This window comes from Pteropus alecto, unplaced genomic scaffold (assembly GCF_000325575.1).
Source record: "Pteropus alecto unplaced genomic scaffold, ASM32557v1 scaffold3, whole genome shotgun sequence".
NCBI lineage: Eukaryota > Metazoa > Chordata > Mammalia > Chiroptera > Pteropodidae > Pteropus > Pteropus alecto.
Genome location: NW_006442484.1, coordinates 58,901,123 through 58,973,211, shown reverse-complemented (window position 1 = coordinate 58,973,211; position 72,089 = coordinate 58,901,123). Strand labels below are relative to the sequence as shown.

Genomic DNA, 72,089 nt, shown 5'->3' with positions numbered 1-72,089 from the left:
ATGAAATGGTATTTCGAGATGAGGTTTTGGGAGATAATATAATTAGGTTTATATGAGGTAATGAGGGTGGGGTCTTCATGATGAAATTAGTATGCTTAAAAAAGGAGACCCCAGAAAGCTCTCTTGCCCTCTGCCATGTGAGGACATAGCAAGAAGGCAATTATCTGCAAGCCAAGAAGAGAGCTCACACCAGATCCTGAGCATGCTGAAACTGTGATCTCAAATTTCCAGCCTCCAGAACCATAAGAAAATAAATTTCTGTGGTTAAAGTCACCTGATCTATGGTATTTTGTTATGGCAGCCCAAGCTGACAAAGACAGACTCTCATATGCCTATATAAAAATTTATGAGCTTTGAATCTATACACACAATGTATACATTTTGCTAAAATGTCCAATATTGTCTTTTGGTTAGATGAAACTTATTTTCTAATAGGTTTCTCAGGAGTCTAAGTACAGTGCTCCTTAGTTTCTAACATTCTCAATGGCTTCCTATAGACCTGACCCTTGAAGGACCACTTGGCTAGATATAAAATTTTTCAGTCACTCTTTTATATTTTAGAATTCCTTATTGACCTACTCTGCCTGTTCTGTCAAAGTTCAAGAAGTCTGACACCAATCTGATTTGTTTCCTTTTGTTAGTAAAGTTGGTCCTTTTGTCTGAAGGCCTTAAACATTGTTTCCTCTCTATTTTCTGACATTTTTAGTAGGATCCATCTTGGAGTTGAAGTGTCTATGTTCACTGATACACAAGCCTTTTCAATATACAGATTCAAGCATACTTTTATTTCTAGTATGTTTTCTTGGATTATAATGTACAGACTCTTCTGTTCCATTGTTTTGTTTCATTTTTAAGAGTCCAAATACGTGCATAAATGTGTGTCTGCATGTGCTTCTGTGTGCATTTGGGGAGAGAGAAAGAGAGAGAGAGAGAGAACCCAAGAGAACAACATATTTTAAAAAGGGAAGTAAAGACAATCTGAGAGAAAATTTTGAGTAGAAAAGATATAGTCAGTTTTATCATATTTGAAAATTATTGCATAAAATGTGCAATTTATATTTTTTATTTTGGATATTGCTTCTGGTTTGTGGTTGCTTTTTTTGCGGGGGGTGGGGGGGAATTATCAGCTGATTCTTTTAAACCATAAATTCTATAATTCCAATCCAATATCCTAGTTTCCTTCTAGACTTACATCTTTCCTTATCTGTAACTTCTTTTCCCAATTATCAAAAACCTGGTTCTTATTACTTATATTTACTAATGTGTTTGGCCTTAGTATACATATTAATCCATATATATGAGAAATAGCAGACACTGATGCAGAAAATAGGCTGTTTTTTAAAAAGGCAGAGAGAAGCAAATAAGGCAAGAGCATGATGAGCATGGCAGAGAGACATAAAAGTTGAGCTCAGAAAACTAGTCTGGGCCTAGATTCAACTGGGAACAATGAGCTGGGTTCAAAAATATGTTAAAGGAATCAACCATGCTTTGCTTAACCAGGATTGGAGCAGTCATGAACAAAAATATGAATAATTAGAATTTGATACTATGTTTGCTTTCAAATATTATCTAGCTTGATTGTGATTCATTTCCTCTCAGGAAAAAAGGAGATCCAAAATATGTTTGGCTCTGTTCATAGGAGTTAGAATTTGTATTCACTTCCTTCACATATTTCTATGGCAGAGTTTCCTAACGTAATTTCCAGAGAACATAGGTTTCTGTTGTAGTCGTTGTTTGTTTATTTATTTATTTTTTGTATTTAAAGATGTTCTATACAAAGAAGTAAATGTGATCAAGAAAATATTTAACTTCTATTCAATTATACATTTCTGGAATATTTATTTGACTATCGTTTTGCTTTATGTAAATCCTCTTAAGAGGTTTCAGGTCAGTTTTATGGGGCACACTTAGGGGAATAGGTGGGCAAATTCAAAGCCAATAAAAAATTATACATTAATTATAACACTTTTTTGAAGGGTAAGACATATTTTAAAAGCCTATTGAAGAGAGCAGTCCTGTAATCATCACAGGGAAATACTTTCTTAAGTGGGCTTAGTATAGATTTTTTTTCTTTTTTGTAAGGAAACAGACTCAAAATTTGGAGAAATTAATATCTCTCAAATTTAAAAGCCAATTTTTATAAGGGAAGTCATTTTCATAAACAGGGCATAATATTTCCAAAGATGGAATTTATCAGGAATGGTATAAGTTCTGAAACTCTGCAATGAATCAAAGTTACCAAAGCAACTGCATTAAATAACTTGCTTATAGAGGATAGAGAAGATTTGAAACATATTATTTGACTGCTTTTCTTCCACCAGATTTTTTTTTAATTTTTATTTTTCAGTTATAGTTGACAGCATTATTTTATATTAGTTTCAAGTGTATAGCATAGTAGTATTAGACATTTATATAATTACAAACAGAGCCCCCCAATTAGTCTAGTACCCACCTGGCACTACACATAGTAATTTTAAAACTAAAATAAAAATTAACATTATGAAATTTATAAACTTTCTTTGTAACAAAGGATGGGCCAGAATTTTAAAAAGAATATCAAATTTTGATTTTCAAAATAAAATGGAAATTTTGATTTCATTGGTCTACATTTTTGTCCACTGCTCTACTGATTTCAGTCTTAATTTTGACTCTAAAATGCTTTAGTAAATTTAATTTGCAAAATTATGGTTAATACCATGACTTATTATATAGAAGAAACACTCTTTGAAGTTGCCTTATTTTATATACAAATTTTAAATGACTTTCTGAGACTTGTTAATTTATTTACCAGGTGAGTGTCAGTAAAATATATCCTTATATATAAATGTATCCCTACATAGATTCAAATGAAGTATTTAAGAAAATCATTCTTGCTCAATTGGTTTAATAGAGAATAATAGTCATATCTGTATATCCAAAAGGGTAGCTTAGTAATTGTTCACATGTATTGAATTTTGAGAGGGGCAGAATGAAAGAGAGAGACTGTTTCATATGTGGAGGCACTGCATAGCATTGTGATGCTTCATGAGCAACACAGAGCCAACAGACTTCTAGACACCTTCCATGCATCACACATCTCGAGTCATTTAAAAACTCTTGCTTTAAATGTATACAGTGAAAATTCGGAACCTGATATAAACCTCAGTAAGAATCAGTGACGTTTCATTATTTACTTCTTGTTTGCTTTCAATGAGTTTATATGATTAAATGAGTGGAAAGGCAAACAACTAATATAAATATATGATAACGGCAGCAATATTATTATTAGAATTAAAATCTTCCTCCGTCTATATAAAAAGCCAACCTTAAGGTGTGTGTGAGTTTGTGTGTATATGTGTGTGTGTATATATAGAGTGTGTGTGTATATAGTGTGTGTGTATGTGTGTGTGTATGTGTGTGTGTGTACACACACACACACATACACACACACACATATTTTGGATTTTGCCAAGAAATAAATAGACCTGGGCTTTGAATCTTCACTCTCCCATTCTGCATGCACTTGGTGATTTTACTAATACGTGATACCACAACTTCCACATCTTTAAAATAGAATAATGATTGTTACCTCAAAGTTGCAGAATATCCTCCCAACGGATACATTTTTATACTGGAACCAACTCACATAGGCATGCAAAAGCCTGTATGTATGTATGTATATTTTTGCAACTCTGGTTCAGTAGCATCACATTGGCAGTTTGAATGCAGCCTTGGTGTAACTATTCACACCATGAAAAACAAGAAGACTGAATGGCATATTATATGTATACAATGAATAGTAGTTCTGAAACTATTATTAATACATTTAAATAATAGCTATATCTGGACTCATTTAGAAATTATGAATCTATATAACCATCTAAGAGACTGAGTAAATATACTCTAAAGTTTGAAGATCGATAATATATAATTTTTCAAAATTTTTGAAATCTTGAATTTCTAAATTAAATAATCTTCAGTGACTCAATATAGTGACAAATTACTATAAAAGTTCTAGAAAACTTTTCTAGAACTTTGTGATTAATATAATTTAGTGCACTATTGCCATAATTCCAAATGATTTACTTTATTTATTAATGTTTTCTGTTGAAGTTCAGGAAGCTGTTAGTACTTTCATCTTTCCATGCATATTTTGTTAGGTGTATGCATCTTCCCTTGGAGTCTATGATTTTATGCTACCCTCACAATAAAATTCTATACATTTTTAAAACACAAAGTAAAATGTATTTTAATGTCACATTAGAGTGATGTTTTTTTCCTTGGGAAAAATACAAAGTGAATCAATTTCTGTAGTTGCCATTGGCAGGGCATTATCCTAAATTTCCATTAAGTCCAATTCTATAATGGTGGTAACAATTTTTTTTTAGCTTTACTTTGTATCGTGCTGTGAATTTCAACAGAAGTACTAATTCCAAATTTCCTTAATGGATTTTTTTCCTACGGTATGTGCACTTAGTTATGAGTGGGTAACTTTATGTACTAGCTTTCAAAAAGAGATAAAATATTTTAGATTATTGTTATTATTCCAATGAAGAATTGTGTGAATTGCTCTTGGAGTAGAATCAAGAGTACAGTGAAAGTACACAAAAGGAATACTAAATCAAGTAAAATATACAGAACTATCCAAAGTAAGGTCCATTCTCATGAAAATACATATCTTTAACTGGCGATTTTTCCCTGTTAAAAATTAATTTGCTCATATTCACATATGCTTACCATATAATGTCTTTCTTATACATTCTCTTTCCTTGGGGACTTGTTTTTCCATATTCTCTGTGATGTGGGAATAAATTATTAGTTTTAAATGAAAAGTTTACAATGGCAATGCTAATTTATTTGTCTAGATATGTGAGAGTTTGGATCTGAAATAAAAATTGCTGTTACTGCAAATAGATGGGTACAATAAAAAAGAATGCTTTCACCCACAAAATAATTATCAAGCATTTGGAAATGCTTTATACTTTAGTAAACCACATTCGAACTCCTGGTCATAAGGTTTTAGAGTAGCAGAGTACCTCTATGTTTGTCTCTCTTTCAAAGTACAAACTTCTTCCTGAGAGAAGAGAACAAAATGTGAGCTTTCTGTGACTGGGCATAAAAACAAAGCTGAGCTGAGCGTGCCTGTTCTCCTATTGCCAAATTTACAAACCATGCAAGCCACAGCAACTTTCCTAAAACAGAATTAAGAAAAGGAGCAGAAAGAAGTTGGAAAAATGTCATACTAATTTGCTTCATCAATATGAAAGAAATAGCAACAGTAAGTGAGAAGTACTACCTGTTTGGATTTTCCAAAATGTCTACTATTAAAATGCCACTCACGATTAGAGTAGTAATCCATTATCAAAATATTTTGAAATACAGTAATTACTGTTAGGAATTAGCCAAACAACCAGATCAGATTATCATACTCAATTTGTGTTTATACAAGAAAATATTCTCAAAAAATTTTTGAATGAAATTAAAATAAAGTGCTAGAAACACTGTTTAAAAAAAGACGTCCATCGCAGATATTTTATTTTTTCATAAAATATTCCTAAGAAGATATACATGTCGAGCTGTGAAATGTATTTCAAATAGATATCTACTGGGAATTTTTGTAACAGTCTTTCTGTCAATAGAGCATGCTCTGGAAAATAATAGTTTTAGTATATTAATCAGTAAAGTGTCTGGCATTTTGACGAGATTTAATCTGGAGTGTAATGTGCATAATATCAGAAAGATTCCCCCAGACACAAAGAAAAATGTAGTAAATCAAATTTATCTTTTAACTAAATGTGTTAAATGGCAAATTGTGGGGCATTAATGTAACCTCTCTTGAAACCTGAGGTGAATATTGGAAAACTGAAAGGGAAACATGAAGAAAAACTTTTCCCACATGAAAGCATCTTAGCATGAACGTACTATGAAAAAACTGAATTAAAGACAAAAACATAGGTTCCAAATATTAACATAGCATCCTCAAGGACTGCCTTTTTCATATTATCAGTGATTAGCATTTGCCCTATTATTATTGTCTTCTCTGTATTCCACAATGTGTTGCAGTTCTTTGAAACATTCAGTTGACAAAATATCCAATGCTTTATGTTTTCTCTGTGTTACCATCAATTTTCAGACATGATATTTAACTATGTCAAGGATCAAACTAAACAGACAAAAATTACATGTTTGTTTTGTTGAAAATAATTGGAATAGAAAAAGAGAGAGATAGAAATGAACCAAGTGTTGAAAACTGATAAAGCTAAATGAGAAACACAATAAAAATAATAGAAAACAAAGAAAGTAAATGTGTTCTTTTAATATGTTAGGCATGAAAAGATTGCTTGTGAATTTCTTTAAGGATAAAGATGAGTAGGCTAAAATATGCTAAACCTGATATGCAGGGAACTTAAATTAATCACTAACTTTATTATCCAATCTAGAAAAATAAAGTCCTGCAATTAACTTTTCGTTTTGCCATAAGAATATATATATTTCATTTTAATTATATTTTATTATATTTCATTTATATTTTATTAACCATTGGTATCAAAAGATCAGAAAGTATTAATATTTCCTAGCTATTTAATAAAATATTGGATTTTTAAATCTACATCATCAATATTTTTGTAACATAATTCCTTTCAAAATTATTCCTGTTAAAAATTATCATATAGATTTTAAAAAATCCCTATTTCAAAAGCATTTCAATGCATTCAATTTATTTTCCTTAGGTTTAAACTGAAATTAGATAATGTAGTATTATCCACTGTTCCCCTTGACTGTACAGGGTACACTGAGCAAAAAGTGTTTAGCCATTTCTTTTGCTTTTGCAGGTAACTTTAAACATAATGTTATATTTTGAAGCTGGACAAAAGTAGGTAAGGCAGAATTTACTTAATTTGATTACTAACAATTGAAACAGTAAAGAATTCTTAGAACCCAGCATTAGTGTGGATAACACTGGGGGACACCTGTCAAAGTTCTGATTATAGTTTGAAATAGCCACCTTCATGCTGAAATTAGGTTTTAGGTAGAGGAACCGCAAATTGATCCACAATGTGTATTTATTCCCAGACCTCTAAAGCTGTAAAATAAATGGAACTTTAATTCATTTGCACATAACTTCAGTTTTGCCATTTGAGCCATTATATTTTCTTAATCATGGTCTAAATAATCATTTATTCATTATTAATATTTAATACTTGTTATAGACTGAATCGTGTCCCTTTAAAATTGTATATGTTGCAGCCCTGAACCTCAATGTAACTGTATTTGGAGATAAGGCTTTTAAAGAAGTAATTAAGATTAAATGAAGTTATAAGGGTAAGACCCTAAACCAATATGATTGGTGTCTTTCTAAGGGGAGGAGACACCAGAGATGCACACAATAGAGAAAAAGTTATGTGAGAACGCAATGAGAAGACGGTCATCATCTAAGCAAGGAGAAAGGCCTTAAGAGAAACCAGATCTGCTGACACCTTGATCTTGAACTTCCAGCCCCTCAAACCATGAGAAAATAAATTTATATTTTTTAAGTCTTCCAGCGTGTGGTATTTTGTTATGGCAGCCCTAGCAAACTAATACAACACTACCCATAAGTGTATTTATCTGGATTAATTGATTTCATCTTCACTACATCTGTATAAATGGATGTACTCAAATTAAGCATCACTATTGTGTAGATTAAAAAAGAGAAAAGTTAAGTAAACTCTCTAGTAAATGTGGCTAGTAGATGACTTATCTGGTAGTTGAATTCAGATAGTTGGACTCCAGAATCTTTGACCTTACCTTTTGACAATGGCTTCTTTCTGGATCTAGCAGTCTAGCTCTCTATGTATGTTTCCTGTAATCTAATATTCATTCATTCATCTATTCTTCATCAATCTATCCATTCATCTAACTTTTTTATCTGAGTGTTCAAAAACATTTCTAGGTTTTGTTTTGGAATTTTTGTGTATTGAAACTCATGTCATGTATAATAGATAAAATCCAATAATGAATTTTTGAGAAAGAACTATGACATAAATAAATTCTTATTAAAAATCAGTTGAAAGTTTTTTTATTTTTACATGGTGCTTTCAGGTGATGTGTAATTATGGCAAAATCAGAAATTCATATTTTTGAAACATATTAATTGAAAAACCCTGCAAACAGGCATGCAACAAGAAATAGCAGTTGTGTTCCCAGTGATTTAAGAGCTGTGAAATCCTGAAAGATAGTTACTCTGATGAATGTTAATATAATTATTCAATTGCTATCCCTTGGGATTTACCTCCTGATGAGTTATGAAAATTATATTCAAGCTCTCTTTTACCAATGCTCCAAATAATCTGAATGGCATCCCCTACATTCTGTATTAAAACTTGATGAAAAATAATTATCTAGACAAGTTTGTACTTGTTTAAGAACTATTCATTGATTCTTTTAAGCAAATGTCCTCTTTTGATCATTTTTAATGTGTCCTTTGAAATAACCATTTTAAAATTCAATCTATGTAGTTTTCCAATATTTCATTAGAATATTAGAATATCATTAATAGACTGTAAAATAGAAAATACAAAGTGAATATTGTATAAGATCCTCTAAACCTTGTGACTTTTATTTTAAATATGATAAAATTTAAATAAAACAGTAAATTTGGATTTAGATGTGTAAATTGACTGTTTAGCTCTAAACTAGTCAATAAGAATTAAAACGCTTAAGTCTGCGTTTTACACACATTTACACAACATGTAAGTTAATTATAATTGACCTATTTATGCTTAAGTGAACCACAAAAATATTTTGAAATAGAAATACTTTTATTATTTTCTACTAGTTCTGTCATTAAGAACCAAATAATCGTGTTTTGTTTTGATATGTTCATTAGAAAAAATTCAAAAGGAATATTCTTGCTTGGATAATAATATATATTGTGCATTGAAGTCAGTAAATACAAAAAGTTAGGCCTGAGAAATTTAGGATACTCAAAAAAAAGGAATGTAGAAAAAAAGTAATGGTGCCAATAGGCATATGTCTTTTATTGAAGTCTTTATTTCTATCTATAATTTATATATTAACTGAAGCTCTAAATACCTTGAGGGTGGCTGAAGTTCTTTAAAATATAACAGAAATGAGGGCCATTAAATTAAGTGAAAATAAATATTTTTTCAAATAGGGTCATGTGAAAAGTCCATCCATTTTACAGAGGCATTTACTTAGGTAGACACACAAGCTATAATCTGACCATTGAGTCCTGCAAAATTATTCTGTACCCTAAAATGTCAAAAAGAAAATAGAGAATTTCTGTTTTCCAAAATCAGAAACAAGCTGAAAATCTGGAAAACTTGGTATCAGAAGAAATAAACAAAGCTCAATTAGGTGACAGCAATGAGGGAGAAGAAATTCACCCCCTATCATTAAGACAACACAACAGCAATTAGAAATACTGATGTGAGACTATTGGGAACCCTGGACATATTGGCCCTCTGGGCACATGTATACTCTCTGTAACCTCATTTTCTCTAGCCCTTTCCAGCTGCATATCTAATATGCTTGTATTAAAAATAATAATACAATGTCACTAGCTAATACCCTTTTACGCATAATGCAAGACTTAAGCCCACTGAAAAAATCGTATTCTCAAGCCCGTATTTTTTGATTACATGTACTTATTAACATGTTCACTTTCTTTGAAAACACCTTCTTACATTTGTTTTCTGCTACTGGAGGAATTAAAGGTAATACTTCCCAACTTCATCGGCTGCTTCTGCCCTTCCTATTTCGTTCCCTGCAAATCTCTGTCCAAGTAGTGGAGAACATGTCCTTAATCCACCTTGTGTCATAGTTCTTCACCATTACAAATCACCATTTATTTCCTACTTCTCCTTATTCAAGAGTAACACTTTTGTCTTTTCTTTATGTCTTACTCTCCACTATGTAAAAGGTAAAATGAGTAATGTTTGCCATTTTTTTAAATTTTAGCATATAATTCAGATGTAAATTGCAAGAATTGTACAAAAATTTTTATATACTCTTTACCTAGATTCTTCCTCCCATCTCTTTCTCTCTCCCTCCCTCCTTTCTTCTCTTTTTCTCTCTCCTTCTTATCTTTTGAGAGTATATTACTGATATTATGCCCCTTCCTCTCATTATAATTCATTGAATATAGTACACTTAACAACATTTGGAAATTTACACTTATACAACATCATTACCTAATTTGAATATCTTATTCAGGTTTTGCCAATTGTCCTAATAATGTCATTTATATGAAAAGGATATCCTAGATCATGCATTATTTTCAGTTGTCATGTCTCTTGAGTCTCTTTAATTTGGGGACATTAACTTTATTTTTTAAGAGAACAGGTCAGTAATTTTGCATAAAATGCATCTCTCTTTGGGTTGTCTGATGTGTCCAGGTTCAGGTTATGGATGTTTTGTGAGGAACACCACAGAAGTGATGTACTATTCTTAACGTGTCATGTCAGTTAGCATATAGTATTGGTTAGCATATAACATTGTGTTAACCTAATCACTTTATCAAATTGTTCCTGTCAAATTTTTATGCTGTCTTATGAGAAATTATATTGAGATGATATAAATATTTTGCAATACCTCAAAATGTCACTCATTAGTTTTACTATCCATTTATGAGTCTTGCCTGAATTAATGCTGATAGTTGCCAAATGGTAATTTTTTTGATCCCTTCTTTTCTTCTATAGTTAGTACTTGAGCCTCTACTGTAAGAAAGGGCTTTCATATAAATATAGATATGTAAATCATTAAAAATGGCATAATAGTAAGTTAATTCATTTAAAAGGTTGTAATCCTTTACTATCATTATATAATTTAATGCTGAATTGCACATATTTGGCCACGAGAATTCTTTCGAGTTGATTTCTGCATCTTTTTTGGATCTCATTTTTAAGTACTTCTTGTCTGTTATTGTAATCTGTGTCTCATTGCTTCTAGAGTCCCTTAGAGGACAGAACCAGGAATTAAGACCTTATGAAATTTTTTTTCATTCAAATCCAAATTATAAAGTGGATTTTCTTTGCCACTCTTCTATTTCAACCACTTTTTCTTAGACGTCTTTTACTTATTTATTTTATTTCTATTCCTTTTTTTAAAAAAAAAAATCCCTAATTTTATTTAAGGCCCTTTTATAAGTTTTTATTTCAGTCTTTTTTTTTTTTTTTTTTTTTGGATATCTTGTGTTCATTCCTAATGCAGATAAGGTAAAGCGGTACCTAGTTACTCAGATATATTTGTGAAAGTTTGCAACATGAAGAAATTATGAGATTCCTTCATGAATAATGGGGGATAAAATTAAACCCACGTATTGTGATGCATAGTTGAACATTTTTTGAGTCTACTTAAAGAAAAGCATTTTAAAACTCAGTCCCTGTTATGTGTTGAATAGCAAAAAGAAGTTGGTATCCTAAACCCCAGTGCCTGTGAATGCAGCCTTAGTTAGAAATAGGGTCTTTGCAGATGATCCAGTTAAAACATGTTCATTTGAATAAGCTTTAATCCAATATGAATGTGTCCTTAAAAAAAAGAGGAAATTTGGACATGGAGACAGACACACACACACAGAACTCCATGTGAAGATGAAAGCAGAGGTCGGGATGATGTAAGTACAGGCCAAGGCACATCAAAAAGTACTTGCAAACCACTAGAAACTAGGATAGTGACATGAAACAGATTTTTACTCACAGCCCTAAGTAGATACTAACATTGCTGACGCTGTGATTTTGGATTTCTAGCCTCCAGAATGATGAGACAATAAGTTTCTGTTGTTTAAGACACACAGTTTTTGATACATTGTTATGGCCACCCAAAAAAACTAATAAAACCAGTAAAGTGGGGTGTTAAAATTTCACTTTATGCTACATATCTATATAGATCAAAAATAGTGTTAAATTTTTTTCTTTCTATTTAACTCATTTGATAGACTAGGAAAAAAATGGTGTCATTCATTATGTACTTAATGGTTCAGACATTTAAGATATCAACCATTAATACATAATAAAATACATAATAAAAATAAAGAACATCATAAACTAAATAACAGATTAAAATAGCAGGTCATCATAAAAAAGAAAATATTGCACTTGGGTAAAAATCATCTCTGGATTGAATCATTTTTATTAAGTAAAGAAGAAGGTTTTTTTTTTATTGAATTTATTGGAGTGATGTTGATTAATAAAATCATACAAATTTAAAGTATACAATTCAACAATACATCACATGTATATTGCACTGCATGTTCAAAACCCAAAGTTAAAAAGAAGGTTTTAATGACATACTATGAATGCTTTGTCTAACTAATGGGAAAAACTTGGCAAGCAGAGAGTTTAGAGAGAACTGCACACCTCGATTATTTTGAAGGTGTTTCTAAATTTATTTTAGAATTTAATTTGGTTTAATTAAATGAAAAACTCTCGGCTCTCTGGGCATACAGATGGAAATCAATGAAAGTCGTTTATCTTTTGGTTCTATGCATAAAATTTTCATAGTGAGATTGCTTCTATATTTTAAAGATGAACACTAAAAGTAGAAATTGCAATATTGTATAAAAGGGGAAGAAAAAGTTCTTTAATTTCATAAGGAATTTTCATTATTTTCTTTTTTTTTCCATTTTAATAAAATATAACAGCTTTGGCTTCCAGAATTTAAATCAAAGTTTTATGTTGAAAATAAGAAACCTTTCATTAAATTTGCTTATAAAACCTACATTTGTAAATTTATTGAGATCTCAGAAATCCTGAAGTGCAAATAAATTTGCTGTAAAACTACCAAGGAATGGATTCTGAAAAGGTGTGATATAATTTATTCACTGAAATTTCTTTCATAATCATTCTAAATCATTTCACCTTGGTTAAAATGAAGCTTATAAAGATTTAATATTTGTATAACAAAATTAACCTAATGTTATTAATATATTTTATGACATTTTCAGGAGAGTAACATAGTTATATTTAAAGTGGGGTATGTAAATTCTTCTATGAACTGTGAAGTGGTGTATAAACATGAGCTGTGTAATTATTTTAGCTTAACAGAATGCCTCCTAGAAAATACTCCTCCATGTCACCTATGAACAAGCATGAGCTAGTACTTTTTGGTACACGCAATGATTTGCAGAAGATCAAATGCACCATTTCCTTTTAAATCTCATGCGTCCATGTCTTCTATTCCCTCATCAAGACTAAACTTTCTTAGTTACTTGCCAAATATCTATTATTTCATTGTTATGCAGATCAAATTTTACTCCTTTTTGAATTTTTCCTAGTTACTTCCTCTCCCATCTCCAAAAGCAGATTATTAAGATAGGTGGTTCATGATAATCTATAGAAGAATGTTTAAGTGGATTAATAAAGTTGCCTTTCATTACATATTAGCCAAAGGTCACAGTGCATTGTATGTACTTCACCTATCCTTCAGTTTTATAATTCCTCATAGCTAGACCATTCGTATGTCTGGTTTTCCAGTCATGGTTTATGCTTATCATCCTGACATCCTGGTTGCTTAGGTTTTTCCCATATTCATCAGTTTTTAAATGAATTACTATTGTTAATAATTACTTTAAATTAAGTTGAATAAGCTGGGTGAGACTTGAATTTGTATTTCCAGTTTAAGCCATGGTGTTATTCAGTGAAGTCATCGACTTATCTAGTAGTGCATGAAACATACTGCAGTGAATAATGTGCTCACTTAAGTGGTTATTACATATGAAAAATGAGCAGCAATAACTCATTTCTCTCTTTCCTTCTTCTAGACAAAACAGCCAACACTTCCTCCTCAAGAACAACATGCTCATAAAATGCTGTACGATCTAACAGAGGTACGTTGGGAGAGCTAACTTTCTCTGGTGTGTGAGGAGTGGGAGGTGTTGGATCACACTACTTCTGCTAGCCACTTGGTTTACCAGTATGGTTCAGTATGCCATGGCTTTTCATGGCTGGCAGTTGATTAGTTGAAAAGTTCATGGATAGGACTAACTTCTGATCAGGCTTAATGTGGTGGCCTGAACAATATTCCAGGTCTTGGTTTCTCTCTGACCTTATCTTGACTTCATTTCCAGTAAATTAGAACAATTGTCCTCAGGCTCTCTTTCTGGTAGCAAGATGGTTGCAGTACTTAAATTTATAGTTTAAGAGAAAAAAAAAATTTCATGTAAATGCCATAAGTTTCTGAGATTCATCCTGAATAGAAAGGCTTTAGACTTTCACTGTTCGATATGCTGTTTCACGCGAGTCCTGCATACCCCTCCTCTGGAAGAATCCAGGGGAAAATTCCCATGGAAACTTCATAAACTGACCTAAATAATATCTAAAGAGAGAATGGATATAAGGTAGCAAATAAAGATATGTATGACACTGAGGCTCTGAAATGTATTAGAGTTTCTATAATTATTAGTTTTCTTTTTTTCCTCATAAGTAAGGCCAGTTGTATAGACCTGCTTTCAAATATCTGCTCCTGAAATCAGTTTTAATCTTTGTCATTGAGCTAGTTAGACAGGTCAAATTTTCAGAACAGTGTAATTCAAGATCTAAAACTAGCTTTGTCCCATTCATTATATCTAACATCCAGCTCTCCATAAGGCCTTCTGGGGTTCCACAGGCTTACTTTTGGTTAAAAATAACGATGCGTTACTGTCGACATTTAGAAAAAAGAATAATGTGTTTTTACATGATTTTTGAAAGTTTATTAAAAAACTGTGGCACATTTTGTTATTTATTATATAAGTGTTAGACATGATAATTTGTTAAAAAATTAAATAGGAGTAATTAGTAGGAAAAAAGAGAAAATAAAAATACTAAATTATTAATATTTTACCCAAAAATGGCAGTTAAATACCTGAAAAAATAATGAAAAGGCTTATTATTTAGTGTTTTGTGCTCCTAAATAGAGATTTGATTGGGAATGATAACCTTAGGAGGATGCTCTGCTCACCTCTAACTCTGGGCCTGACTTCAAGTTATAGAAAACAAGAGTGTTTTCAGGGACACAGTGGGAAAATGCTACTAGTTTTCTTTCCATGGTTTCCTTTTTATATACTTTTCTTTTAATCTTTGGAGAAATATTTGTAGTCCTGCTGCCTGTAAAAGTGATGTTTGAATATATTCTGCAAAAGTTGCAAAGCTGGTAACTCATAAAATATTCCTAAGGTTGGCAAGTTTCATGAGATGAAAGCTCTAACAAGTAAAAAGGAGATTGGTGTAGTGAACATCAGCACAGCAGTTTACAGCTCATGCTGGATACTGGACTGCAGTTTGCATTCTTATCATGGACACCAGAAGATAACATCCCTGCCATGGTTATTCTTCATTGGTTTATTTAAGCTTAATCTACCTTACTACAAAATAATTGAAAGATGATTAAAACACCTGTATTCTTTCTTTCATTTTCTTTTTTTCTTAAGAGAAGATTAAAGTTTTACTATGAAGAAGATTTATACTTAGCTCATTTTACTGTAGCTTGAAACAGGTCTTTAGTTTCTGCCAGAACTTGTAACCAAGGAGAATGATTACCACATGCAGGTGTCACTGTTTGGTTGGAATGGAAAGTTGCACAGATTGGCTTGGAGGCCTGAACCAATGTCTATGCTCTAATCTCTGTTTACTCCTGCCAAATGCCATTAGAGAGCAGTCATATCTGTTTTGACTGACAGCATAGCTAACAAATAGGATGACTGTCAGTATATAATTGGTGTTTGTGGGAAAAATATATATCTGTAATAGATAATCATTATTGTCTGTAAGTTTTATTTCTACAAGTATATATTTTTAAACAGATTAGTTATAAACACATTTTATATGTATATGAAAAATAAAACAAAACAAAACAACTTCTTGTCTAATAAATAGGCATTCATACTTGTGGCATAATCTTTAAAAATACAAATAATTACAAACCCTTGCAGATAATATATAAAAGTCTTATTACGTAGATGGACTGTGTCTTCACTCAGAAAATAGAAGCTCTCTTAATATGTCTTCACATAAATAATCTTGGAGGTTAGCTGAAAGTTTCAATTCCCCTTTGAAAGTGTACCAACTGAACTAGCATGGCTAGTGAGCACCTACCTCTCTTTTATTCCACTTTCTGCATTTCTTAACTTGTAGTGAAACCATTGCTAGAAATTACAGATGAGGCCTTAGAATGTATTTTCTGTAAAAATGTAGGACTCAAATCAGCAAACTAAATCTCAGAAAAAGCCTTCATCCTTATATTATAGGGTGCCTGCATGTGTTTTAACATAAAATAAATTTTAAGATATTTTTACTTTTTTTGTTCTGATTTTAACCCACTTTTTCAGTAACTAAATAACTCTTCGAATCAAGTAAGATAAGATGGTTTCTACTATAGAAGTATTAAGAATTTAGCATAAAACATAGATCTTTTAAAATATAATAATGGCATTGAAAATTACATTTTGACCTCAATATTTTAAACATGTGTCTTCAATTCCTATAACTAAGAATTCCTCTTAGAAACTAAATATAAAGAAAATCACAAGTGCAAATATTAAGAGGGCAGGAGAGAATGATCTTTTATTTGCCAAGTTTTTAAAGGCATATCAAAACCTCTACCTATAACTGCCCAGTGCTTCATATGATATTATTTTCCCCAGAATCTGATTTACAAATCTATTAAAGATTAGTAGATTAATCTACTATTAAAAAGTTATTTTATTGTTTTACAAATCTTTCTGTTATGAATGAAAACTAAATGAATCAGGGCTTTGGGTTGGTGAACAAATGAAATGTTGGGAATATGGCATGCCCAGAAGGATTTGGAAGCTTATAACCTCACTTCCTTATACCTTGCTGTATGCATGTCTTCTAATGTCTGTTCTTGAGTTTTATCCTTATAATAAACCAGCAAATGGTTCTCCGGTTGTTACATATTTGGCAAGACATGTTGGCTTTTGTGTGGGAATCCCAAAAGAGGCCTCTGTTTTTACTGTTAATAGGCTCTGTGGCTCTGGTTTTCAGTCTGTTGTGAATGGATATCAGGAAATTTGTGTTAAAGATGATGAAACTGTCTTGCATGGAGGAGCCAAACACATGAGTCAGGCTCCCTTCTGTGTCATAAACATGGATATTAGAACTAAGTTTGGATTAGAGCTAAAGCTGGATGATTCTTTGTGAGCAGCATCAACAAACCAGCGTGTCCAATTCCTCACGGGAATTACAGAGAGTTTTGCTGCAAAACATAAAATAATCAGAGAAGAATGTAACAAGTATGCTCTATAGTCGCAACAGCAGTGGAAAGATACTAGTGATGTCGGTTACTTTAATAATGAGATGATGTCAAGTGAGGTGATGACAGAAAAAAAAAAACAAGCAATGCAAGTAGATGACTGTACTAAGTCCCAAGTAAGCCTAGAGCAGTTAAATAAACTTCCTCCAGTATTCAAGAAAGAAGGGACTGCCACTGCCCTTGCCAGGAGTATCTGATGCTGTCATAGCTCGTGAAGATGCTGTTAAGAAACATAGCCTCACTCTTCTGGCAAGAATTGTGGGCTATTTTGTGTCCGGTTGCGATCCCTCTAACATGAATATTGTTTTTGGCCCTGGTATCAATGGGGCACTAAAGAAAACAAGACTGAATCTTAAGGACATAGATTTGATGGACGGGAATGAAGCTTTTGCTCCCAGTACATGGCAGTCGAGAAGAGCTTGGATACCCACCCAAGTAAAATCAATGTGAATGGAAGAGTCGTTGCTTTGAGTCAGCCATTGACAGAATCTATATCGGAATTATTACACATCTGCATCATGGGTTCAGGTGTCAAGGTGGAAAATATGCTTTCAATCAGCTTGTATTAGAGGTGTCCAAGGTATCACACTCACTATTCAGAGCCTGAGGAGAGCAAGGAGCCCACTGTGGCCCTCTGTTTCTTTTACTTCGCCAAGACACATTAAAATAGGTAAAGATGTATTCATCTTGAATAACAGCTAAGGCCAGAAATAAGTTCTCTCAAATTTGCACCAGTCAAATGTATTTCTAAACTAAAATCTAATTATAGAAGGCCTTAAAAAAATTGTATCCTTGCCAATAACCATCCCATATGCCTTAGAAAATATCATTGCACAGAAATTGAGTAAATGTTGCCTTAACTTCCAAAAATAAATAAATTCATAAATGCTTCAATGATAAATACTTTTACGAGGAATGCTCAGAATTTCTTATAATTTAAAAAAAAAAATTATACTTTATTATGTAACATTCTGTTAACATTCTTTAATAGAAACAGATGAGAAAGAGCAATCCCCTGACATATTGGACCTGCCTGGTATTCTCAGCTAGGCCTCAGTATTGCTGGAAACTTACCTGGCATGGACAGCTAGATCTTTGCATCTCCTTTTGAATATAAACTTTTTTACAGAAACTCAAAATTAGAAAGACCACTCTATGACCATGATGGATAAAGACAAAAACTAGACCACTTTGGAACTGTGTCTCAGCACAGACAAAGCATTGTCCATGCTAGAATATATCAAATATAATCTTTTCCTGACTAATGCGAACAAATGCTGTTTCTTAATTACATTAGTTTCATTCCCGTCTATCCTCCTCATAGATAAGATTTTTTTGAGATATCCGATCACAGAGTAGCTCTCAGCTCCTGATAGTGTACAGGCCAGGGCAAAATCCTGCTTCTTTAAACCCTCCCACAAATAAATTGACCAAAACCTAAAGTGGCTTTTTTTTATATTCTCTATGATGGCTAACTTTATGTGTCAACTTGTCTGGGCTAAGGGATGCCCATATAGCTGGCAAAACATTATTACTGGGTGTTTTTGGAAGAGGTAAGCATTTGAATTGGTGAAATGAGTAAAATAGGTGACCTTCCCCAATCCGTGTGGACGTCACCCAATTTGTTGAAAGCCGGAAAAGAACAAAAAGACAGCGGAAAGATAAATATTGTCTCTATATGTTTGAGCTGCAATATCTTTTCCTTCCTTCGGACATCAGGAATTCTTCGTTCTTAGGCATTAGGCCTCGGACCGGGTCATACACCATGGGCCCTCTCTGGTTCTCAGAACTTTAGGCTTGGACTGAATTACACTACTGACTTTCCTGGTTTTCTAGCTTGCAGATGGCAGATTGTGGGACTACTAGGCCTCAATAATTACTTGAGCCAATTTCTATCATCTCTCTCTGTGTCTCTGTCTCTCTGTCTCTCTGTCTCTCTCTTTCTCTCCTCTACTCTATCTCAGTGTAAAATCTACTTTTGGTTCCGTTTCTCTGGATAACTTTAGCACACATTTTTGCCAAAACACTGCACATTCTCCACAGTATGGCCTTTTATGCTGCAAATGAGAATAAAGCCAGCTGTATTCCTGTTGGTCTTTGGCTGTAGGGTGTTAACACAAGGAAGAGAAAATAGATTACAAGTGTTTAAAGATTTGATTGGAATAGGGAGATATAGTACTTAAATCCTAGAGAAATACAGTACAGGAAGATGGATATCATAAGCAGCAAAGATAAAATTTCTCTGCTCATAGAATTTTACATGACATTACACTAGAGAGTATTGTGACTTATTGATTAAATTATCCAATTCAATAAAAGTATAGTGAATAGATGCAGGAGAGATGTTTCTGTATGCTCTGTTTAAATTACAATTAAGTTTCCAGCTGGAGATCTCTAAAACAGTAGAACCCTTGCAGGGATGATATTTGCCTTGTTCTATTTTGAGATTTTTTTTTTTTTAGCAACATCACCTTATAGCGACAGCTGTTCAGAGTGCTGGAATTGGTATGAATTTTTCTTCTATTGCCGGAAAGTTCAAAAGCTGTAAAATATTTTCAGTTCATTTCAGGTTCAGGTATCCCTAGGAGCAATTGTCTTCATGCAACCAAAAAAGAAGGTACTAAGACTGTAAAACAGAGATGTAGAAACTAAATGCAAACTGCTGTTAGTTAGAAACTCCAACTGGGACTTTATTGCCAAACACCAGACATTAGAAGATCAGTAGCTAAATTAGCCAGAGTAAACATCCTGAGGTGCAAAACTGGTGCCAACTCACTGAGCTAGTAATAAGACATGTGGGGAGATGGTAGGGCTGAGGAAATACTAAATAAATGTGGATAAACTCAGTATTTGTTTCTATATTGAAGGGCATAATTTGAAAAAAAAAACTATCAGAAAAAAATTAGCTATAAGATAAGGAATTTTTAGAAGGTTTATGCTCTTGATTAGAAGTAAATAGCTATATTAAGATTTGCATATTTTTATATATATATATAATTTGAGTGCTAATATAAGTACCTCATGAAAATCATTGCTTAAGATAATTGCAGTAATCTTAGTTTAATAATCATACATGGAAAATTTAGATCTCCTATGGTATTATTTATTAAAACGAGCATACGTTAATACATATTTCCCTTCTCTTTTATCTTTACTGTACTTTTTTCTTCCTAAGTCCACAATTTAATAAAAATTTACTGTTATAATGTACATATCAAAAATTGCAAAAATCATAATTTTCCACTTGATGACTTTTCCTAAATCAAACTGACCTGTATAACCAGTACTCAGATCCAAAAATAGAATATTACTAGCACCACAGGTCCCCATCTAGTAGCTACTTTAATATCTATAATCTCATTACATTTTTTACAGAAAATTGTTAATGTTGCTATTATTATTATTTGTAGTCACAGCAGAAGAGTATTATGTGACATCTCTGTTCAGTGGCCATGTATGAATATAAGGCTTATAATAGAACTGAAATTTTAAGCATCTGACTTTTAATTTTTAAACAAACTTCTGATTTTTTTTCAAAACTATAAGCTATGATAGCATGTTTAAACCTAATTCCACAAGCAATGGAAAGCCACTAAAATAATTTCTGCAATAGAAAGGCATTAGTACACTTTTTGTTTTTAATGAAAAACAAGACTTTTGGGATTGTGGATGATGAATTGAATAAGAATCAAGTAGGATTGGAGTATAGAAAAGCAATTTGAAAAGTAAGGAATTAATCCGCTAGATACATTATAATATAATTTTGGACTATAGATGTCTCAGTCAGGTTGAAGGTAATGGAAAGTATGTAGCAATAAATGAGAAGAAGAATAATCATGTCTAAATGACTGATTTAATGAAAAGATTCAGTGAGAAAAAGTATGAAGTTGGGGGATGACCATATCATTAATGACAAAAAATGTGGTGGAAGAATTAATAGCTAAAGGCTCAATTTTTAAATTATTATTTCATTGTAGAATAAATCCCTTATGAATTCTTCACTTTCCCTTTAATTTTTTTTTTTCTTAAATATAAAGCTAATAACGACAGTCACAATGCAAAAGCGATTGCAACAGAAGTCTCTTATCAGGAAAATGTGTTTGAGACTCATGTTGGCCCTTTAAATCATCAAGCTATTAGAAATCTGTTTCTCATAAAACATGCTTTTTTTTTTTTTACTTAGTGTTGCCTTATGTTTCAACATTTTAAACATTTTGATTCCTAATGAGTCATTCACATCTTCTTAAATAAAACTATTTCATATCATTTTTCTCTATTGACTGAAACAATTATGTTTATACCATAATATGATCACTCAGTTGTTTCTTGGATATCAAAAACTAAATATTTCTGGTCAAATTTTAGTTCCCCGACTATAATTGCACTTATTTCTTTTTCTTTTACTGTTCCTCATTTTTTTTCATTATATCCATATTTTTGCTTCTTTTTCTTCTACCATCTCTAACCATTAGTTGCCATAGAAAAGGCATTTTTAACTTCCCTTATTAAGTAATTTCCATTATTGCTTTTGTTTAGAGAAAAGTGAACTTTCATTTGCATCAAAATTAGTGCACCATTTTTATACACTTGATAATATTCAGGACTATTTCTTTCTCTTCGATTGGAATAAGCTCTGTTGCAGATTATCTTCGTCAAAATTATATGAGCTAGAATGACATTTGCTTGTCATATCTTCCATAAATTGACACAGTTCCTCAGACTTTCTTTGTCTTTCCTAATCTTGATATTTTTTTGAGAAGCAAAGATCATTTTGTGGAATACTGCTCAATATATGTTTATTTTATTATTTTTCAAAATTAAACTCACATACATTTGTGGCAGAAATACTCTAGGAGTGATATTTTTAATTCTGTTTTCAGTAAATGAGATCAAGATTAAAGTGATACTGGTTTATATCAGTGTTTTGATACTAAATTTGATCACATGGTTAAGGTAAAATCTACTAGGTTTCTTCACTGTAAAATTTCTATATTTTATTATGTGATCAAAAAAAGTAGATGTTTTAAAACTATGTAAATATCTCAATGATCATTAAACTTTTACCCATAAGTATTATCAATCATTGATGATTTTCTAATTTTATATATATTATGTATAATATATATGCTTTATCATACATTATGTAATTTTATATTATATTCAAACATTTTGTATTACTTATATTATTATACTTATATATACATATATATGTTAGCTTATAAGGAAGAGCTCTCTCTTTGCCTATTTACTCATTTATATCAGTATGAATTCATAAATTACTTTATTCAGTGAGCTAAGAGCAATTATCCTATTTATTTTATAGTCAAATTATCAATTTGATGCTTCTGTGATGTATCTATCTAGGCCCACTACTATCCATTGGAAACGGAAGTCAGAAACTTTTGTATTTCAGAAAGGTATAAATTGCATATATAATATCTACATTAAGAAATCTGAATCAACACATATTTTGGCAATAAAATATATGAATATTCAAACTAAATGTGATTAATAAAGACTACATATATAGATAACATCATAGTCAATCCAGGGCAGATTTTGCCATAAAATAAATTAGAAAGTATTTTGTTTTTCAAAAATTTTGGAATTTCAGAATTTTGAAATTCAGGCCACGTATAAAATCTGGAATTTTTTATGATTATGAGATTCTCTTAGGATTTAGAGAAATTAGATTATTCTTGATTTTTATATTAATTTAAAATGCAATTAAAGTTAAAATGTATTCAAGAAAATCTGTTAATGAAGAATAAAGAATATTTAAAATAATATCTATGGAAGTCCAGTAAGATTATTTTTATATTTATGGTTGTTTACTTCATATATAAAAGTTTTATTCAGATTTCTATTTTGTCTAATTAGTTGTGACATGATACGATACTAATAACATCCTAGGGAATTTATTTATAAAAAATTATATACAAGAATATATAAACTTAAACTTGTAAAACTTAACATATTAATTTACTGAAAGAATATCTGAAAGATGGCTCTGGTTAAAATAAAAAGCAAATCTGAGGTTTTAGATTAAAAACTACTCTAAAAAATTCTATCTCCAAAGATTTTGTAACAGTAAAACATAACAACTAAATGATAATAGTGATAATAATGATAATAATAATAATGTACAGGGACATACGTTAGGCTAGCAGGACCCTATAGAGTAGGTTACTCCCAAGTTCAAAGATAATACTTGATCATTTCATCCTCTCCATTGCTCTACTTTTCAGTGAAGTGATAGGAACCACTGAAACCACAAGATGAATGGAAAATTTTTTGTTGCCAGAGAAACTTATGCTAGGTGTTGTATGAACTTCATGTTGTTATTCTTTTTATTTCAAAGCAGCAATTCCTTGGTGCTGGAAGAAAGAGTTTAGGACTAAAATGCATCCATTCAGTGGGGATATAGTTCATATAAATATCAGCACTGTAAATCAATTTATTACTATTTTATAGTCTCTAGTAATACATAGAATAATTGTTATTAAAAGGGAAAATTAGATTCTTTATCTTTGAGTATATTATTTAATTTCATTGTTGCCCTCAAGACTTCCATTAAATATACCATGTCTTAAATATTTAGATGATTTCTACCAGTTCTGATTTTAGTGCCCTGCTGTGCCAATGCATTATCTATAATGGTTTCTTTACATTACTTTTAATTTATTCCTAGAAAAAAAGAACACCTACACAGTTTGTCTAAAAGTATTTTTGCCTAGGATTAAAAGGATTGCCATTTTTACTTGGCAACCTGAATGAAAAGGAATGAAAATCAGAACTATTTTCATTTTCAAACATGGCCTTTTAAGTCTTCAAAGTGAACCTTGATAGAGAGTATGGCCAGATAAAAATGCCACTACTACTGTTCTGGTCTCTGGGGAAAAAACATCAAACCTGAAATTTCCCATGTAGATTCCAGTTTTGGAGAACTGATCATTAAACCATTATGCTGTTTGACACACTTTGTAGAAGTATGGCATTACTTCTCTTGGCGATGAATTTGGGGAATTACCTTTTTTAAAAAAAAAAAAAAATTATTGCTGCAACTCTAGAAAGAGTGAAATAAAGACATTCTTCCCATCATGACAAAGCACTTTGTACACCTAAAAGGATTATTTTCTCTTAGATTCTAATGCATTAAATCTGGATTTGAAACCACAGGGGGTAGTGTACTCGGATGACAATGGCTTGGCTCTTGATAGAACTGCTTTTATGAATTGCACTTGGGTGTTTTACCACCAACAATGTTCTTAGTATTGAAAGAAACAATCATAAGACACTTGTTAGCTTTCCTTTTCTGCCGGTGTTATTGAGGCTATCAGTCAATGTACACAGCAGCTTCCTCTTCCCAAAGGAGAAATTTCTCTCAGATCTCGGTATCAGTAGAAGGTATATCTCTTTCGACACTATCTCTTCTCTCTGCACACGGTCCTAATCTTGTAGATGCCATGTCTGCTAACTTTATCCTGATTGTTTTGATGTCCAGGAAGTTAAGAGTCAACATTTCAGTACTTTTCTGCACCTATTCAGGACTTTGATATGGGCATTTCTATCTGCTAATTTTAACCCTGAATTTATTATATCTTTGACATGATTTCCTTTCTTCTGTTACTAATTCATTTTTTTTAAATCTTTTTATATTGTAGGTATTTTAAATATAAAACACATAAATTGAGTCAGATAAAGTGTTTAAAAAGATGTTTTGGCTTTTGGTATGTAACTGAAACTCAGCCGCTTTCTCTATAATTAATGACTACTTAAAATAACAATGGGTTAAACATTTTCCCTTATAGGCAGGGTGAAGGAGAGGAGTGCAGTAGTGATAGCTATTTTTTCTTTGTCTATTATTTTTGAGATGTGATTGACATATAATATTATATTAGTTTCAGGAATACAGAGTAATGATTCAATACGTGTATTGAAGCCTTGACTCAAAACTTTAGCTTTGTACCTTTTTAATCTCCTTACTCCTTAATATGTGTCATTATCTTAGCGGTTTCATATTCTTCTCAAGCTGTACTTTTCAGTGTTCTTACAACTATCTCTAAATGTCTTGCTGTGTAGTTAAAATTTGAGGTTTTGAATAGTAAACTGCCAAAAAATTAATTAAGATAAACAAACTAATTGAATATGGTAATATGTGAGTCTCTGAGATGGGTTGCATCTCTGTGTTTAGGGACATAAGTAATGCACTACTGAGTTGACATAGAACCACTCTGGAGTACATTTCTATCAAATGTTATTTCAACACATTTTAATGCACAAGGGAGAGTCTCAAAGAAATCTGTAAATAATAGTGTGATTAGTTGCATGTATAAAATGAGAACGAGTGAAGAAAATTAATGCATTGAAAAGGTACTAACATTTATTGAATATTTACTATATGCTAAGTGCTAATTCATTATATTTGGATTTTAAAAATACATTTCTTAGCCTTTGAAGAACAGTAAAATGTTGTCATACCTCTGTAATGTTCTTTGTTTTACTTGTTCTTTGAAGAACAATAAAATGTTGTCATACCTCTGTAATGTTCTTTGTCTTAATAGAAAATATCTGTAGGAGATTAGTAAGATAGACATTTATAAAGTTGTACTTTTAGAAAAGAGCTCAAGTTAATAGCAGAAAAGATTCTTATTTATTTATATTATTCTATTGTGAAATTATAGAACCTAAATATTTCTATTTATATACATTTTGGAAGCACAAAGTTTTGCTTTATGTCCAATTCAATTATTTTACCTCAGGTACCTAGGTTTGCTGTCATTATTTACAGCCCCAATCTTTTATCATTTATTGGTTCTCATTTTTTAAATTGAACTTGTATTAATCATTGAGTTTAGGAGGGAGGCAAAATAATTGTAAAATTTGTATTTTGTTTGCTATTTATTTTTTAAGATTTATGAGAAAAAGAATAATAAGGTAATATCAATGACTCTGGGTAAGGGATATTATTATTTACAATATGCAATAGATTATTGCAATAGATTATTTTCCAATCCTGTTCCCTTTGTTGCTTCAAATGTTTAGGATGTGCCTTGACTACCCTATTATTTTTCTCTGTTGTCTTCCATCTTCAAAAAAAAATTCATGTTAAATAAAAGAGTTCTCGATACTTGTGAAGGAATAGCTTTTCTATGGCTAAAATGGTGGATTCCTTTCCAGAGTGGAAGAGGGCTAATAAGCTTAATTCAAAAGAGACATGAATATGGTTTGACTAAAAGCTTAAAGCCCTGAATTAATAAATTAACTTTAATGTAGAACCTTTATATTCAGCATGTGTCATGACTTAGACATTTCATCTCTATTATTAACTTATTTGATATTGAATGTCACCCTTGAACATACAGTGTATATTTTCTTGCCTTAAGGTCCTTGCACCAGCCCTTGTCTCTGCTTGCATTGTTCTTTTCCTCACCTCTTCCACATTTCCCCTCAAATGTGACCATCCCATGGAGGCCTATCCTGATAATTTTACTTAACACTGCTTTCCCACAACCTTGATATCCTTTATGCTGCTCTGTCATTTTCATCACACTCATTACTTTCTAAGGTAATATGTTTTTTTGTTTATTACATGTCTCTCCCCATTAAGAGGTTAGGCTCCATGAGCTGTTTTATTCATTAACTTATCACAAAGACTTAGCCTGACATAAAGTAGGTTTTCAAAAATATTTGTTCATTGGCAATACATTTCTTTACAAGGTGTAGGATTAAAAATAATGCAAATAGTAAAACCTGTGGTAAAAATACATTTTTTTTTTGCATGAGAGTTTAACCAATTTAATTAGAGGTGGACAGTATGCTAAACAATGAAAAGTAGCATCATGTATGAATTAAATTTTTATTTTCAAAATTTAAATAAATAGAAAAGATTTCATGTTGAAATTGTGAAATATTAAAGAAAATAGCTAAAGAATGACTCAAGATATTGCTTATTAATGTTTTCTTTAGCTTCATTTTGGAGATGGCTTAATTTGACAAGTATTTATATCATGGAATTTTATAAATATAAATCAAAAACTATGAAACAATTTTTTGGTATCGTTAGCCTTCATTTGGCTAAGAATAGATCGATGCCATTAAATAAGTTGTGAAATGTTATGGTTCCCAGCTGAATATTCAGGCCATATTTAATCTACCCTTTCTTTGAATTCACATAGATAGTTACACATTTCTTAGTCTTTAGCCCTTTTGTAAAAATATCCATGTATAACTTGTAGAACTGAACATCCTTATGACTGCTTCTGTGTCTAAATAATCTGTACATCTCCCAATTGGCCTATATGTGTGTCATCATGAAATATTTGTTAAGTAAACAAATATATTGTTATAGATTAAGGATGAAGACAATACTTTTTGCGAATAAGACCGCATTTTCCTTTTCAAAGAAGAAACTTTCTTCCATCATGGCTTCTGGTAGACAAATTTTTAGGAGGCTACCATATCAATTATAATGTTATTAGGATCAAGAAGATAATCATACAAGATAACTTAGCATTTTTATTATCTCTTTGGGTCTGACTCCAAAATATGGTGGTAGACTCCAAAGTACGATCTTGTTCTTCATGAAAGTAATAACATTGAAAAGATGTTTCTAAATAAATGGATATTTGACATTATGTTTGACAACTCTTTAATGATGGACATTTTTCATTTATATATATTACCTGACATTCTTGACTTTTTTTTTTTTTTGCTACTAGTAGAATTTTATCATGAATGGTTTTATACAAATGGATGAAAATTCTTATTTTATGCTAAAATTCTCTTGACTTAAAAATGGAGAAATCAGCTATCAGATTCTAACGCCATGACAGAAGGCCATTGTCTAGGCAGATATGTTCATTTTGTTCTGTCAGGCACAATGGCCAGGCATAGTAAGCTGTCTTCTTGAGTTTACTTTCTCTTCTTTATTGTAGAACTAATTATCTGTGATACACATATATACTGCAATGTACTTTAAGCTGTGAAGTACATGCTGTTTTCAATGCTTCCTTATTGTTAATAAGACTTTATATTTACTGAAGAAAAAACAAACCTTGGAGAGAAGAGAATGGGAAAGAACTGATATTTGCTACATGTATACTATGTACAAACACAATGATAGGCGATTTATATGCTTTTGTAATATATGTACCCAATGAAGTATTATATTTCTATATTTTACAAATAAAGAATCTGAGACTCGGAGAGAAGAAATGGCTCTCAATAGGGTACACAACTATTAAATGTCAGTTACAGGTTTTAAAGAACCAGTGTTAATGCACCAAACTTGCCTACTGATGAGAATTGCCGAGAGATCTTGCTGAGATCAGTATCTCAAGCCCTCCACTTTAAGAATATGTTCTGGTTGCCCAGGATATCTTCTGGTAATCTGAATTTTAACAAGGTCTTCATGCAATTCCTATCATCAAGTAATTTTGGGAAACACTGTTCTACAACTTACTATTTTCTCTGAAGTTGAAAAACTGTATCTGAGGAACAGACAATTCTAAATGTCTCTATAGATGCATAACTTTGTTATTCATATGCTGTTTTATTACTGCAAATAAGACTAAAATCTTTATAACCTTTTGAAATTACCAGAGTATGTGAAAAGAAGACAAAGGTTGTGATGAGAGTACCTAACAAAATGTTTAGGCAGTTTTAATTTTAAAATGTTTCTCCTAGATCACGAGCCACTTTGTGCAGATGGGCACATTTTCTTACACCTGGAGTGATCCCAAAAGCATTATCTGTGGGAAGACCTTATTGTTTTCATTGTGCATTTATATTAGGTTGTGTGGAATTTGGGCGGCAATGTTAAATTACATTTCTCAGTAGCTTCAAGGCTCTATGTCTGTAATTAGTGGCTTCTGTTCTTTATTATACTGATCAGTAATGCAGCTCTATTCATCACCACAGTCTCAGTTAATTATCCTAGTTAATGATTTTCATTGTGTGAATAATATAAAGGACCCATTTGTAAAGATATTTTACATTGAGATTATTGGAAGGTATGACATCATAGTGAGCTGATAAGCTGTTGGAGAGATGATACCATGGGAGATGGTTACTTTCTATTGTATTCGCTTTGATTGAGAAGTTACAGAAGAGGGAAAGCAATGTAATTTTGCATTTACAAGATTATAATACTCCAAGTTGTGCAAGGAGGTGGGGAAGGAGTCAACCAGGACACAAACAGAAAATTAAACTTCCTCTGCATGCCTGAGCCAGTGGTAATACTAAGTTAGTGGATGGTCTGTCTAGTAATGAAACTGAATATGCTCTTTATTTGATAAAATGAAATTGCTACTTATTATGTGTTTCAACTTTAAAATATCTGATGTGGAGAAAATAAATTATGATTTTTCTATTCCTTTGTTATTATTAGTTGGCATTTTAGAACAAATACAGGTCTCTAGTAGACATGACATTAATACTTAAGAACTTTTCTTTTAAAAATGCACATAATTGTAAATTTTACCTAAAGATACTTTATTTTAGAAAGACATTAAAAAGTTCTGTAGCTTCATTATATAAAACAAAATTAGAGTTGATTTGAAACAATTTCATAAAGTAAGATGTATAATAATTTTAGAGGAAATATAAACTCTTCAAAATTTTTCAATGTTTTTTATGTAAAAACTATATAAAATACATATAAAATGATCTACATCCTTTTAGAAATTCTTCTTTTAAAATGAGAAATAGTTATTGGAAGAATCAAATTAAAAAAGTCAAAATATATTATTAAATAAAGTATGTCTTTGAGAGAATTATATTTCTCCATCAATTAAAGTCAGATGCATGTTTTATTATTTTGGTTATTCAAAATAATTATGATTGTAAAAATTAAAAATATCTTTCAATTTGTCTTCAAGGCTCTATTCTTATTTTTCTCACTTACACTTTTTCTTTTCATATAATGAAAACAAATTTTTCAGTACATTCAGGGTATGAGTGATGGACACTGAAGCCTCAGAAATTAAATGATAAAACTGATATTTGTTGCCAGATTCTGATCTAAAATAGTTGAGTAATGATTTTTTTTTTATCTCTATATGAAAGATAAATTTAATAGTAAAAAAGGTAAAATCGTTTGGTTGTATAGATTAATGTCTGCTGTGGCAGTCAATTCCAAAAAATTTTTTTTTAATCTTATAAACTAAGTCCGATGTCACCTAAAGTTTATGACACTTTTAAGGCTGAATATGATATCAGAACAGGTATTGTCCACTGAATAATCTTAACATATTTTTATGTACTTGCTTATATAATTAATTAGTTAGTTTTGATGGTTGTCATCTCAAAACTCTAGCCTGAATCATTGTGTCAAAACACACAATATATATTGATTTAATAATGGAAGACTTTAGTAGATCATTAAATTCCGAGTGCTAGAAATTCTCAAAGCATAGGGACTAGTGTCTCAAAATTTGAAGAGATGCTTGATCTCAAAAGAGAAATAATGAAACAATTTGATATTAACCCAGCCAACAGAATTACACCCAGCAAATATATAGTATGTTTTATATTTTTTAAAAATTGACATCTATCTACATCTATCTATCATCTATCTATCTATCATCTATCTATCTCATCTATATCATCCCATCAGTCTTTCTGTAGCTTCTGGTAATAAAGAGGGGCAAAATTTTATGCCATATTCTTGGAAAACTAGTGTCCATGGAAGGACATGCCTAGAAGTTTCCCAAAGTTGATGTGTTTTCTCCACCCAATTTCACCATCATCTCCTATGAAACACTTGGGAAAATTAACTTGAAGGATTTGTCTCATTTGAAAGATATCGCCAACATTTCTATAATATACCAGGCACTCTGGGCACTTCTAACCTAAAGATATCTTAGAACCTTGGCCTGCCCTGGGCAATCATATAGTTCTGGACACATGTAATGATTAAAACATGATAACTTTGGACAAGTCAGTTAACCTATTGGACTCATTTTTTTCAAATGTAAATTGGGTGGAATAACAACATACTAGTCATAGACTTTTTATAAAGATTAACTGAATCCAACCAGATAAAGATTATATAATAAGGAAAGGATGCAAGGAATGATTTTTATTCACATCCTCATCTCTTTATAATCTATTTGAGATATGTTTCTCACTTTTTCTTAGCATCTATTATTTCTTTTTTTAATTGAATTCTTTATAAATTAAGAATATGATTGCACATACTATATTTTTCCTATTATGTCATTCACTTTTTGCTTTTGTCATGACAGAGGTTTCTTTAGAGAGTTTAAAAATATGTAACATTAATTTTTATATATTGTTTCTGGATTTGGTCTTGCTTAATAAAAGTTTTTGCCTAACCTAAGATTATAATTTTGGAAACTAAGAAAGAAGTGAAGGGATTATGTACTCAATATATTCAATAGCTATGAAATAGCACAAATGGAAGTCGGAAGACCTCTTAAGATGAAATTGATTAAGGCTTCATATGAAAAGATTATGGTCTGATATGTGGCAGGAGTATTGATGATGAAGAGGAGAGCAGTTTGAAAAGTATATTTAAGTAAAACTAATAGGATCATGTGCTGATGATATAGGTCAGAAACTAGTGACTAGTTCAAACTCAGACAATAATTACTTTGTGGCCTGTGGCAATTCACTTAACCTCTCTAGGTCTTCTCTTTCTTATCTATAATATAAATATGTTGAATTCAATTATCTCTGAAGTCTATTTTGTGTCTGAAATACTATAATTAAAAAAAAAGTCTCTGGAGACTCAAAATGATAAGTGCTATCTCTTTCTATTAAAAGGGAAAAAAAATATGAACAAATGAGCAAAGAAAAAGTGTGTATATAAATAAATAACTAGATATTACTTAATTGAAACCAACTCTCTGGAAGACAACGAAAACTATAATTGAAAGAAAAATAGATCTGAGCGACCAAAATATGTATTCTAATGTATACTGCATACTCACAGTGGGTAGTAAATAATTAGTGGGCTAAGATGAAGGATTTCCTGTGAGTCAAAGGCTTTTAATCTTAGCTGTACCTGTGTATGGCTTGAAAAGAAAAATCCAGGGTTTGAATTTTCTGAGAGGTGAAATTACATTCATTATTATGTTGCTCAGGAGCTGATTTCTCTAGGGAGATATAGGTTTTCTGAAAATTTTTAAATTAGTGCTTCCCTGTAAATGAAAGACCATCTCCCATTCAGCAAGCAGTGGCAGACAGTATGTCAAGGAGAGATTCAAAATTTTTCCCCTTGCCAAATACTCAGATTTATTCATTTATCCATAATCCTCTATTTTTTTCTCTAAAGATTATTTCTTTTCAATAGTTATATTGGAATGAGATACTCAATTAATCCAGCTCTTTTATATGCTTTGCCCTAACATTCAATTATATGAATATATAACTGATTTTAGAATGGTTTTTCTATAGATATTCCAATGAAACTAAACATGCATAAAAATAGATATGAGATATTTTCTAAAAATAAAATTAGTCTATTAATATCTTCATAAAATGAGAGATGCTTCCTTGTATTTTGTACTGTGATCAAGAATACAGGTTACAAACTGGAAATGTGAAAGCTAACATGTACTCTGAGCATTTCATGTGTTGGAGAGTATGCTAAGTACTTTACATGCATTATCTCATTTAATTTGCACAGCAATTCAATGAAACAATAGATAAGGTCATTAATACCAATTTACAGATGGTAGAATCATATATATAATTAAGCAAAGAATTAAACTCTGGAATATCATTTTTATATATTCATAGGTGAGATTAGCTCTTAAGAATTCGATTAATTATAAAGCAGAATTAAGGAACTTTCCATAGTGGCCATGCTTTCATTCCATTTTTTTCAATAATATGATTTCTTAGTATAAATCCACATACTTATGTTAACATTAAAGTAAACATTACTGACTGTCATGCTTCTCAGTTAAACAAGAATCTATATTAATATCTACTACCCAAATTGTTACACTTTTGGAATATCCATTTAATGTTATCATATGTCTATTTTCTTCAGTGAAAATTTTGAAGTCTCTATTCATTTTAGGCAAAAGTCATTTTTATTATCACATGTCTCTTCAAAAATATTTAGGTGAATGTTACTCTTTGTTTTTTGATATTTGAAGATTTCTTTTTTCTTTTTTTTCTTTTTTCTTGTTATTTATTTATTTATTTTTTTAGGTGAGGCAACCCTTGGTTGACCTCACAGATTTCAAGGAACTTGTCAGTTTATAATCCTTTTATTTTCTTTTTATTTTTTACGCCTACAGTATCTAGTCTTCCTAGGTGGTCTCCCATACAAGTACTAACCAAGCCTGACCCTACTTCTGCGATCCGACGGTATCAGGCTTGTTCAGGGCGGCATGGCCGTAGATGAAGCTTTATTTTTCAAACATCTCATTAGGTTTCATGAAGAAATAGAATGAATATATATGTATACACACATGTATGTTATAAAAGTATTTTTTAATAAAATAATGAAGTTTAATAAAGCATTCCTAGTAAAAATTCACACTTTATGGTAACTTTAAACTACTAAGAGATATCTGCTAAGCTTTCCAGTAATGAAAGGTACTAAATGAAATTATGAAATTAAACATTTTATTTATCTTCAGCACTCATAATTTGGAGCAATTTATATATAAAATAGAATATATATTTTTATTAAAGATTACCTCTTTTTATTGTTTTGGATTATTTTATACAAGTATTTCATTTTCCCTAAATATTATAGTATCCTTTTATAGAGCACCTCAACTTATTAAAATTATAAGTGGAAGAAACCTATATGGAAGGATGCATCGTAAACAGTCTCTGAAATTTTTAAAATTAAAAAGTCAATATATAAGAATATTTTAAAGAAAACTATTTTTAACTGTGTTAATCCATTCTATGCTGTGAAAATAATATACATAAAACAGATGTTTAGGAAGTATATAACATTGTATTCTTTTGAAACTTTATATGTCAACCTATACATTAAGTACCTTAAGTGGTCATTAATAAATACTTCAGCTGAAAACAAAAAATCATTAAGTATTTTGATGACCTTTAATACTATCTCTAACTATTCAATGATTGTAATAAGAAAATACTATTTAACAGTGCACATCAGTGCTTTCCAATAAAAATATAATGTGAATCACGTGTTAATTTAGATTTTCTACTAGCTGTATTCAAAAAGTGAGTGAAATATAATACATTTTATTTTAACCTAATATATCCAAACATTATCATTTCAATATTTATTCAATGTAAAATATTAGTGAGATATTTATATTTGGTGGTGGAGACTAAGCCTTGAAATTCAATGAACATTTATGCTTATAGCATATCTTAGCTCAGACTAATCATGCTCAACAGGAAGTCACATGTGGCTAGTAGCTACCAAAAAAGACAGTTTAGTTCTAGAAAATAGCCTGCAGAACAAAAATACCCTTATTTACTTTTCTTTTGAGTGGCAATATTAATATGAATATTTTTCCTTTCTTAAAATTCTGCTTTATCATCTATTTTTTTTTATCATTATCAGTAGCTTGTTATAATGAATGTATCCTCAGAATGACATTAAAAGTAAAATGAATAAATGTTTATTCTGTTAGAGAGGTGATATGGTGAAAGAAAGTAGGAGATTTTGAAAGAGAAGGAGATGATGCTGCAACTAGAGGACAATATAGAATAGTAACTCTCAATTCATTTTTTTCAGGAATATTGATACAAGATAGAGGAAGAAATATCATAGGTATATCGTTCATACATTTATATTCAAGGAGAGTTTAGCTCAGAAGATGATTTCTTAACTATTTCATAAAGAAATCATTTAGTAGGGATAAAATTTTTATTTTATTATTATTATTATTAGTTATCACTACATTATGTAACTTAAAATTACACCGATGCTCATATAGCCTAATTGATTTTTAGTCAGTATGTCTATTCAGTTTATTCAGGCTTTTCAAATCAATTTTCTCAGACTTTTAGCTTAGCTAATGTCTAAAATTAACTAAACCAATTTAGTAAATTCATATTTTTTCCTTTTAATAGACAGGGATAGAATTTATCACTTTGAATCCCCAGAGACTATTTTCCCTCAAATTCTTATAGAATCTCAGACATGGAATGAATTTTAGAGATAATTGAATCCTACACTTATATTTTATAGATAAGAAAACTGAGATACAGAGAGGTTAAGTGACTTGCCACAGGTCACAAAACTAATTAGTGACTCAGTTTAAACTAGTTTCTATTTTCTGTCTTACAGCCTAATGCATTACTTTGCTCCTTATATTCCCTGCAAAGTACTCAATAAACCACAATGAATTGCGTCATCTTTCAAACACTCCTGTTACATGATCTGTAGAGAGGAAATTTTCTAATATACAGATTAATTTCTTTCTGGATTACTATAGTTTAACCTTTTACTCTCTGTCACATCTTTATTAAAATATGGCCTGTTCATCTAGCTGGTGTAATTCATATTTAAATAAGAAATGATCTGTAAGAAAAATAATCTTTAATTAGAAACTTGAGAATAAGATATTTGAAAATGAAAGTCTTTGCTAGATAAGTAGGAAACATGTGATTATAATCCAATAATATTTCTTTTTCCCACTTTTTACCATCATCACTATTCTGGCATGGCTTCTGAAAGTCATGAGGTTATATATAAAGAGAGACACAGAAGTATATAATATTTTGAAGCAATACATATATCATGTTGAGAGTGGGTGTGCTGTTTCCTGGGAGATATATATTTTGAAAGTAATTTAACCATTCTTTCTTTGTTTTTATCTAACATTGTATCATTTGAGTTATACATCCTTTATTCCTTTTCTCACTTAATAAACATTTATTGAGAGTTTACCGTGTGCTGCACAATTGCATGTGGTCCTGAAGGTGATATCTTGTTACTGAAATGGAATATAAAATGTTAGGTCAGCTTCATTGAAATGTTTGAGATTTTGGGTCTTACATGTTCTTATTTCTGTTTTAAAAGAATTCTTTTGGCACTATGCGAAGATTTACCTGAGGAAGGACAAGACAGGAACCCAAAAGTTCTGGTAGTATGCTAATGATCTTGTGCAGGTTAGAAACGTTGGAGGCTTGGTTAGTGTGGGATCAGTGATGGAGGTGAGAAGTGGTGAGGTTTTGCAAATATTTAGAATGTTAAAGATAACTCTAAATTTATGGCTTGAGTAGCTAGAAGGACAAGATACTCTTTATTAAGAAGGAGATTACTGGTGGTATATCACGTTCAGGAAACAAAATTAAAAATTAAACCTTAAATGTGATAACCTTTTAATGTTTAGACATACAAGTGAAGATGAAGTGTAAGTAGTTAGGTATACAAGTCTGCAGTTCAAAAGAAATAAAGAATTTAAATTTTAGAGTCTTTGTAAAATAATTTCTAAAGACATAGCATATGATGATATGACTTAAGAAGATACATATATAGTGAGAGATAAAGATGGGAAAGGATAAAAATTGAATACTAGTTTACTTTGATACTTACATGTTCGAAAGATAAGAAATGGCAAAAGAGAACTGGCGAGTGCGATAGGCAGCAAATTAAAAGTTAGTTTTGTCCTAGAGACAAAGTGGAAAAGAACATGCTATCAGCGGTATCAAATACTGCTTATCGATTCAATATGATGAAGTCTTATCATTGACTATTTAAGTTGGTTCCATAGGGATCCATGTGCAAAACCTGATTGGATAGTTGAGAAAAGTATGGTATATGAAGAAATAGAGACTGTGAATATAACCAATATTTTAGAATTTTACTTCCAACTGGAAAAGATAAATAAGGCAGTAATCAGTGAAATTATCAGGTTAAATAAATATTTTTTTTTTTAGTTGGGAAATACATAGCATGTTTTTATATTGATAAGAAAGATTCATTTTCAGGCAGACATTTGTTGAGCAGTGTGTTGTATCTCTCATTTTTAGGCACTTAGTATGAAACACATTAAAACAAAAAATCTCTCCTCTCTGGGACCTTATCCCTTATGTGCTTCTAGGAAGAGTCATGTAATACACAGATATATAACTCTTCAGATGATAGTGAGTGTTATACAGTTAAATAAAGGAAGGTCAGAGATATAGGGAATGATGGGAGATCTGAAGAAGTATTTTACTTATGATAGGCAGTTAAGGCAGAGGACTTCCTACTTAGAGAATACCGTATCTGCAATGACATGAGGCTAAAGGAAGAACAACTGTTTGGTGTGTTCATGTAACAGCAAGGAGGTAGATCAATGACTCTGGTTCAGGCCAAGGAGGAAGAGTGCTAGGAGTTGAGGTCATGGAGGTAATGGCATAATTATAGAAGTCCTGTAGGACATGATTAGATGTTTGAAGTTATATTCTATGAAATGAAGAGTCTATTGGGGTACTAAGTAGAGGATTGTCATGATCCAATTCATATTTACAGGAATCATTATGGCTGCTGTGTTGAGAAGAGACTGAGGAGGGATAAAATAGAAGCATAAAGATCAGTTAAAGTAGAAAATTCCAGATAAAATATGATAGTTGCTTGGATTTGAATAGTAGCAATGAAGATGGTAAAAAATAATCATACATTGAACATATTTTAGGGGAAGAGCCTTAATTATTTCCTAAGATATTGTGTGTGGGTTTTGATATTTAACGAAGTTTGGATGACTGTGGGAGGATTATGTTTTACAGGTGAAATAAGAGTTTGCTTTTGGACACACTAAGTTGGGATCATTACTAAATTCAACTAACTATATTGAATAGACAATTAGATGTGAGAAGGAAAAAAAAATGCCAGAATTACAAATTTGGATGTCATTGATTTATACTTGGTAATAAAATGCTGTAACACCCATATACTTACCATACATGAGATTTAAATTACAGCAATGTAAGTTTTGCATAGGAAAGCAATTTAATCAGCATAAAACATCAGTTTATTTATGCTTTGTCATCTTTGAATTTTGTGGTATAAGTACTTGAAGCAAATTGAAATATTGTAATTCAATATAATATCGAAATATTGTGACAACATGGTTTTACTAATTTTTGCTAGTCTTGATTAAGCAAAGGTTAAAAGACACAGAATAGACTAAAATGATCTCAAATGTAAACATCTCAGATATAGTAGAATTGTGTTAAAATAAATTCCTTTTAATTTAATATCAATGTCCAAGAGATGTCAAAAAGATATTATTGTAATGCCATATCATATGCCAATGTGATTTTACTAGTAGATAGCTCTGTACAACCTAACAGTTCTTGCCATTTTCTAAGCTCTGAGCAAACAAACAACTGCTAAAGAGTAGAAAAACTATCACAGGACAGCTTTCTAACCAAAGTCATCTCTATCTGCAAGTCCTAATCTTGGTTCTTTTTTTGACTTTGTCTTTTTCTAAATGTATCATCATAAAAACGATCAGAACTTTCGATGCAATAACTGAATCACTAGAGGTAAAAATATTGTCAATATTTTGGGAATTCTTTTATTGTTTTACTTTCACCTTGACTGATAAATCAACAGGTAAACTCTTTTAGGAACTCAGGGCTATGAAATCTCATATTTAAGGGTACAGTCAAATACTGAAAATCTCAATTTAATACAGAAGGTTCTACTATAGAAGGACATGCACCACTGTCAGCTATCCCTTGCATATGAACACATGCTTTTTCTCTCTGGCTCCCTCTCTGGCTCTCACTCGCACTCTCACTATGACAGAGACACAAATATACAGGAACACAGTGGGGCAGATACAGCCAAAAGAAAACACCACAGCTGGTGGTAAACAGACAATTAAAATAAGCAGTTGCAACTTGGCTTTTTATTTCACACATTTAAATAAAGGAGCACTTTCAAAAACCTTCCAAAGATTAAACAAATAAAAGCTTTCTTTAGTTACTGTCGATTATAAGAAGGAAAGTATTTATGGTATTTAAACTCATGTAAATGAATCGATGAAGGAATTCTTCGGAAAACAGGCAAAAGTTAAAAAAGGCAAAAGTTAAGTTTATTCTCTAAAAACACTAGCTTTTTTAGTGTGAGTTTGAAAGTGAACGATTCTGTTAAAATTTTGTTTTACTTTTCTTCTAAACATACAAGAGGTCTTGCTCTAGGTTTTAGATTATTTTATATGAATGATGGGCAAATTTTGTTTATGGTAGATGCTGACATAATTCCACTAAATGGGTTTACATCTGAGTTCTGCCTTGCACTGTCATTTTCTTTAGAATCTGTACAATTGAAAGCCATACTCCTAACCTTTAAGGCCTGGTGACAGAGCAGAATAGGCGTCTTGGCTTTCTAGCCAGTAACTTACATCGCTGAATCATAAATGCCCTGAACACAAATGAGGAAACAGGAAAGAAAGCCATAAAGTAAATTGCAGCACAATGTCTAGGACCAACATCCAGCTACTCATCTATTCTAATGGGTCATATAGATTTTGGATATATTGTATGTTTCTGGTACAGGATATTAAATTCTTCTAATTTTTTCCTCTTTTACTTTCTGAGTTGTAAGTATTTGTATGAACAACTCTCAATTCCTTATGTATTCTGTATAATTTAGTGCTTTTAAATAAGAGCTTATAACAAATTGCTCTAAAACATCTGTGATCTACGGCCATTCTACCCTGAACGAGCCTGATACTGTCTGATCTCGGAAGCTACGCAAGGTCGGGCCTGGTTAGTATTTGGATGGGAGACCACCTAGGAAGACCAGGTGCTGTAGGTGTAAAAAATTAAAAAAAAATAAGGGATTGTAAGCAGACAAGGTCCTTGCAATCTGTGAGGTCAACCAAGGGTTGCCTCTCCTAAAATAATAAAAGAAAAGAAAAGAAAACATTATATATGTATTCTTTATAGTGCTACTTTGAAATCATATGTATCTTATGAGAGTCATGTGAATGACTATAATTATAATTTATTTATTCAGCCACATTATTTTTTATTAGTTTAATTTAGAGTTAGATACCTTAAATTTTTACTGATGTTAATATTTTATATTATATATATATCTATAATATATAACACACATATGTATATCTTAATGATATAACATCTCATTTTTTTCTATCAACTCTCATTTTTCCACTTTTTCTTTTTTTTCCTCTCTCTCCTCATCCTTAAATCCTTCCAACATACACACATTCACAAGACAAACTTCCTGAATATTAATCAGATGGGTGAAAAGGTTTTAATATTTATTTGCTATTCTATTATAAGAAGTATGAATAATAATATTGCCAAATATTTGCTTTTGTTTCCTTATTTGAATAGGAGCCATGACAACCCCACTTTTATCCTATCAGAAAAACCTCCCAGATAAAATAGCTATAAATCCGGAGGATGTGGAGGATGTGGAGGATGTGAAAGTATTTGAAAGTAAATAAAGTGAGAAACTGGGCAGGAAATGGCACTTAGAAGTGCAAGTACTAGGTGAGTTTCTTGTTTCCACGATGTCTAGCCTGGAAAGAAGCCTCAGTTTGCCCATGTGAGGCAGTTAAATCTCTGACTGAAAATCCATGGCCTTGATGTTCTTGAAGATCAATAAGACATGATTTAGGGTAATCGCAAATGACAGAAAATGAGAGACAATATCTGTGAAAGGAGTGAACCAGAGAATGGTAGCCCCAAATACTGTGTGTGAACTAATCCTTGAACCATGCATGTGGAGCATGTATGGGGAAGTCCTGAAGAAGCCAAGAGAAAAAGAATTCCCATGATATTTGAGGTGTTTGTTCAGTAGACATCAAGCATGAGTCATATAAAAACAATGACACTTAGAAACTTTGGGCTGAAAGCCAAATATAATTAGAAAACTTTGAAAGCAGTCAGAGAAAAATAAAACACATCTCATATAGAATGATGATTAGAATGACTGTTGAATACTCTACAGACACAATGGATGCCAGAAAACAATGAAAAACATATAGAAAACATTGAAAGAAAATAAAAACAACTGTCATAGCAGTATTCTACATTCAGCAAAAATATCTCTCAAGAATACAGTCAAATAAAGACATTTTCCAACAATAAAATGTAAGAGAATTTGTCTCCAGCAGATCTTTACTGCCAAAAATGTTAAAGGAATTTCTTCAAATTGGAGAGGAAAGAAACCAAATGAAAATTGAGATCAGAAAGAAATGAAGTACATACAAAATTGAAAATATTTGGCTAAATACAATTTTGAAATCCTCTTATTCTTTTATAAAAATACGTAATTATTCAAAGCAAAAACTGTATTTTGAAATGTAAGCAAAATTTATAACATTTGTTGTGTAATATAAGCAAGATTATAACAATGTGTTGTGGAATTTTAACATTGCATTTCTGTATTTGACAAATCTAACAGAAAAAGAAAAGTGCAGGTAAAAAATACAACCTCTGTTATCTTAACTCTAAGTAGACTGTGTATAGTTTAAGCATGCATACTGTAGTTATTAGAATAGAGGTCTCAACCCCAGGTGACATTTGAGAATGTCTGGATACATTTTTCATTCTCACAACTTGGGGGGCAGGATGTATTACTAACATCAAATGAGTAGAAACTAGGGTTGCTGCTTGATTTCCTACAATACTCAAGATAGCCCCCACAATGCTGCAAATATCAGTAGTGCCAAGGTTGAGAAATCCTACTCTAAAGTAACAACTAAAATATAAAAATAAAATGAAATAATGCAAAGAGGTAAAAATAATAAGTTAAAGCTGAATTAAATTTAAAAGTTTAGTTACTCCAAAAGGAATAAAAAAAGAAAAAATGAAGAACACAAGTAAAAGTGGAGAAAAACAGAAATGAGTAGAAAATTATTAATTTAATTTCAACCAGATACATAATTATATTAAACAATACTGACTAAACTCTCCAATTAAAAAGGAGTTATACAACTTCTCTCCATCCCACTCAGATTTTAATAAACTGAATGGAATTTGTGGTACCTTTTGATGGGAAAAGAGCTCATGCCTATCATTTGCTCATCTGTGTCATTTTTAGAGAAATTGTTTTAGCCATGTGATCTTGTCTCCTTGGTCATAATCGACTGAGCCAATTGAATTCTTGATCCTAGAGGAAGTAATCTATATTTTGGATTGTGCAGATCAGATAGTTTCACATGAAAATTTGAGCTAAATCCCATAAATTTTGTGGGATTAAAATTGTTTAATATTTTGTTAAAGAACAAGAAGACTTGTTAACTTTGTTCCTGTTATGCCAGAGCATTCCGCCTACTGCCTTGCCAGAGGTCTACATATTTATTTTCTTCCTTAGGTATTATTAGATTTTATTAACATACTCCTTTTAGCTTGTGCTATAATTAGTACACTTTAGATTTTTGTATAAAATATCAGAGTTGTTAAAAAATATGGTATGAAAACTTCAAATGCTTTCTCTTTTGACAAATATCTATATGCACTACCACTGGGGAACAAGGTGAAATGAAAGAAAAACAATTTGTGTTTGATTTTTGAGAAACAATATATTTAAAATTTATATTTGAAAGTAGAAACTAATGCCAATAAATATTAAATGGATTAACTTCTCAACCTTTATTAGATAATTAAGCCAGCTGATTTCTATAGAATGATTATATCATTTTAGCAATTACTTTAAAAACTAGATTATAAAAGCAGATCTGGAACTCAAGGGCTCTTGGTAACGATTTACTTTTAAATAATCTTTTGCTGATGTGGCTTTTCAAAAAGAAATGGTACCACTCACTGGAGAATTACATATATTTATATAGTCAATAAAATTTTTCTTAGTATACTTACTTTCATGAAAACACCCTCAGATAGCTTTATTTTTACATCATGACCATGAATTAAAATCCTAAATTATTATAATTTGGGAACAAAATTTCTTATGAGCTAAATATTCTAGGCCAGGTGTTGCACACTAATTTTGCTTGTACCATCTCAACATGCTAAGGCTAAAAGAAGCCAACTTTATAAATAGAAAATTGGCTAACAGCTGAGACAAGATAGGGTCATCAGAGCTAGAAAACAATAATGAACATAATATTTTGTAGCCTGGTGTTGTCTGAAAAATGAAACAAAAGATTTTCGTACTGTTTCATTGTTCATTAACTTAACATAAATATAGTGTTGGGAAAAGTTTTTTTATTCATTTATTACACAATGATTTTTATTGTAAGGTATGTAGTTTAAATTATGAAATGTAATTGTTTTAAAATAACAGCGAAGATAGACAAATAATAGTGATTATTTATATGTAAAGAAAAGTCTTAGAATTATTTTGGGGTACATTTGTACCCCTCAAATCATGTTGATTTATCCTTCTGTAAAAATCCCTTTTTGTTCATCAAGTTGAAATTAGTACTGAAATGTTATCTACTGTAATGAAACCATAGTTCCTATTTAGAATTTAGCTAGCCTGAAATTTTCAAAAGTACTTAGCACCAGCAAATCATAAATGGATTCTTAACCAATTATCTGCTGTGATAAATTCACAAAGCTGCTTTAGGAATATCAGTCTAATAAATATGTAACTCTTTAGAGTGTACTTATGAAAGAAAATATATTAGAATATCATCATGAGTGAAAATCAACAAATTTAGTTTCAAATATTTGAAACTAAACAAATAAACAAAAACAGAAAAAGCCTCTATACTGAAAACCAAGAATGAAAAATCTTGGTTCTCCTATAATGAAAAATAGGACTAAGAAAAGAAAATGAAAAGGAAAAAAAAGAAAAGAAAGGGAAAGAAAGGGAGGTAGGGACAGAGGAATGAAAGAGAGAGAGAAAGAGGGAAGGAAGGAAGGAAGGAAGGAAGGAAGGACGGAGAGAGGAAGGGAGGGAGGGAGGGAAGGAGGGAAGGAAAGGAGGAGAGAGGGAGGAAGGAAGAAAATATTTCTCAAAACAGAAGTGATTTCAAAAATAATTGGAAGTTTTGCAGCATCGGCGTGAATCAGTTCAGTTGTGGACCATAAGTAAATGAGTGGTAGGGATATACTTGTAGTACCAGATAATTTTTAGCTGATACTCCCAGGAAAAACAGAGCAGCTAAATAAACCAACTTATATGTTACTTCAAGATTTGAACATATTAAATAAAAATTTGAACAGAGCTTAACAATCCAGTTAATGTTGTGTGGCTTATAATTCACAACTTTATACACTGAAATTTTAAACAATTTATAAAGTTATCAATCTAATTCTCAAAATCAATTTTGATATTGATGAAATTTTCTCAACTTCTATATTCTATCTTATGAATAATTTGATCATTTATGTTAATTTAATTTTAGTCTTTATAAAATAAATCTTGAATTTTACTTAAAATATAAATTAGAAAAAAATCTCATAAGTTTCTTCTTTCATTTTCTGGAGATCATTGCTTTTATTTAAATTATATTAGGTTGAAGTAATTCCTTGAAGTATATTTTCAGAAATTATACATATTTCTGAGAACTAGCATTAAAAAAACCCACAACTTTTATTTGCCTTTATCTGATTGACAAAAAAAAAAAAAAAAAAAGAATTCTTGGCTCTCAGCTTTTTATTTTGAAGACTTTTTTTTTTTTTTCTTTCTGGCATTCAGTTTACAAATAAAACATGATTTTACAAATAAGAGATATTGCTCTTATTCTCATTTTTTTTAAGTAACTGTTTCTCCCAATTTGACTGGTAGTAACATTTTTTTTTTGCCTTCAATCTTAGCAGTTTTCTTAGGTTGTGTTCATATTTTTATCTGCATCTTTTCTTATTCTTCTCACTCTGTCTGTCTCCCTCACTTTTAGTCTAGCTCTAGCTTTTTCTCCATAATTACTTAAACCTGTCAGGAACTTGGGACTAGGGTTGGGGTAATGTTTCCCATGAAAAATCACACTTCCAACTGTGAGGTTATTTAGTTTGAAATTAAAAACAAACAAACAAACAGCACTATTTTTAGATGAGGTTCTTAGTTTTCTTAGTTCCATTATTTATATGATTATGTGTATTTACAGTCTATGCCATTCTCTCCTTAGTGTTTCCTATTATTTGTATATGATGTTCTTCGCTCTAGTTTCCATAACATTCTTTTATTCTTACAAAGTGATTTTTATGTTTTTGTTCTTTATTAGGTCATTCTTTTCTACTACATATTCTGTCATGAATGGAATTTTCAAGTGTCCTCTTTTCAGTTTCCCTGTTGAAATTTGTTATGAAAATTATAAATTATATTTCTAACTTTTACTTATTCTGTAATCAGTAATTGCAGTTTCTTTTTCCTAGTTATTATTATTATTATTATTATTATTTTTTGCATTTCATCCTTTTTCCTCTCCAGTTTGGTTTCTCTTCACTCAGCTACCAAGTGATCTTATACTGCCCACATACATCAGTCATTATGGATTCTCCCATCTGTCATATAGCTCAGGCCATTGAGGGCTATTGGCAATTGTGGAATGGTAGGCAACGAGAGATAATTAAAGGTTGAGCCAAAGAAAACAGACTGGCAAGCTGTGAGTCTAATGTTTTGAGAGACAGGCCTCAGATTTCTCAGGATTCTGTGGAGGTGAATATTGAATAGCACACAGTGGGGCACATTGGACCACAGAGCTGAACTAAATCAGCAATTTCTGCAGATTTTACCAGAGGTGCAGTGCCTCTCTGGACTTCTGAGTTCAGTCTCCCCATTCCATACTCATCTCTAGTATTATATAATGCTTTTGGTAATACTTTATTTTCTTTAGTTTTGAAAATAATGACTCCTTTTTGTAGGAAAAGTAAATAAATCATTCTCTTATTGAACAAAAATCAGGCAATAACTAAAACGAAAATAGAATGTTTAAAAACTTCCTCTATCATTTGAAAATATTTATCAGCATTTGATGATCATTTTGTTCAGGCCTTGTGTGTATATGTGTATATGTATGTATATACATGCATCATATACATATATGCATATATGTGTATGCATACACACACAGTCTACATAACACCCTATTTCTAGGTACTAATTTTAGTATTATTTGAGATAAGTTATGTAATCATAACCAACAACTCAAGAATCCTAATTTATTTCCTACTCAGGCTTTATGCTTGAATTTTTTAAATTTAAATTTAAAATTTTTTAAAGTAAATTTATTGGGGTGACATGGGTTAATAAAATCATACTAATTTCAAAGGTATGATTCAATAGTACATCATACATATATTGCATTGTTTGTTCACCACCTAAAGTTAAATTTCCATCCATCACCATAGATTTGGCCCCCTTTACCCTTATCTACCTCCCCTCCTCCCCGCTTTCCCTCTAGTAACCACTAAACTGTTATCAATATCCATTAGTCTTTGTTTGTTTGTCTTGTTTATTGCTTTCAATTTTATATCCAACATATGAGTAAAATCATGTGATTCTCAACTTTTTCTGTCTGACTTATTTTGCTTAGTATGATAATCTCGAGATCCATCCATGTTGCTGCAAATGGCAGTCTTTCATCTTTTTTTATGGCTGAGTAATATTCCATTGTATATATGTACCACATCTTTATCCAATCATCTATCCAAAGGCACTTTGGTTGTTTCCATGTCTTGACCACTGTGAATAACTCTGTAATGAACATCGTGTTACATGTATCTTTACAGGTAAATGTTTTCAGATTTTTGGAGTAGATACTCAGAAGAGGGATTGCTGGGTGATATGGTAATTCTATTCTTACTTTGGAATCCAAGCTAATCGATCAAGCTATATCTTAAAATCTTCCATTTGCTAGATATGGGGAAAGACAGTGTGAAAAGTTCATCATCTGTTTTCAAAACTTCTTAATTTTTTAATAATTTATACTTAGGTAATTTTTCTGATCATAGAAAGAATCAACTTTGACTTTGATTCTTCATTCTGATTGTTCCAATGCAATATATATACAAAATATTACAGAAAATTTTAATAAGTTATATAAACATATAAAGAAAATATTATGATTCAGACATTCTTTTCCTCTCTTTGAAAGCGGTGTCTTGGTTTTTGTTGTTTTTCATCTATGTCGAAGGGAGATGTTGAATGAAAGATAAATGATAAAATGCTAAAATCAATATATATTGGATGGTATTATTTACATATCCAGTCATCTTGAAATTGGTTGTCATCCCTGGAAGAAGCCTTTCATATTAATTATAAAAATGGAACTTACATTGCAGATTAGTGCTTTACCCTATGACTAAATTTACTAGATCAGTGGTAAGTATATTCTTATGAAAAAAGTTGTGACAGGCTTAAGTTATATTTGAATGCTACAACCAACTACCTTATTCTGATTTCATAAACACCAACGACCTTCATATTATAAGAATTATTCAGGCAGATTTTCTCTTTCTTTCTTTCTTTCTTTCTTTCTTTCTTTCTTTCTTTCTTTCTTTCTTTCTGTCTGTCTGTCTGTCTGTCTGTCTGTCTTTCTTTCTTTCTCTCTCTCTCTCTCTCTCTCTCTCTCTCTCTCTCTCTCTCTCTCTTTCTTTCTTTCCTTCTTCTTCTTTTTTTCTCTCTCTCTCTCTTTCTTTCTTTCTTTCCTTCTTCTTCTTTTTTTTTTTTTTTTTACAGATGCAGATTATTTTTACCAGAGGTTTTGATTTGCTTTACTGGTACATTTACATTGTGAGATAAAAATAATATGGCCTCTTACTTCATACAATGATCTCTGAGTTATATAGTTTGAGACCATTTAAAGAGATCTTTATTTGGTTAACAAAAACAAGTTTCTAATACTGCAAAGCTAAAAACCTGACTTTAAATTGTGTCAAACAAGTTGTACAAATGGACTTTGCCAAACATTTTTCTTTCTTGATGCAATCCCCTTAAATTCTTGACAATGCAGAGTAGGTATTTTAAAAAATAAACATGGATTGGGAATTCTCTTATAATATGCCTTAATGTACACCATTATTCTTTTCTTATATTTAGATATATTTGACATATAACATTATAGTTATATTTGTTTCAGGTACACAACATAATGATTTGATATTCACCATTATTCTCAGATGTAGAAGAGAAATTAAAGTTTTGGTTGTAGGAATGTCATAAACTCAAATATGTTGTCGCTGATAAGTTGGCAACTGAGCTGCAATACTGTATTCTTAATTTTCAAATAGAAATCAATTGATTAAAAAATATTTACATTCTATGGCATTATATATTAGGTAATGTCAATAGTTTAAAAATGGTATTTAATAGACTTCTGAAATGTATTATTTAATATAACAATACAAATCATTAATGACTTCATTTTTGCACCAAATATTATCAAGAAAATGTGAAACCTTACTGTCTCTTCTAGAACAGGGATATGGTTTAAGAGGCGTATATTACATTTTGCTTTGCTCGTAACTTAAGCTTTTAGACATATGACTATATATTTTATAATCTTCAAAAATTTTTTCTCTGCTTTATATCTGTAGTACAGTTTTGCTATAACTGATAATCTCTTCTTATTAAGGATCTCAAGTGCTCCTTCCTCTCTCTTATTTTCTTAAATATAAGTCAGATTTGTAGTTGCCAATTATTTGATAGTTTGAATTAAAAATTGATTTGCCTCATTATAAGAAATCTGTAATACTTTTTCACGTAATAAAATTACTTCACACTGCTTCTTTTTTCCCCTGATCTTTCCTGAGAAAATATTTTGTGAAAATTCTCTTGGAAAAGAGTACATTTTTCAGGATTTAATGGTTATGGTATTGTTGATATGAATTTGTCAACCTGCGTTCAATGTCTAAAGGCAGAACTTAACATGAATGACTTACCTCTTTACAACCTTAATTATAAACGCATACATTTTATTGTGCATGAAAATGATTTTAACAACAATTAGCCACCTGCCCATCATTTTAGAGCAAGTAAGGCTCACTGAACCTGCAATTATCCAATTACACAAATAATTATATTGCTTACAATTGTCAACAGAAAAATAAATTCAGACAGATTTTTTTTTATATTGGAAGAGTGATTTGTCAATGGCTTGTTTTTAGTCTGGGTATAGCATGCTGGGTTTTTTGTTTGTTTGTTTACAGTAATGACTTTATAAAATGATTAAATATCAGTTTTATCACCATGGTTTCCCCTTTGGTTGCATATATAATGAACTTTAGTGCTACTTTTGTTGTTTTTGTTGTCTTTCAAAGTGGAAGTTTGTTTATCCTCAGACTTTAACTTTGTGGAATAAAGATGCTATTTGCAAAAAAATATTTCTTTTTTTCAGTTGATTAATAGGTATATGATTAAGGTTCCTTGATTTAAAGGATATTTAAAGGGATATCTATATGTGTATTTCAAATATATGTATTTTTTATTGAGTACATCAGATATAAAATTAAACAGTTTTCTTTAATGTTGGATCAGAGAGCCAATCTGTTGAAAACTTAAAACATTATTCATTCTTTTAGACATAAACCCTGACATGGGATTGCTGGATCATATGATAGTTCTCTTTTTAATTTGGGGTAACCTCCAGATTGTTTTCCATTACAGATGTACCATTTTACATTCCCACCAACAGAGTACAAGAATTCCAATTTCTCTACATCATCGCCAACATGTTATCATATTTTAAAAATACTACTCATTTTAACGGGTGTAAGGTGATATCTCATTGTGTTTTTTATATGCATTTCCCTACTAATTATTGATGATGAGCATCTTTTAATATACCTGTTGAACATTTGTAAGCCTTTGGAGAAATATCTATTCAAATGTTTTGCCCATTCTTTAATTGGGTTACTTTTTTTTGCTATTGAGTAATAGAAGTTTAAATATTTTTGATATGATCAATTTTATTACTGGATATATAGCCAAAAAAATTGAAATCAAGATCTTGAAGAGATATCTCACATCCATGTTCATTGCAGCATTATTCACAATAGCCAAAATATAGAAACAACCCAAATGGCCATCAATGGATGACAGGATAAATAAAACATGGAATATTATTTACATGCAATGGAATATTATTCAGCCTTAAAAGAGAAGAAAATTCTGTCATTTTCAACAATAGGGATGAACTTGGAGGACATTATGCTAAGTGAAATAAGCTAGTCGCAAAAGGACAAATACTATATATTCCACTTTTTATGAGATATCTAAAATAGACTCAGAAGCAGAGAATAGAAAGGTGGTTGTTAGGGGCTGGAGGGAGGGAGAAATGGGGAGTTGTTATTCAATAGGATAAAGTTTTACCCATGAGAAATGAATATGTTCTAGAGATCTGCTGTACAAGGTAGTACCTATAGTTAACAATACTGTATTGTGCATTTAAACATTTGTTAAGAGGGTAGACCTCATATTAAGTGTTCATACAAAAAAGAAAGGAAGGGAGGGAGAGAGGAAGGGAAGGAGGAGGGAAGGGAGGAAGGAGAGGAGAGAAAAGAAAAAGGAAAAGAAAAGAAAAGAAAAAAGAAACGATAAAAGAGAGAAAAAAAAGATCTCATAAAAATCAAAGAGGCACAGGGAAATTTTGGGAGATGATGGATATATTTATTACCGTGTTGTGGTGATGAATTTCATGGATGTATGCATATGTCCAAACACTTCAAATTGTACGCATTAATTATGTGGAGTTTTTTTATGTATCGTTTATACCTCAATAAATTTTTTTTAAATATTCAAATGATCTGTCTACCACCCCCTTTTTCTTCCCCCTTCTCTTTCCACAGATACAAAGTTTATGTGCAGCTTTTGCCATATCACAAATTCATATAGTACTTTAAAAATGCTACATATATTCAAAACTTAAGAAAAATGTGCTGGAGAGTATAAATTTACTTTCATGATAACTTCCCATCTTTCCAAATTGCAATATACTTTAAAAAATGTTTTAAAATTTAAGTAAAATTCTGTTTTTATATCTCAGCTCTACCTGTGCTATGTATAATTAGAAGGCTCAGTCCCTTACTGCCTTCAGCAGTTTGCTCTTTCATAAGTGTTAAAACCATTTTAATAAAAGAACAGCTGGCATTGCACAAATCCATTGATATGAGAACAAATAATATGAAGACAAATAATAAAAATAATAAAAAAATATTGCACATTTATAGCACCCACTCATTTTATTTCTCTAGGGAAAACATCAAACATATTAAACCTATTAAAAATAAAAGCAAATGACAATAGAGAATATAGACTGTTGATTTTAATATCATTGTCCCCTGATACTATAACCGCTATCCTCTAATATCAGGAAATATAAACTTTAAACATTTCTCCAGATTTCCCACATAAATTAACATGAAAGTTAAAATATAGATAAATTTTAAATTTCATCTATATTTTATAGATAAAATTGTATATTGTTCAGAGCAACATCTATTGGACATCAATATTCAAGACCACTTTGAACTGCGCTAAGGAAGCAAGTTAACTTTCCTCTGGGGTCTTGCCTCATCACGGGTGCAAAATATACCGAAGGGCAGAGAAGTATTTTCACTCTATGTGTGCTCCGTAATTCTTTTACATTTAAACTGTAAAATGTTTGTTTGCTCTATTTTGCTAATATTTTTAAATAACTACAAAAATTTACTTAACTTTTTTTGTAAAAAATGTAATATTTAATTCAAATAAGCAGAATGCTTTTCTTTGCAGTAAGTCTTTTAGAAAAAGAGCTTTAGAAATATAAATCACATAGACATTAATTATTTATTAATACAATGTACTATATTGATAACTGATAATATAAGTGTGTTATTATTCATAGTATTGTTTTTTTGCTTTTTTAAAATCTGGAATACTTAATTATTTTAAACGTATCAGTTGTACACTTTAGGGTGGAAAATTAGAAGAGTAAAGCAATTTCTACTGAGGTACTAATTTATCTTGTTAGCAAATTTTAGCAACAATGTAAAAGGTTTATTTTTTAAATTATACATTAGGACTAGACAATAAGGTTAAAATTATATTTGGCTTCAGTGACTGTTTCACAGTATACAAAAGCTAGTTTTATTTAGCAGTATGTAACAGAAGAAACTAGAGGAACAGAGAAAACAAGAATTTATGAATAAAAAATCATGCATTAAAATGGGTCAATTCATATGCAAGTTAAACTTCAAAGGAAAATAATATGTAGTACACAGAGTGCAGAAACTGGGGCCTAAAAACTAAAGGAAATTGTCAAAGCCATTTTTTTTTTTCTGACTTTAGTAAGTTAGCCTTGATAAATCTCTGATCTTTGTTAGTACTTCTTTATTAAGTCCCAAATAACCCTTAGAAAAGAAGGATAGCATATTAATGAAATGATTTGTTTTGACAAAACAGTTAACATCAGTTATCAGTACATGTTTATCTTTTAAATGCATTTTACACAGTTTATGTATTTCAGCAATGGTCAATGACATTCTTTTTAACATTTTTTTGATTTCATGCACATAAACTTTTTATTCCTCTAGATTTAACTAATGCCAGTCATTTTCTAATATTTTTATAGTATCTAATATGTTTTAGTTTTTCTTTTAAAGAAAAATATACTAAGAAACACAACATTACTCTGTTGGTAGAGCCACTACTAGAGACTAGGTTAAACCTTCGAACTCTGCCCTCCAAACCACCCCTCACTCAGTGATGCCCCCTGTAGCACTTCTAAAGAAATTAAAGCATATGAAAATCTGTTATATTCCAAACACATTCATTTTCAATGTGTTTGTTTTCTTTGGTAAGGCTCCTAATCAGGACCAGAATTCCTCAACAGTAGTGGAGCCTGCTGGGGCAATTCATGGTATGATAAAAAAGGATGTCAGAGAGAACTGATTTAAAAAAAGAAATCTAGACTTTAATCTTAAAAGTTGAATATTCCTTGAGTTGTATGATTGTCACTATTTATTTTACAAAATGTGAATCCCTTAAAGAACTGACATTTTCAGTCATACGAGTATAAACAAAAAATGCTTTTGTTTTTGCTTTTATTTTTTACACCCCACTGTCTTTAAATTCAGCCTTGGATCTAGTTCTTGTTGCTTGGTGACATCTCAGTTGAATCTAAGCTCTCCATTTGAAATCACAACATTAATTTCTTCTTTCATCTTTATTGAGGTATAACTGAGAAATTTGTTAAAGTGTAAAATGTGATTTGTTATACATATACATTGTGAATGGATTTCTCCCATTGAGTTAATACAACCATCATCTCACATATTTATCATTTTTTTGCCAATACCATTTAAGTTCTGCTCTCTCAGCAAATTTCAATTGCATAATACAGTGTTATCAACAGTATTACTGTATTATCCAATTAGATCCTTAGAACTTGCTTGTAACTGAAAGTTTGTAACCTTTCCCAGCTTCTCCCTATTTCCCCCATGCAGTATCTGTCTTCCTCTATCTGGCTTATTTCGCTTACAAAAATGTCCTCCAAGTTCATTCATGTCAATCCCAAATGACAATATTTCCTTCTTTTTAAGCTGAATAATATTCATATATATACCACATTTTCTTTAACAGTTCATCTTAGGTTGTTTTCATACCCTGGCTATTGGGAATCATGCTGCAATGAATGAATATGGGAGAGAAGATATTTCTTCAATATCCTGTTTTTGTTATTTTTGGATATATACCCAGAAGTACAATGGCTGGATCAAATGGTAGTTCTATTTTTTAATTACTGAGGAGACACCATACTGTTTTCCATAGTAGTTGCACCAATTTACATTTTCATCAACAGTGCACAAGGGTTCCCTTTTCTCCATATCCTTGCCAGCATTTATCTGTCTTTTTGATAATAGCCATCCTAACAGAAGTGAGATGATATCTCATTGTGGTTTGATTTGCATTTGCCTGATAGTGATGTTGAGCACGTTTTCATATACCTGTTGGCTATTTGTAGGTCTTCTTTGGAAAAAAAGTCTATTCAGGTCCTTTCTTCATTTTTAATTTGGTTATTTGTTTTGTTGTATTGTTTTGCTATTGAGTTGTATGTGTTATTTGCATATTTTGAATATTAACCTCTATTGAATATGTGGTTTGCAAATATTTTCTCCCATTCCATAAGTTGCCTTTTCATTTCGTTGACAGTTTCCTTTGCTGTGACATTAATTTTTTATAGTTTGAAGTTTCTTCCCTCACCACATCTCAGGGCTCGCTTAGGAACATGGTGACAGATCATTGACTCTCGTTCATTTTGATTTTTCTGCTTTTGCATCTCTAGCAAACCTTCTAATGTTGGAAAGGTGGGGGAAGGGGGCAGAAGAAAGAAGAGTAACCAGATGAAATGGTTTGTTCTTAGCTGATGTTATGTAAAATTCTCTTAATTGTTAAGTATGCTTATTATAACAAATACCTAAACCCTGTCTTCTTAGGGCAACCTTGTCCCTGACACTAGTGAGTCTTTATCATTCATATCCCAGATAGTACACCTTCAGCTATTTTCTCCCAGTTTGCCCTGTCCCTGAAGTCAGCCTTCTTTGTTGCAGACTTTCAAGAACAATTTAAGATTTATTTCCTTCTTCAATACCCATTTGATCCAGGAGGAGATTCATGTTTTCTCTCTATCACATAGCAAAATTGCTTGACAAACTGCCACTGTAATTTCTTTAAAAAATAATTGGTAATTTACATAACTTTCCTTTTTCTCACATGCTACCGAAATACAACTACCAATGACTGGGAAGGTGGTAATTTAAAATATACATGTATATCCATAATTTTTACATCCTCAGCTTCCCTTATTACCAGTAGTTTGTCTTTTGCTTTTACACTTTGATCTTCATATATCAAACCTACTTAGGAAACAGATGTTTATAGATACTTTTGCTAATATTGTATAAATTCTCATATAAACCACTGCATAAGCCATATGTGTGTCCCATTCTAGGTATTCTTTATGATACCCCCAAATCCATGCATATAGTACAGAACCAATAGAAGGAATAATTAAAAACCTGGGCTTCCTAAGCCAGAAGAGTAGATTTCATAATTCAAAATTTGGAGGACTTCATGGATGTACCAATATTTAGCTAGCAGTCATTAAAATAAAAGTATACTTTTTAGCTTGACTCTTGTATGCTTTTATCGGTTTTAAGATTCTCCTTAATTATTCTTAATTTACATTATTAATATTCTGGGGGAATTTGGGAGAAGTAGACCAATAAAAAATTCAAGTACAATATCATACAAAATAAATCAACACTTGAAGTTCTCCCACCTTAGAGAATCAATTCAGTCAAAATATCCTACTAAAGTGTTGTACAGGCTTATATAATGTATATTTGAAATTTGTTTTTTCTAAATTCGGCATTCTTTTATTTTTTATTATATTTATTGGGGTGACATTGGTTAATAAAATCATATAGGTTTCAAGTATACAATTCAATAATATGTCATATGTTTATTGCATGGTGTGTTCACCACCCAAAGTTAAATTTCTTTCTGTCACCATATATTTGATCCCTTTACCCTTATCTACCTCTCCCCTTTCACCCTCTTCCACCCTCTTCCCCCTGGTAACCACTAAACTATTGTTAGTGTTCATGGGTCTCTGTTTGTCATATTCATTTGTTGCTTTCAGTTTTATATCCCATATATGAGTGAAATCATATGATTTCAACTTTTTCTGTCTGACTTATTTCCTTTAGCATGATAATCTCAAGATCCATCCTGTTGTCGCAAATGGCAATATTTCATTTTTTCTTATGGATGACTAATATTCCATTGTATATATGTGCCACATTTCCTTTATTCAATCATCTATTGAAGGGCACTTCAATTGTTTCCATGTTTCGGCCACCATGAATAATGAACATCAGGGTGAATATATCTTTTCAGATAAATAAATGTTTTCAGATTTTGAGGGCAAATACCCAGAAGAGGGATAGCTGGGTCATATGGTAATTCTATTCTTAATTTTTTTAAGGAAACTCCAACTGTTTTCCATAGTGACTGTACCAGTTTACATTTCCACAAGTAGTGTATGAGGGTTTCTTTTTCCCCACAACCTCTCCAACTCTTGTTATTACTTGACTGTTTGATAATAGCAACTCTAACAAGTATGAGATGGTATCTCATTGTGGTTTTGATTCGCATTTCTCTAATAGCTAGAGAAATTGAGCATCTTTTCATATCTCTCTTGACCATTTGTATGTCTTCTTGGGAGAAGTGTCTGTTCAGGTCCTCTGCCCATTTTTTAATGGATTTTTTTTTTATTGTTGCATTGTATGAGTTCTTTGTATATTTTGGATATTAGGTTCTTATCAAGGTGTCGTTCGCAAATATCTTCTCCCATTCAGATGATTGCCTCTTGTGTCTGGTGTCTAGTTTCTTTTGCATTGCAGAAATTTTTTAGTTTGGTATAGTCTCATTTATTTTTACTTCTATTTCCCTTGTGTCAGATTCATAAAATTATCTCTAAATACAAGGTTCATGAGTTTAGTACCTATGTTTTTTTCTATGCATTTGTTTTAGGTCTTACATTCAGATTATTGATCCATTTTGAGTTAATTGTGGTGTATGACAACAGACTGTAATTTAGTTTCATGGTTTTGCATGTGGCTTTCCAGTTTCTCCAGCACCATTTATTGAAGAGATTTTTCTTCATTGTATGTTTTTTGCTCCATTGTCACATTCTTATATTTGATGGCAGTCATGCAATGAATTATTTTCTTCTATGTGAATTTCTACTTTTGTGGACTCAAATAACAAGTAAAGTTTCTTTAGTGGCTAAAATATAGGAAGTAGGTTTTATAGTCAAGTATCTGAAAAAAATTTATTTTTCAGACTTTCCCAGAAAATTACATGGATTCCAACAAGATTATATATAAATGTAAGACATATATAAATCAGCTAGATAAATATTTTTCTTATCTCTCTCTTTTTTTTTTGTCAGCACTACTATTTTATTATTCAGGAGTAGATCACTGCAAATAAAATATCACATCAATGACAAGACTTTAAAGCTTCACTATCATACCAAGGAAGAAAAATAGTATTTCAATCCTGGAAAAGAAATAATTCAATAATTCATATAGTAGTAAAAATTTCTGTTACCAAACATTATATCATCAAGTCTAGTAAGTAGAGATATAAGTATAGTCCTTTTACTTTACTTAAAATACCCATGACTATGACTTGCATCCCACCTTTTAAATCCATTTTTCTTGATATAGAATAAAGTGCAAAAATAATCAATTGAATAATAAAAGTAACTTTTTGTAATTTTTTTATTATTCTATCTAAAAAATTGACAGTCTTGACAAATCTATCTTTAACTTCCCATTCTCTGAAGCTAGCACATCCTACATTTTAACTTTCTTTTAATATATATATTTTGTTCTTTCAACTAGAATTTACAATATTGTATGATGATGTTCTTGGTTTGTACATCTTTTGTATAGTTGATGTAAAAATATATAATATAATGAAAATTAAAAGTACTGATAAAAATAGACTTGATGATGATTTTCTCTACTTACATAAGGTTTCTTAATATTTCCATCAGTCTTAATGACATTAAAGTTCTTAACGTTATTTTTTCTAGACATGAATTAAAAAAACAAGTTAACAAGGGTAGACTTTGTCTTATTTGGAAAATAAAGAAGGGCATATGGCTATTAATCACTGGATTAATTTCTCCCAAATTAAGCACATATAAAGACAAAAAATTGCAAAATCACAACATTGCATTTAGAACTTACATTATCAGAATGAGGACCCAATATTCACTAAACACAAGCCATTTAAGAAATCAGGTCCAATATTCAGTAAATCCAAGAGCAGTGATGTAACAAACATTCTCACAGGAAAAAAAAAGATAAAATACCTAAAAAAGTCAATCAAGGTGATTTCATCTTTAACCACTCTTTGCTCTGAGGCTCAACAATGCAAGGCCTGCTCTAAACACAAAAATAGAGAGTTTTATTACCTCCGTGCTGGCTGTTTGTGATGAAGCTAGGTGTAATACCAGCCTCAAAGATGGCCCCTACTGATCCCTTTTGACTAGTATTCACATACATATGCAGTCTCTTCTCATACTGAATATAAGGCTCACCTAACATTCTCACAGGTGTAGAAATTATGGTGTGTAGAAATTATGGTGTGTTTCTTCCAAGTTTAGATCATAAAAGACATGCTACCTTCATCTTTCTCTTTCTTGGATCACTCATTACTGTGAAAACCAAGACATGATTTGGACACTCCAGGAGCTCTGTGGACAGGTCTATGTCAAAGGGCTTAAACATCCTGTCAACAGGCAACATGGCATCATGTAGGGACTTGCCAGTTCTGTAAATGACTCATCCCGGAATTGGATTCTGCAGACCCATTGATCTTTAAGGTGACAGCATCCTCAGCTAACATCTTGGCCACAAACTTATGAGAGAAATTGAGTCAGAACTAACTAATTAAGCTTTTGTCAAATTCCTGACCCACAGAAACTGTATGAGATACATGTTCACTATTGTTTATGCCTCTATGTTTGGGAGTGTCTTTTACAGTAGAAGATATCTCACATTTCACTCTCCCATGTAGTACATAAAGTTATTTTTATTCTCCATCACAAAACAAATGAGATAAGAAATGGGAGAATGTTGGTGGGTGGGTGGGTGTGGATGGGGAAGTGATTTACTGACTTAATTAATAAAACAGTCTAGGCAAGGTGCATGGACATTAAGGTTTATGATTGCTATACATGCTGAAGAATAGAAATGGACTGCATTTCCTCAATTAAAATAGTGAGTGTAGTAGAAAAAAAGGATTATACTTCAGCTGAAGAGGACTACATGAGATGAATTTCCATTTCTTTTCAGCTATAGTTTTAAGAAATAGCTTAATGGACAAGGCCAAGGACCACCACACAACCTGCCTGTTGTAAAAAATGTAGATGGAGATGGATCTCTATTCATCAAAGAAAGAAAATGGGCCAATAACAATGATATGGTTAATATTAGAAACTTTCCTAAGCAATGGCAATGTGGAGGCTGAAAATGCTTGCCAGTTACAGAATAAAAATTAGATGTCTTATACACTTTCTTAATAATGCAAAATGCTCAAAGATAATTAAATATTGCTTACACTATTTTTGAAATGATTATAGATGGGCCTAGAATGTATACTTAGTCATGTTTTTATTTGTTTTGGAAAGAGAGAAAAATATATGTATGTCTTTACGGACTCAGAAACCATTCAGATCATCTTCTTGAAAATATATAAAGACATATACTAATAAAATGAGCATGAAAAAACATTTAAGAACTAAAAAACTGTGACATAAAAGGTTAGGAAATGAACATTATAATCATAGAAATAAAAGTGAGTTTAAATTGCATTTTACAATTGTGGTAATAAAAACAATAGCACATTAAACAACTGTTCTTTAAAACGATAATTTATGACAAAAAAATAAATTTAAAAAATCTTTAAATCATATGCTTGCACTATTCATATATTTGACCCATGACTAACTGGATCCTCCAGAAAACTTGAGTTATCATTAAAGTGAGTAAAATTTCTTAAAGTCCATAGAAAAACAACAAACAAGAACATTGAGGAAGGAGAAAACAGTTAAATTAATGAAATCTTTGTGCTATACTGTTTCTATGGGAAGTTGCTTTCTTACATGTAAAACATATGAAATATTCTTTCAAAGTCAATTTTGGAGACTAAATTTCATTTGACTCTTTCAGTTCCAGCCTGATATTAAATGTTTGTATATTAGACATATTTTTTACTAACCTTTGCTTTTATTGTAGCCTTCTGTTTGGGAGACTGTGGAAAAGAATATTTACAATCCCATTGTTTCTAATCACCAAGGCTTACATGTGTACAAATGTAAGTCCCAAATTTTGAATAGCCAAATTAGCTGAAATCATTCCTTAAAATTAGCTTTGAAGTTATTTTTAAATGTTACGGGTGCCAAGTTGAACAGCTGTCTATTTTAGGGATAAATTAACATATAACATGTCTCAAAATATTTCTTCTTCATGTTTAAAATCACCTTGGTGCAATAATGTCTGTCCATAATTCTGCAGTTCACACTGCATTGTGAATGTTATTCTTTTCCTAGTGATTAATCATTTGTATTAAAAAAAAATCAAATATCCTGTAAAGTAATGCTTTAAATCCAGGTGATGAGCATTTTACACCTCAGTGTTAATGTTACTGAATAAAATCAGTGCTCTCTCAATTGCTGGCTGGAAGAGTGGGCATTTTAATTAAATGGAAGTAAGATGAAATACTATGAAGCTCAAAGCATGAACTCAGAAGACTAGGCACTATTAGTGTCACTAAAGAGCCAAAGAATAAAAACACACTATATCCTTTATTAGACTGGCAACATCTCAGTATTATTCATTGATATGTTTCTAGCAGAGAGCAAAGTCATTTCACACTGGAGATGTTAGGTATATATATTTATTGAGGTCTTACCTATATAGCTGAAAATTATTGGAAAATAATTATTTGAAGAAGAAAGAGAAAAATGACATGTGAGAGAGTCAAAGAAATTCCTTTTAAAACTTATTTTGCCATTTTATTATATTTGAATATATTGAAATTAAGCCTTGGGAAATTATTATTTATAAGATTATGAGCAGACTTTCATTTACACTTAGAACTTTAGTGGTCACTATTAAAATTCATTTCATGTTAAAAATGTATTCAGAAAAACCTTTTAATATAAATGCATTTATCAACCCTAATGTTAAGTGACATTGGTTTTGAGTAAATCTTTATGACAGATTTGTAAATAGCGTGACTATAAGCAAGCACAATTTCAGCCACAGAAAATCACTTTATATAAGAAGTTAGTTTCAAAAAAGAATCTGTGCAATATTTTCTTCCTTTTTCTATTCTTATATTTATCTTCTCAATATTTTCACTTTATACTTTATTCCTATAATGTTTCTCATGAGAGAAGTTATGAAATTTCTAGTTTGGATGAGTTTATGTGATGCAAACTTATTGAAAGTAAAGCTGAAGATTTGTACTGAAATTTCATTTTTCTATCAAGAAAATGAAATCATTTTACTTGAATTATTTGTATGTATAGAAAGTCTGATCCACAGTTGGAGGTGAGAGAAGGGAAATTGTTACAAGCACCATATTTGTTATAAATTTACTATACATAATATGTATTATTATATATCACATATAATTTATTGTATATTGTATTATATTATATTTTATGATATGACATATATTATATATCATATATGTGTGTATGTATGTGTATGTGTGTGTGTGTGTGTGTGTGTGTGTGTGTGTGTGATATACATATCATGTTTATACATTAAATAATAATTTATATGTTTTAAAAATACTCTATCTAATCCAAATTTCTCAAGCTGTAGATATTAGAGAAGACTAAGTAGATAAATGGGTATGGCATGTATTTCAATTTTTATTTCTAGAAAAAAACTTAAAATTAAATAACTATAAATAATAAGAATATGTTGGTAGTTATTGATTAATTTATTTATACAGCTGGTACTTGAGTCAGCTGAAACACTAACATCTTTGGTAATTTTGACCATAATACAATATTAAAGTATTGTTATTTATTGTCATATGTTGTTTCTTAGTGACATTGTTAAAAGCAAGAAGCTTAAACAATACTAAACTAAGGAGGGAAAGATTTAGACTTTCCTTTCCATTATGATTTAATAATTTTTACTAAAGAAACACTATCTCTAAAGCAACTTAAAAAAATAAAGTAATGCTTCTGGTGATGAAGGTGTATGTGGCATAGAACTTGGAAACTGCCTTAAATACTTAGAACACTGAAAAATGTATGTAAAAGACTTGTTTTCAGACCCTGGAACAGTAAGCACTGCAGAACTGTGGTCGCTGAGAAAAGGAAAACAAATCAGAGGACCCTATTAATCATTCTGGCTTTTGGCCTGGAGAAAAATTTTGGATAATGAAAAAAAGAAGGAATCTCAAAGAGAAAATGGAGATCTCTTTGACAGCAGAGGGCAAAGTAGCTGAAATTTGTATGGTGGAGTGCTGGAGAAAAGGGAGTTACACAGGAACAAACAAACCATAACAACTTCAGAAATCTGTAAACATTCCTCCTTAAGTCTTTTCTGAATATTAATATACATGTATTTGGTGCAATTATATGAGGGAGTGAAGACCAACTGCCACTATCTATATATTAAACAATTCTTGGAATATATACCAGGCTCGTTCAGTTTCCATCCAGTTTGAGAGAACTTGATAAGCCATTGAGTGATCCTTTGAGACCTAAAGAGGTCATGCATTAGTATTAAGTATAACTAGCACTGGTGTATACTAGACCCATCCTAATAAAGCATTAAACAAATACCAAGTGATAGAACTGATCAGAAAGTAACTTAGATCTGTGTCAAAAAATAAATATCAAATTTCTTAAAGATAGAAAACAATATCTAAACACTCTAAAACATAATACGCAATGTCCAGCATCCAATCCAAAAGTTGTAGACATGTGAAAAAGCACAGCACAACAGAGTTGAACAATATCTTAAATGGGCAGAGAGGACAAAAAGTAATCTAGATTTTTATACTCATCATGAAGTTTTTTTCAAAAGCTAGTATAATAAAAATGTGAAAATAAAAGATTAGAAAGTCATTGCCAGAAGACAAAGGAAAGTGCCCGAATTTGTACCCATGTCGATAATATATTTTTCCTTGATTTTTAATACTCTCAAAGATAATTTACTGTTTAAAATATAGTAACAATGAATTTGGGGTCAAATATGTAAAAGAAAAATGTATGACAAAAATATCAAATGCATGAGAGAAAATGGGAATTATTTGTGTTTCTTATCTTACACATGAGGTGGTTATAAATTATTTTAAAGTAGATGTGATAAGTTAGAGATGTAAAATTTAGAACAACAATGGACACAAGTGCCTGCCCACATTCAAAAAGTATTAGCTAAAAATTTATAATGAACATAAAATTGAATTTCTAAAAAAACAAGTTTTAAACAAGAATAGAATAAAAAGAAACACCAATGAATCAAATAGGAAACAAATGTCATGGTAATAGAATTATCTCAACTAAATTAATAATTATATTAAACACAAATGGTCAAAACACCCCAATAAAAAGGCAGACATTGTAAGATACAATGAAAATAAAATGAAACAAGATCCAACTAAATGGTGTCTAGAGGAAATGTATGATCATTTGGCATCGAAAGCACAAATAACAAAAGCAAAACTAGACAAGTGGGATTATATGAAACTAAAAAGCTGCTCCATAGTAACGGAAATAATCATCAAAATGAAAAAGAAACTTGCAGGATGGAAGAAAATGTTTTCAAATCAAATGTCTGATAGTGGATTAATGTCCAAAATATATAAGGAACACTTATAGCTCAATAGCCAAAAAACGATCTAATTAAAAAATGGGCAGATGATCATAATAGACATTTTCCCAAACAAGACATAGAGATGGCCAATAGGTACATGAAAAGATGCTCAACATCATTAATCATCAGGGAAATGTAAATCAAAAAAACAATATCACCTCATACCTGTTAGAATGTCTATTATCAAAAAGAAAGATAACAAATGTTGGCGAGAATGTGGAGAAAAGGGAGTTCTTGTACACTGTAGGCGGGAATGTAAATTGGTATTTACATTATTATGAAATTAGTATTACAGTTATTATGGAAGTCAATAGAAGTTTCTAAAAAAATTAAAAATAGAAATACGATATGATCCATCAATCCCACTTCTGGGTATATATCCAAAGGAAGTGAAAACAGGATGTGGAAGAGATATCTGCATTTCAATGTTTATTGTATTATTTACAATAGCCAAGATATGGAAACAACTGAAGAGTTCATCAGTGGATAAATGGATAAAGATGCACACACACACACACACACACACACACACACACACACATATTATGGAATATTATTCTAAGGAAGGGAAATTTGTCATTTTCTCCAACATGGTCGAAACTGGAGGATATTAGGTTAAGTGAAAACAGCCAGAGAAGATAAATACTATGGGATCTCACTCATGTGTGTAACCTATAAAAGCCAAATTCATACAAATAAGAGTAGATTGGCAGTTGCCTGGGGCAAAAGGGTGGGGAAAATGTGGGAAGATGTTAAAGAGTACAAGCCTTCAGTTATAAGATGAAGTTCTGGGGATATAATGTAAAGCATGGTGACCATAGTTAATAACACTGTTCTGTATACTTAAAATTCGCTAAGTGAGAAGATCTTAGGATAACAAAGGCGTGTGAGGTAATAGATGTGTTAACATAGTTGCAATAATCATTTTATAATATATTTGCACCATCAAATTATCACATTGGCTACTTTAAATATTAACAGTTTTACTTATCAGTTATACCACAATAAAGCTAGAAAAAAATTGAGGATAAAGAGATATGGAAATCAAATGCATTATGTGACTTTAGATTGGATCCTGATTCAAACAAACAAACAAATGTATGTAATATATATTTGTGAGCAATTGAAAAAATATAAATATGAGCAGAATATTGATTAATATTAGTAATTAGTATTAATTTTCTCAGAAGTGATAATGGCATTATGGTTAAGTAAGAAACTTCTACTCCTAAATCCACCTAAGTCATACTTCCCATGCTCTTAATTTCTTTTTATCTCTTCAAGACATCTCACGTGACTCTTCTGTATGTTTTCTTATACCCATCCAGGCTAGGTCAGGGTATCTTGTCATATGCTCTTATCATATCTCTCTCCTTTCAGATTATCATAATTTTAATGACATACTTTAATGTCCTCTTAAATGTTTAAAATTGATCTCTGCACTAGTATATAAGATCTAAAAGGGAAGATAATATATCTTTTGTTTATCATGATGTCCTGAGAAAACAGAACAGTCAAATAGTGTTGGTGCTAAAAAAAAATTTAATAGATGAATAAAAGGGGAAACATGATTATAAAATGTAATTTTGACATCATGATGTCCTGATAAAACAGAACAGTCACTTAGTGTAGCCACTAAAAATTTTTAATAGATGAATAAAGAGTGAAGCATGATTATAAAATGTAATTTCAAAAAAAATACGTAATTTTGCCTTCCTTTTCTTTCAGTTGATATAATTGATAAATATGCAAGTTGCTTTCAACTTTAAACTGCAAAACATTTGTTAACAAGTAAAAGGTCTATCCTTTTGTAGAGTTATTGAGAACTATAACATTGTGGAGTTGGAGATAGAGAAGCAATCAATTTTAAATCCTCAGATGAGGCAAACATCCAATATAGGATTGTTCCAACTGGTAAAATTCTGATGTATTTATTTATCTTCTTAACACCTTTAAACATACAATGTGAAGGTCTGTTGATCGTATTGATTATAGACCCTCCTGTGGAGTTTTATGTTACTCTCTAAATAATAGGCTCACCTTGAAAATGTAAAGGTCAAGACATGGTAAAGGTTGAAACTTTTTGATTGACAAGCATTTATTTCTTTCATGAGATTACAGTCCCACTAAGTCATTTTCACTTATTTTTCTTCTGCCAAAAGCTATAAACCTTATCCAAAACCATAGAAATTGAATGAAAATAAGGAATGGAAATAAATCAAACCAAATAATAAGAGAATTGCCAAGATAATCAGACTTCTTCTAAAGGAATATTGCATCTTCTGTTTAAGAATTTTCCACCAGACATTCATATTTTCTAATATACAAAATGCAGTTATTAAAATGGCTTTTGCACAGTGACATACAATCATATGAAAACAAGTATTTTAAACATCGATCATCTCAGTTATTTTCTCAAAGAGGTTCTGGAATGTGATTGTGAGGTAACTTTAGACATCATTTGGAAAATTAAAAAAGGGTTTGCATTGTATTTGTTTTAAGAAAACTAGCTGGATATTTATTTTATTTATGTCCTGAAGCTGATATGAAGAATAAGTAAATAAATAAAGCATAAACAAAACATAATAATAATAAACCACAGAACCTTATTTAAATTGGAGATCCGTGTGAAGCTGCAGTGCTGTTTTTTGTTTGTTCTAGTCTTTGTTTTTGTTTTTTAAGATTTAGTAAATACAGGTATCCATTATTGTCACTCCACATAGAATAATGCTTTCTTATGTCTGAGTTTTTGTGTTCAGAGCAGGTGAGACAGTGGCTAACTTCCAAAACAAATTATACTTGATGGTTATCGTTGTGGTGAGCATATGTTTCTATGACATATGAAGTAAGAAAAGTGATTTAAAAGTATCTATAATCATATATAGCTTTATATTATATTCCAAAAGGGCTGATTAAAGTAGTTACTTTAAAGATATATAAATGTTTTAATAACAAATATTTAAAAAGTCACAATTTCAGAAACTCAGTGTACCTATTGAAATGAAATTAAATTAATTTCATCATTTGGCCAAAGTAATCGACCTCACACAAAGGCAGTTAAATGTTTAGAGATAAAATAGAAAATCAAGAAAATTAAAATCTATATTCTTATGTAAACAATTTAGCAGATTAGTCTTTTCATTCTCTTCAAATTTGAAAATGCTGAGACATAACTCAAATTAAAATATTTATGCTGACTATACAAGAATGGTCTGTCTTTAATACAGCAACAACTTGAACACAATTACTTTACTATAAATTTAAGGCTGTGCTATATAGATATACTATATTAAAATTAACCCAAGTGAATTTATGTGAGTCATTCTCATTTCTGCATAACTGCACAATGATTAATTTGACCCTACTTGTATTCATTCATTCATTCATTCATTCATTCATTCTTGCATGGTCAATCTCCTTAAATCAGTCAGTGTGTCTAATATAAATTTGAAGTGTGAATTTAATTAAATCTGGACATGGATTTACATTTCAGAAAGAGTGGCAAGTGGAACGCTGATCTTCATTTGCAAATTTCTCCACTAACTTATGGATAAGCTATTTCCCCAAAGACTTGAGAAACAGGAAAATATGAGATTCCCAGATGAAGAGTTTAGCCCATGAAACTATTCTTAACCAAAAGCCCATGAAAAAAATTTAGAATGCATAAAATAAGGATAATGTAAGTATATTACAAATTCATAAGCAGAATGGTGGTAAATAGCTTGAACTCTATAATCAGACAGGCACAAGCTTGAATACCAACTCTACTACTTAACAGCTATGTTATCTTGGACAGGATCTTTAACTTCTCTAGCTCAAATTTTTCAAATTACAAATGGAATTTTAAGTATCTTTATTACTAGGCCATTTCAATACTTAAAATTGATTATGAAGGCAAAAAACAAAATAGAGCATAGTACCTGATACATACTAAGTAATATTTCTGTAGTAGGTGATGGTAAGGATAATGCTGCTAAGGATAATTAATTGGTTAGAACTTTTAAGAAAATCTGGAAAATATAAACAAAAAGGAAGAGACATCAGTCAAAAGAAACATAAGAGGGGAATGAATCAGATAATTTTTCAACTAGAAGCCAGGACAATTCTCAATTTTAGAGCAGAGGAAACTGGGGCAAGGATGTACCATGACATAGTTTTATTTAGCACAGAATTTTTACTTAGAAATTAGAGAAATTCAGGTATATATAGAATTAGAGAGAACAGTTTCAAGCTGAGATATCAGAGGAAATACCCTCATAATTGTTAATTCAAAGATTGAGTACAACTTAAAATATTTTAATTAAAATTCTCAAGATGAATAAGAAATTGAAGAAACTTGAACAAGCTAGGAAAATGAGTATTACGAGGTAAAAAAAATTCTGGAAATAAAACAAATCAAATATGCAAGAACACCCCGCCCCACTTCATCTTCCACAGAGTTACATGCAGTCCCACACTTAGAGGCACTATATTGCAGATGAGACATTGCTTAAAATGAAATTATTAAACTATAAACTGTAAACATATTACCCTATATTGCTACATTATTATTAAATATCAATGCCTAATAGTCATAATATTTTCCTTTTCATTTATTAATATATTCATTTTAACAGCTTTATGAAGATAGAATTCCTATAAATAAATCACCTGTGGAGTGTCCGATTAATGGTTTCTAATATATTCACAGAGTTGTGCAAACGTCAAAATAATCTAAACTAATAAATAAATGACAGATGAAAATCCAAGCATAACAATAACATTAAATATATTAAACAATTAAATCAAAAGTCAGAGATATATTCACATATCATGTTGTTATTGTTAGCATTGTGTTTATATCTGCTATTTTAATACTTACCTGAATATTGACTTTAACTGGCTCTGTGTTTATTCTTGTAGATTTGAATTATTGTCTTATGTCAGTTTTTTATCCAGAACTTCTTTTAGTGATTCTTGTAAGGTAAATCTGTTGGCAATGAATTCTCTATCTAGGAACTTGCATTATGCCACAGTTTTGAAAGATTATTTTTGTGAATATAAGGTGCTTGGTTTTTTATTCTTTTTTTTCTGCACTATCTAAGAATCTACACAAGTTGATAGACAAGTCTAACAGCTAAGATTACGTACAACTGTTTATTTATGTAAATAAATAGATGGAGTAAATAACATATTTTAATGTAAGAATAAATATTCCTATATCAACATTAACTCAAATATCTTTTAAAAGTTTTTGATAATATCACAAAATTTAGCAAAAATTAATAAATAAGTCATTAAGCTATGAAATATATAAACATTTTTGTTGTTTTGGGGTCCAGAAGATAATGTCATTCAGAATTTCAAAATTACAAAAGCTGAAATCTCTGAAATATTAGAGAGAAATTTAGAATTGAAAATCAAAACACCAGATAGAGAAAGCATTTGAAAGAAAGCGACCATCTGTCATACATTGTAAAACTGTATGTACATTGTGAACCTTAGTGAAAATTTAGTCGTTATTGATGTTCAGGAATGGAATGATGATCATGGTGATAGCTAAGATGCAGTGTTCCCACATCCTATAAAATGAATTATTTTGACTCATATCTCATTTAATTTTCATGAAAAATTATTGGTCGGCCAGTTTGACAATCCCTATTTTATAAGTAAAGATACTGAGCCATATGGAGTTTGAGCAAGTTGTACAAAATAAGAAAATATTAAGTGATGGAGCTAGCATTAAATTCATGAAACACACATATATTCAAACACACATAAATAACACCCAATATGAATAGAAAATATATGATAGGAAAGTACAATCACTCAAAAAGTTGTTTATCAGTTTTTATGAAAATAATAACTAAAACCAGAAAATGACTTAGGAGACAAATAATACTCTTGAGTCTTCATCTTTAGAACATAATGACTTTATGGACCATACTCTTAAGAAACCTTGTGGTAAAAATTGGGATATATCATTACTATAACTATCTGTTTGTCTGTCTATTATCTATCTACCTATCATCTATCTATTTTCTATCATCTATCTATCTATCTATCTATGTATCTATCTATGTATCTATCTATCTATCTATCTATCTATCATCATCATTTATCTATCATCTATCCCCCAAGTAAGAAAAAAGATCCTTTTGGCAAAATAGTCTTTTTCAATCAAGTTAATGTCATTATGAATTATGGGCTTCCAATGTAAATATTCAACAAGTAAATAAAATGAGAAAAATTTAGAAGCAACTAAATTTATCACAAATCTCAGTTGCATCTTCATAAGTTATGGACATTATGTCAGATGACTCAAGTTACTTTGTTATCCTATTTGAAACTATTAAAAGGAATTCCTTTCCCAGTATGGAGAACAAACTATTTCATTGCAAAGTGATTGTTAGGTTTAAGATTTTCTTTACTGCAATATCTCAAATACAAATAGAAATATGTTGAGAGGAAAAAAGAATAATTCAATATGGTCAATAAATTTTTGTTAAAACTTTCAAAATAAGACTTTTTATGTGACTTTTTATGTGAGCTTGTTGTGAATTTGACTTAAAATGCAAAATTATTTTTGCCAAGATTTCTCAGCAAATACAAACAGATATGGAATGATCATAACTTTGATCACTAATAATGTGATATATATTTTGCTGCATTATTGATTCCAAGAATTGCTAATGGGAAACATCTGGTGAAATTTCATATTTTTTGTTTCTCTCACGCTTATTTGTGCTTTATAGAAAATTAATTCTATTTTTTTTTTGCAAAGGCCTTCGAATAGAAATTGATCAATGAAATATGGATTTGGAGAAATGGATAATAATAATGAAAATCCCATATATTTAGAAAACAAGATTATTTTGAAATTAGTATTATATTTATCTATATGCTTGGATTATATAATATAGATTATATAAAAGTAAACTCAAGAGCATTTAATAAAAATTAATAAAACTCATTTTAATTACATAGAATTTTTAAAAAGCATTTAAAATAAAGATGAGGAACTTTAATAAATAACCCATAAATCATGAAAAATATATCATAAATGTACACTGCATTGCAAAATTATTTACAATATTTTTATTATTTATCACAATGTGTGAGCAGTGTTATATGCTAAGGTACAAATATCAATAATGTATGGTCTTCATCCTCTAGGAATACATAATGTGCTTTTGTGTCCTGAATTTATAGCGGCTCTCTGAGCTGCTTTCTCCTCCACTCATTTTAGTCCACAGCAGCATATATTGGAAGGTAAGTTAGGACCAGCAGCAAGCCAGTCAGTCTGAACTCTAAGCAGTCCTTTGGCATTTTGGGTTTCTTCTCGGAGTTAGAAGTTCCTTGGAGAGTTCAACTAAGTTAAAACTCATCATTATTTTCAATAATATGCTAGCTGGCCTTAAAGGAAACATTAAAATAAATACTAAACCTCAAAGTACTCAAACTTCTGTTAAAAGAAATCTTAAGTTAGTAGAAAAGGTTACCATTGGGAAGGGATACGAGTTTTTATGTTATTATTTTATACTAATAAATCTATACATTTTAGCATACATATGGAACTGTTAGCTTAATAAGAATAAGAATAATAGCAAACATTTTTTGAGTGTCCACTGTCTTATTGGCACTTTGCAAATTACATTGCATTCATTAAGATGAATTGTTTACAACAAACTATGGGTATTATTTGTTGAACTTTGTTGAAGAGAACATGGTATTCATTCAGTAGGGTTAGAATCTAAACCCTCTACTCCTCCAAATTGTCTCACCGCCTTTAATCTAGGTTAGGTTCTTGTCTGTATTTTTTTTTTTTTTGACACGCACACATTATTCTCTTGCATTTTGGTTATCTTAGAAATTTGCTTTGTAGAGAGAGGCAGGGCAGCAAATAGTGGGACATTTTAGTCCTGCCACACCCTTATATCCTGCTAAGTGTTTCTCGGTTGTTAATAACATACTGCCTAGTGACATGAATTCTTGAGAAAAATGCAAAATAGCTATTCAGTATTGGGTCAGATTACGCTCAAATTTCAGTGGCTTAACAAACAAAAAATAATCACTTACTTACAGTATATGTCTTACATGCATAAATAATGGTATGTGTGTCTGGGCAGGGCAATGTGTGTCAGCTTTATACAGGCTCTTGGAAGTATCATACTTGTAGCTGCATCACCAGTACACCTGACCTCCTTGATTGCCATGGCAGGAGGAGAGAAAATATGGAGAATCATTATGATGTTTTCATAGTCCTGAAGTGATAGATGTCGTGTTTCCAAATATTTTATTGGTCAGAATAGTGTTCTGAACCCTCCACATATACAAGTGGCTTGGAAAGTATAGTCTTTCTTGTGACAGAAAAGAAAATGAGAACTGAATTCTGGTGAACACTAACTATGTCTACCAGAATATCTTCTCAAAAAGGTTAGTGTTTTTCTGACATGGAAATTCATAAGAGGCCATCTCAGCAAAGTCAACAAAGGAAGATTTTAGGCAGAAGTTACAAGGTGCAAAAAGGTTTTTGATTGATGTGATGAGATCGGTCAACATAAGAAGTTATACAAATGGTATTCAGTATAAGATTGCCTCCTCTAGGACAGAAA

The 72,089-nt window shown here is 30.9% G+C and overlaps 2 pseudogenes; both read left to right on the top strand.

Annotated features, from left to right (window-relative positions):
* Nucleotides 1–16,748: 16,748 nt before the first annotated feature.
* Nucleotides 16,749–17,934, top strand: LOC102898718 (annotated as a pseudogene).
* Nucleotides 17,935–39,848: 21,914 nt separating this feature from the next.
* On the top strand, nt 39,849–39,967 carry LOC112470748 (annotated as a pseudogene).
* The last annotated feature ends 32,122 nt before the right edge of the window (nt 39,968–72,089 follow it).